General features: G+C 44.3%; 1 long non-coding RNA gene across 1 annotated transcript; it reads left to right on the top strand.

Moving 5' to 3' along the window:
- The first annotated feature begins 13,304 nt into the window (after positions 1 to 13,304).
- On the top strand, positions 13,305 to 50,921 carry LOC122920134. Its single transcript, XR_006386881.1, has 3 exons — positions 13,305 to 13,492; positions 50,384 to 50,464; positions 50,537 to 50,921. It is a non-coding gene; the product is annotated as an uncharacterized LOC122920134 (long non-coding RNA).
- Positions 50,922 to 72,089: the final 21,168 nt, after the last annotated feature.

Here is a 72,089-nt window from a genome sequence, read left to right as displayed (position 1 = left end):
TCTGACAACCTTAGCCCCAATGAAAGAAAAGCATTGGGAGACTTGGAGGGGGATTCCAATAGTCATTAAACCCTCAGCTAAATGGGGCAATATTGTTATCATGGATCAGGAATCATACTGTGATATGTGCCTTAGAATACTACAAGACACCACCACATATAGACGCCTCCCCTCTTTTAGGAAACCATTGTCTGTACTTCTCAATGAAGCCCTGAGGGATAAGCTTATTAACCAAGATGAATTGGACTTCCTGTTACTGAAGTTTCCGGTTCGTGCTGTGTTTTACAGCTTAACCTAAGCTTCATAAACGGAGCACACCGATGAAAGGCAGGCCCATTGTATCCGGCATTGGTAGCCTCATGGCCAATATTAGTACATATATTGACGTGATACTGAGGCCATTTGTGGCAAGTTTACCATCCTTTGCCCGAGATACAATGGATGTCCTACAGCGCCTTGAGGGTGTTCAATGTGATGAAGACACCTGGCTTGCTAGCCTAGATGTAAAGGCCTTGTATAGCTCCATTCCATATGACACTGGTTCTTTAGCTGTGCGGGCCTTCCTTCAGCAGAGGGGTGAGCATCTTAATCGACACAACGCTTTCTTTTCATTTTTTTTTTTTTTTAGATGGATGGAATTATTGGACTTTGTCCTGAGTCACAATGTGTTCCTCTTTGAGCGTCAAATTTTCCACCAGCTCAGGGGAGTTGCGATGGGCAGTCCGTGTGCCCCTACTTACGCAAATCTCTACCTGCTATGGAGCAGTATACGTCGTCAATATTAATCTGTATCGGATATATCGACTACGTGTTTATACTGTGGAAGGGGACCAAGGATTGATTCACCCAATTCATAGCTGAGCTTAACAATAATCAGCTAGGTTTGTTCTTTACGTCTGACATCAATGAGCGTGAAATCACGTTCTTGGATCTGACTGTTGCTGTGGGGACAGATAAGATCACTACTAATCTGTTCCACAAGCAGACTGCTGCTAACAGCCTGCTGAGGTAGCATAGTGGCCATCCCCTAGTCCTCAGGAGTGGTATTCCCAAGGGCAAATACCTGAGGGCTAGGAGAAATTGCTCAGAAATGATGGATTTCAAGGTGGCCGCAAATGATCTGAGGACACGTTTTATGCGTAGGAGCATACCATTACTCCATGAGTGTTAGCCGTGATCAACTACTGGTCCACAAGCAAAGGCTGCATGGTCAGATACTCCGAGCGTAGTTCTAAGGGCTCTTTCACACTTGCGTTCTTTTCTTCCGGCATAGAGTTCCTTTGTCGGGGCTCTATGCCGGAAGAATCCTTATCTCTGTGGTAACATCATGGAAGGGACATTCTTCACTAGTCATGTGACTAAGGAAAGATTTTCCATCAGATCTTTCATTAGATACACACCTCCCACTGATGTGCATCTATTGACTTGCCAATGCGGTGTACAGTATGTGGGTAAGACCAGACGTGAACTGCGGAGACGCATTGGTGAACATCTACTTGACTTCAAAAATAAGTGTGGTACACAATGTCTGTGCTCATCATGGCAGTAATCCAGATGTGCTGAAGGTCCAGAGGATTGAACACATTGTGACATCCATTCGCGGAAGGGACATTGATGTGCCGTTGCTCCACAAAGAAACCGAATAGATCTTTAAGTTACTGTACACCAAGCATGTCAAACTCAAAGGCTAACATGGGCCAAAAAAACAAAATTTTAGTTTGTGGGCCGCATCCAAAAAAAAAAAAAAATCGTACATTTTCATAGAACAACATTGTTTTTTCATGACTGCTGACCCCCCAACATCCCGTGGCAACTAGGTAATAAATCAACAAATATCAAAAAGTATTCACGATAAAACCACCAAGGAGGAATGATTATTATATTTATATATACAAATATTAAACTTCACTATATGTATCAAGATCCCCAACCCCCCCTGCACAACACCCCATGACCCCTTTGTCAACCACCCATGCCCCCCTGCATAAGACCCCATGACCCTTTTGTTCAACACTCCATGCCCCCTTTGCACAAAACCCCATGCCACTTTTGCCCCCATATCCCCCCTGCACAAGACCCCATTCAGCATTCACTGTTATAAAAAAAATATATAATTCAAACGACAATATTAGCATTAATATTTACTTTTCTTACCTTGTGAATCCGGTACCCTGCGTCTATAGCCGCAATGGCGCCGTCCGCAGCATGTGTCAGAACTCCTTCAAGGCGGAGCCTGATGACGTCACATCAGGACGTGACGTTGACCTCTGCGCACCTCCATCCTCTCCTGGACCGCCTCCAACTGCTCCTGGACCGCCTCCGCCAGCCTCCATCCTCTCCTGGACCGCCTCCGCCAGCCTCCATCCTCTCCTGGACCGCCTCCGCCAGCATCCATCCTCTCCTCGACCGCCAGCCTCCATCCTCTCCTGGACCGCCTCCAACTGCTCCTGGACCGCCTCCGCCAGCATCCATCCTCTCTTAGACCGCTTGTCAGCTACTGGACCGCCTCCAACTTCTCCTGGACCGCCTCTGCCATCCTTCAACCGCTCCTGGACCGCGAGCGGATCCGTTCAGACTTACAATGTAAGTCAATGGGAACGGATCCGCTTGAAGATGTCACCATATGGCTCAATCTTCAAGCGGATCCGTCCCCCATTGACTTTACATTGAAAGTCTGAACGGATCCGCTCAGGCTACTTTCACACTTAGAATTTTTTCAAAGTTATTAATGCAGACGGATCCGTACTGAATGGAGCCTCCGTCTGCATTAATATGATCGGATCCGTTCAGAACGGATCCGATCGAACGCTAGTGTGAAAGTAGCCTTAAACTGTCACTTCTCTTACATAGGCTTCCTTTATACATCCTGATCAATTCTTCACAGTGATGTCACTCGATTATACATACCACATTTAGAGTTCAACGTTTTTATTGAAAATTTTTCCTATAATGACCAGCAGAGCATGTCATTGCATAAACAATTCGAGGTTGGCGCAGCCACCAGAGACAGTCATATTTCCATAAACAAAGTTTCCATTATTATGGAGTACATGCAGCAGTCATTAGGTATGAGTCATCAATAGAACATACAAAACATAAGCAACAGATATTGAACACAGGTCTGTCTAATCAGGAGGCTCAACTACAGGAGGGACCTATCCGAAAGGATCTCGAAAGTATATATACGACCACTCCCTCTCATAGGGGCCATAGGTCTGAGGGTCATCTACTGGGAAAACTTCGAGTGGACCATCCAGGGGTTCCAGGTATATCTGTATTTCACAGGAGGGAGCATTGAGGGTGGAATCATCTTCTCATAACGGCATGTGGTGTTTAGCTCAGTTACCACCTCTGAGATATCTGGAGGACTCTCTTTCTTCCATTGACGGATACATACCACATTTAAGTGTTGCCCCCCCCCCCCCCCCCATATAATCAAACATACTTGCGCTCCTCCCCCTTAGTGTATTACGCTCTACTGTGCGATGGTCACGTCAGGGAGCGTGTCAGAGGACGTGCCTCCGACCCTGATTGGTGACTGACGCCGGCATACGCCTTCTGGGGGCGGGTGTTTGGCTGCATACGGCCATCACAGCGCCGATGTATGCACGCTACAGTGCGGCAGCTTCACTTATATCTGACGCTGACGAATTATGTTCGCTCCTGATGACACATATGAGTCATGTAGAAACGCGTAGAGCAATTTGTTGTGTCATTCATTGCTTATCATTCAAGATAAGCATCAGGGGATCCAAATATGTAATCAATCCTGGACAAAGCACCATGAGAAGGAGTAAAGCAAGAATATTCTATCACGTCTGGGTGTCTTTCCCTCCAGAAATCCAACCATCCCACTTCTCCAGCCCAAGCCGCCAGCAAAGTAGGTAGGCTGTGAGCCGGGGAAGCCGGATGGGCACAAAAACGGTCCCTCCGCGAGTCCATGACCATATTAATGTCCCCAACACATAGAAGCTTTGCATGCGGGTACTGAGCTGCAAATATGGTTGCAGTTTGCAGAAGTGACATATCGGCAGGGTAGGGGCAGTAAATGTTCAGGATCACAAACGGAGTACCATTTACGTGTGCATACACAAAAACGTATCTTCCCTCTGGGTCACTCAATTGTATGTAGCTCCCATCTGACAGAGCGGCTAATTAGTAAAGACACCCCCCTGGAGTGTGAAGTACCGAATGAGTGATATGCACATTGAACCCATGACTTCTGAAGCCTACCGGCCGTATCAGTTGTTAAATGAGTCTCCTGTAAGCTGAGTATGTGAGGAGCGTACCTGCGGACATGTGTAAAAACAGACATTCTTTTACCTGTGTCCCTTAACCCTCTCACATTCCAGGACATCAATACTAAGGTGGCCATAGCGTTCGTACCCAAAATCTCAGTGCGAGTCCTCACTTCTGCTGCAATATCGAAGAGCCCCCTCCATCCAACCACCCCACACATTCACAGTACTGCCTGCAGTTAATTATCTACCACAAAGTGCCCAAACAGTGTATACAAGCTTGAGGGAAAACAAAACATGCCATGAACAAATACTACAATAAAGCGCACATTGCCCAAAGTGGGAAAGTAACTTCCCGGTGGTTACAGCGTCAGGGACCTGCATGTTGCAAGGTGGTATATAAACCATGCAGGTATCTGATCAGCTCCCCCGTATAATGTATAGCTGTAAAGGGGGAATATTAATCACCAATATTATGCGGATATCGATAATTAATATTCCTAAATAGGAGGAGCCGTCTATTGATGACTCCGCCTATTTATGCCTTTATATAATAAATACACTATACCTACGCTATGCTTTACACTGATCGCTACACTAGCTGCATGCGCCTTACTGTACTATCGCCAATAACTACACGTTACACAGATAGGTACAAGTAACACAGTATTTATTACTACAATACACTACGCACACAATACACTAACAATACAGCACTAAATATACAGTACTCAACTACACTACACGTTCCCAAATTCCACCCACAAACTAACTATACAATACACACATACAAGTAATATTAACAATAACCCACCCGTCTGCACTGTCCCTACGGGGTACACCGAGGGTTAACGGTGGTCTTACAGGGGTGTAAGCCGACCGCCAACACAAAGGATTAACAATGGAGATAATATCAGAACTGTACAGTAATGCAGGGTGTTAAATACCCTGCAAGTGTACAGTGAGGGGGGGTGTGGCAGGGGTTACAACCAGGGGTTAATTAGGGTAGGGAAAGGGTAAACCGGGGGGGGGGGGATAATCGTAATCTAATTATACGCTATATCTATATATATTTATAGATCAATGGTTATAAATATATATACATATACACGTAAACACCACAATACAAATCTAGCTACAACAGACAATTCCCAATTCCACCCCACACTCTAGCTGTACATACATTCCTTAGCAGCCCACCCCAAAACACACACTCAGCAGCTACTGGAGTAAGCAGGCAGCAGTGAAGGGATAGGCAGGGAGGGGTGAATATGGTTGGCACTGCAAGGGCAGAGATACAATGCCATCCCAGCGTATACTCCATGGGGCAAATGGGCCTCTCTTCCTTCAGGCAGCAGTCCTCATGTGTCTCTGGTTCTAGTCTGGTTGCAAGAGAGCTGTTCCTGGTTTCAGGCTCCTATATCAGCCTCAGAAACAGCCCACCTCCCCCCTCCTCGGGGATGTGACATCATAGTGTGACTGTGACGTATGCCTGCCAGTTGGCCCCCTGAGGCTAGCAGCACCACACGCCCAGCCATGTCACAAACACAAGGTGGGGCCGCATAGTAAATAGGCTGATAAACTCAACAAAAGGCCAGATCAATTGATCCCTTAGCCTTTGAAGTCACCAGCCACCTGGAGACATATCCACCCCCTGCAGGAACTGGCTGAACGCCAGGGAAATTTAAGTATGTATATTTATATACATAGTATGTATACTTGGGGCGCATCTATATACATATATATACTCATTATAAACCTGGGGGCATACATGGGCAGTTATAGGCCCATATACATATATATATATATATATATATATACAGGTCCTTCTCAAATAATTAGCATATTGTGTTAAAGTTCATTATTTTCTGTAATGTACTGATAAACATTAGACTTTCATATATTTTAGATTCATTACACACCAACTGAAGTAGTTCAAGCCTTTTATTGTTTTAATATTGATGATTTTGGCATACAGCTCATGAAAACCCAAAATTCCTATCTCAAAAAATTAGCATATCATGAAAAGGTTCTCTAAACGAGCTATTAACCTAATCATCTGAATCAACTAATTAACTGTAAACACCTGCAAAAGATTCCTGAGGCTTTTAAAAACTCCCAGCCTGGTTCATTACTCAAAACCGCAATCATGGGTAAGACTGCCGACCTGACTGCTGTCCAGAAGGCCATCATTGACACCCTCAAGCAAGAGGGTAAGACACAGAAAGAAATTTCTGAACGAATAGGCTGTTCTCAGAGTGCTGTATCAAGGCACCTCAGTGGGAAGTCTGTGGGAAGGAAAAAGTGTGGCAGAAAACGCTGCACAACGAGAAGAGGTGACCGGACCCTGAGGAAGATTGTGGAGAAGGACCGATTCCAGACCTTGGGGGACCTGCGGAAGCAGTGGACTGAGTCTGGAGTAGAAACATCCAGAGCCACCGTGTACAGGCGTGTGCAGGAAATGGGCTACAGGTGCCACATTCCCCAGGTCAAGCCACTTTTGAACCAGAAACAGCGGCAGAAGCGCCTGACCTGGGCTACAGAGAAGCAGCACTGGACTGTTGCATGTCATTCGGAAATCAAGGTGCCAGAGTCTGGAGGAAGACTGGGGAGAGGGAAATGCCAAAATTCCTGAAGTCCAGTGTCAAGTACCCACAGTCAGTGATGGTCTGGGGTGCCATGTCAGCTGCTGGTGTTGGTCCACTGTGTTTTATCAAGGGCAGGGTCAATGCAGCTAGCTATCAGGAGATTTTGGAGCACTTCATGCTTCCATCTGCTGAAAAGCTTCATGGAGATGAAGATTTCATTTTTCAGCACGACCTGGCACCTGCTCACAGTGCCAAAACCACTGGTAAATGGTTTACTGACCATGGTATTACTGTGCTCAATTGGCCTGCCAACTCTCCTGACCTGAACCCCATAGAGAATCTGTGGGATATTGGGAAGAGAAAGTTGAGAGACGCAAGACCCAACACTCTGGATGAGCTTAAGGCCGCTATCGAAGCATCCTGGGCCTCCATAACACCTCAGCAGTGCCACAGGCTGATTGCCTCCATGCCACGCCGCATTGAAGCAGTGATTTCTGCAAAAGGATTCCCGACCAAGTATTGAGTGCATAACTGAACATAATTATTTGAAGGTTGACTTTTTTTGTATTAAAAACACTTTTCTTTTATTGGTCGGATGAAATATGCTAATTTTTTTAGATAGGAATTTTGGGTTTTCATGAGCTGTATGCCAAAATCATCAATATTAAAACGATAAAAGGCTTGAACTACTTCAGTTGTGTGTAATGAATCTAAAATATATGAAAGTCTAATGTTTATCAGTACATTACAGAAAATAATGAACTTTATCACAATATGCAAATTTTTTGAGAAGGACCTGTATATATATATATATATATATATATATATATATACATACACCCACCCACCCACCCATATAAGGGGCATAATGTATTCTAAGGGGGATTATAGATATATATATATATATATATATATATATATATATGTTATAAGGGGCCACAGCCATATATATATTATAAGGGGCACGGTCTAAAGGAGGCACATATTTCCCACAGGGGCCACCATTAGCCCCTGGGGATCACCACCATGGGCAGACGTGTGCAGATGCTGGGCACATCTGCGCACATCATCCCATGATGCTGTGGTTAATGTATGCACATATATACCATACATGCCCGCACGTGTTTGCACACAGTAGTGACACACACAGATAACAGTGAAATAACTAGTGACACACACAGATAACAGTGAAACTCACTCTGAGGTGGCAGTCCGTAATCATTACAAAGTCCAAAACTGAACATTTCCGTGTGATGTAGGTAGCTGTACTACACCACCAGTTAATAGTGAGTCCCGTTGATAGAGTCCCCAAGTAAGAAGAAATAGAGAAAAAAAAAACGGGGTATTAATGCCACACTGCTGCTCAAGATGGCGCTAACCTGCGCGATTTCCTGACAACCCATTCATCCGCCTCCTTGGGGTCAGTGAAGAAGAGCGACTTTTCTCCATCCACCACCCGCAGCCTGGTGGGGTATGCCATGGAATATGGTAAGTTCATGTCCCGGAGCCTTCTCTTGACAGAAACAAAGGTCGCTCTCTTCTTCTGTAGCTCAGCGGAGAAGTCAGGGAACAAGGACACCTTGGCATTTCCGTGCATGATGGTCTGCTTCCTCCTCGCCTGTGTGAGGATAATGTCTCGATCTTTCCAATTTAACATGCGTGCTAGTAACGGCCTAGGTGGAGCTCCAGGAGGTGGTGGACGAGCTGGAACCCTATGGGCTCTCTCAACTGCATACGCCATGGAAAAGGCAGCCTCTGGAAAGGTAGATTTGAACCAGGCTTCTAGGAAAGTGGCAGGATCCGGACCCGCCGTCCGCTCCGGTAGGCCCAAAATGCGCACATTATTCCTCCTGGCCCTGTTTTCCAAATCGTCACACTTTTGCCTCCATAAGGAGACTGAATCTTCCAGGGCATGGATCTTGGCAGGTATGGGACGAGTGAGATCCTCCAGTTCAGAGATCCTCTCCTCTGTTCCCTTCACCCGATCCCTGAGCTGCTGGACGTCCTGTCTAAGTAGGCCCACATCTACACGTACCTCGTGAATCTTGGTAGTAAGGGAAGTTTGACAGGCCAGGATCGCTGATAGGAGTTGTTCATGTGCCTCTTTCGGTGAAAGCTCTGGCGTATCCAGGTCATCACTGACCGCTTGCTGAGCCGCCTGGCCACGAGTATGTTGAGTACGGGCGTACTAGTGGCTGCAGCGCCATGTTGGACATCTTGGCGCGCAAACTCTTTCAGGCGATCAGCCGCCGCTTGAGCTTTGCTGGGACCCATCGTTATATTCTGTAGGTTTTTGTGATTTCGCTAGTCCTTTTTGTTGTTATAATGATCGTTGCAGTGCTCAGGATTGATCAGGATGCAAAGCGGGAGCCGGAGCTCAGATCAGATGCGGCCGCTCATGTCGGCAGTTAGCCACGCCCCCCTCCCCATTGACTTTTAATGTAAGTCAGGACGGATCCGTTTGACTTAGACTTAGATTTTATTTTATTTATTTTTTTAGAGTAATAGAGTAATGCAAACAGATCTGTTCTGAATGGATACCAGCATTTGCAGGTGTGAAAGTAGCCTAAGACGCGTCAAATTGACGTAAATTTGTTTTCCATTAGTCCTAACAGCAGCACAAGTGGGGAATTTGCCCCTGTGAAGCTGGTCAGGACAGGCAGAATTTTTATTGAACAAAAAATCTCTGCCAAGTATCATTAATTAATTAATTGATGCCACCCCTATATAACCCGCCCCCTGCCTGGACGGGGTTGCTTTCTTAACAAGTAATTCACACAACCAAAAGGGTGGGAAATTTGTGTGCTGCTGTTAGGACTAAGGGAAAACAAATTCACGTCAAAATTGACGCTTCCCTTTCTTCCTAACCAGCAGCACAAGTGGGGAAGTAACTTCCCGGTGGTTACAGCGTCAGGGACCTGCATGTTGCAAGGTGGTATATAAACCATGCAGGTATCTGATCAGCTCCCCCGTATAATGTATAGCTGTAAAGGGGGAATATTAATCACCAATATTATGCGGATATCGATAATTAATATTCCTAAATAGGAGGAGCCGTCTATTGATGACTCCGCCTATTTATGCCTTTATATAATAAATACACTATACCTACGCTATGCTTTACACTGATCGCTACACTAGCTGCATGCGCCTTACTGTACTATCGCCAATAACTACACGTTACACAGATAGGTACAAGTAACACAGTATTTATTACTACAATACACTACGCACACAATACACTAACAATACAGCACTAAATATACAGTACTCAACTACACTACACGTTCCCAAATTCCACCCACAAACTAACTATACAATACACACATACAAGTAATATTAACAATAACCCACCCGTCTGCACTGTCCCTACGGGGTACACCGAGGGTTAACGGTGGTCTTACAGGGGTGTAAGCCGACCGCCAACACAAAGGATTAACAATGGAGATAATATCAGAACTGTACAGTAATGCAGGGTGTTAAATACCCTGCAAGTGTACAGTGAGGGGGGGTGTGGCAGGGGTTACAACCAGGGGTTAATTAGGGTAGGGAAAGGGTAAACCGGGGGGGGGGGGGGGGATAATCGTAATCTAATTATACGCTATATCTATATATATTTATAGATCAATGGTTATAAATATATATACATATACACGTAAACACCACAATACAAATCTAGCTACAACAGACAATTCCCAATTCCACCCCACACTCTAGCTGTACATACATTCCTTAGCAGCCCACCCCAAAACACACACTCAGCAGCTACTGGAGTAAGCAGGCAGCAGTGAAGGGATAGGCAGGGAGGGGTGAATATGGTTGGCACTGCAAGGGCAGAGATACAATGCCATCCCAGCGTATACTCCATGGGGCAAATGGGCCTCTCTTCCTTCAGGCAGCAGTCCTCATGTGTCTCTGGTTCTAGTCTGGTTGCAAGAGAGCTGTTCCTGGTTTCAGGCTCCTATATCAGCCTCAGAAACAGCCCACCTCCCCCCTCCTCGGGGATGTGACATCATAGTGTGACTGTGACGTATGCCTGCCAGTTGGCCCCCTGAGGCTAGCAGCACCACACGCCCAGCCATGTCACAAACACAAGGTGGGGCCGCATAGTAAATAGGCTGATAAACTCAACAAAAGGCCAGATCAATTGATCCCTTAGCCTTTGAAGTCACCAGCCACCTGGAGACATATCCACCCCCTGCAGGAACTGGCTGAACGCCAGGGAAATTTAAGTATGTATATTTATATACATAGTATGTATACTTGGGGCGCATCTATATACATATATATACTCATTATAAACCTGGGGGCATACATGGGCAGTTATAGGCCCATATACATATATATATATATATATACAGGTCCTTCTCAAATAATTAGCATATTGTGTTAAAGTTCATTATTTTCTGTAATGTACTGATAAACATTAGACTTTCATATATTTTAGATTCATTACACACCAACTGAAGTAGTTCAAGCCTTTTATTGTTTTAATATTGATGATTTTGGCATACAGCTCATGAAAACCCAAAATTCCTATCTAAAAAAATTAGCATATCATGAAAAGGTTCTCTAAACGAGCTATTAACATAATCATCTGAATCAACTAATTAACTGTAAACACCTGCAAAAGATTCCTGAGGCTTTTAAAAACTCCCAGCCTGGTTCATTACTCAAAACCGCAATCATGGGTAAGACTGCCGACCTGACTGCTGTCCAGAAGGCCATCATTGACACCCTCAAGCAAGAGGGTAAGACACAGAAAGAAATTTCTGAACGAATAGGCTGTTCTCAGAGTGCTGTATCAAGGCACCTCAGTGGGAAGTCTGTGGGAAGGAAAAAGTGTGGCAGAAAACGCTGCACAACGATAAGAGGTGACCGGACCCTGAGGAAGATTGTGGAGAAGGACCGATTCCAGACCTTGGGGGACCTGCGGAAGCAGTGGACTGAGTCTGGAGTAGAAACATCCAGAGCCACCGTGTACAGGCGTGTGCAGGAAATGGGCTACAGGTGCCACATTCCCCAGGTCAAGCCACTTTTGAACCAGAAACAGCGGCAGAAGCGCCTGACCTGGGCTACAGAGAAGCAGCACTGGACTGTTGCATGTCATTCGGAAATCAAGGTGCCAGAGTCTGGAGGAAGACTGGGGAGAGGGAAATGCCAAAATTCCTGAAGTCCAGTGTCAAGTACCCACAGTCAGTGATGGTCTGGGGTGCCATGTCAGCTGCTGGTGTTGGTCCACTGTGTTTTATCAAGGGCAGGGTCAATGCAGCTAGCTATCAGGAGATTTTGGAGCACTTCATGCTTCCATCTGCTGAAAAGCTTCATGGAGATGAAGATTTCATTTTTCAGCACGACCTGGCACCTGCTCACAGTGCCAAAACCACTGGTAAATGGTTTACTGACCATGGTATTACTGTGCTCAATTGGCCTGCCAACTCTCCTGACCTGAACCCCATAGAGAATCTGTGGGATATTGGGAAGAGAAAGTTGAGAGACGCAAGACCCAACACTCTGGATGAGCTTAAGGCCGCTATCGAAGCATCCTGGGCCTCCATAACACCTCAGCAGTGCCACAGGCTGATTGCCTCCATGCCACGCCGCATTGAAGCAGTGATTTCTGCAAAAGGATTCCCGACCAAGTATTGAGTGCATAACTGAACATAATTATTTGAAGGTTGACTTTTTTTGTATTAAAAACACTTTTCTTTTATTGGTCGGATGAAATATGCTAATTTTTTTAGATAGGAATTTTGGGTTTTCATGAGCTGTATGCCAAAATCATCAATATTAAAACAATAAAAGGCTTGAACTACTTCAGTTGTGTGTAATGAATCTAAAATATATGAAAGTCTAATGTTTATCAGTACATTACAGAAAATAATGAACTTTATCACAATATGCAAATTTTTTGAGAAGGACCTGTATATATATATATATATATATATATATATATATACACATACACCCACCCACCCATATAAGGGGCATAATGTATTCTAAGGGGGATTATAGATATATATATATATATATATATATGTTATAAGGGGCCACAGCCATATATGTATATTATAAGGGGCACGGTCTAAAGGAGGCACATATTTCCCACAGGGGCCACCATTAGCCCCTGGGGATCACCACCATGGGCAGACGTGTGCAGATGCTGGGCACATCTGCGCACATCATCCCATGATGCTGTGGTTAATGTATGCACATATATACCATACATGCCCGCACGTGTTTGCAGGCATGCATGGATATATATATATGCATACGTCTCAACCCTTCCTCAACAATAGCTAGTGACACACAGTAGTGACACACACAGATAACAGTGAAATAACTAGTGACACACACAGATAACAGTGAAACTCACTCTGAGGTGGCAGTCCGTAATCATTACAAAGTCCAAAACTGAACATTTCCGTGTGATGTAGGTAGCTGTACTACACCACCAGTTAATAGTGAGTCCCGTTGATAGAGTCCCCAAGTAAGAAGAAATAGAGAAAAAAAAAACGGGGTATTAATGCCACACTGCTGCTCAAGATGGCGCTAACCTGCGCGATTTCCTGACAACCCATTCATCCGCCTCCTTGGGGTCAGTGAAGAAGAGCGACTTTTCTCCATCCACCACCCGCAGCCTGGTGGGGTATGCCATGGAATATGGTAAGTTCATGTCCCGGAGCCTTCTCTTGACAGAAACAAAGGTCGCTCTCTTCTTCTGTAGCTCAGCGGAGAAGTCAGGGAACAAGGACACCTTGGCATTTCCGTGCATGATGGTCTGCTTCGTCCTCGCCTGTGTGAGGATAATGTCTCGATCTTTCCAATTTAACATGCGTGCTAGTAACGGCCTAGGTGGAGCTCCAGGAGGTGGTGGACGAGCTGGAACCCTATGGGCTCTCTCAACTGCATACGCCATGGAAAAGGCAGCCTCTGGAAAGGTAGATTTGAACCAGGCTTCTAGGAAAGTGGCAGGATCCGGACCCGCCGTCCGCTCCGGTAGGCCCAAAATGCGCACATTATTCCTCCTGGCCCTGTTTTCCAAATCGTCACACTTTTGCCTCCATAAGGAGACTGAATCTTCCAGGGCATGGATCTTGGCAGGTATGGGACGAGTGAGATCCTCCAGTTCAGAGATCCTCTCCTCTGTTCCCTTCACCCGATCCCTGAGCTGCTGGACGTCCTGTCTAAGTAGGCCCACATCTACACGTACCTCGTGAATCTTGGTAGTAAGGGAAGTTTGACAGGCCAGGATCGCTGATAGGAGTTGTTCATGTGCCTCTTTCGGTGAAAGCTCTGGCGTATCCAGGTCATCACTGACCGCTTGCTGAGCCGCCTGGCCACGAGTATGTTGAGTACGGGCGTACTAGTGGCTGCAGCGCCATGTTGGACATCTTGGCGCGCAAACTCTTTCAGGCGATCAGCCGCCGCTTGAGCTTTGCTGGGACCCATCGTTATATTCTGTAGGTTTTTGTGATTTCGCTAGTCCTTTTTGTTGTTATAATGATCGTTGCAGTGCTCAGGATTGATCAGGATGCAAAGCGGGAGCCGGAGCTCAGATCAGATGCGGCCGCTCATGTCGGCAGTTAGCCACGCCCCCCTCCCCATTGACTTTTAATGTAAGTCAGGACGGATCCGTTTGACTTAGACTTAGATTTTATTTTATTTATTTTTTTTAGAGTAATAGAGTAATGCAAACAGATCTGTTCTGAATGGATACCAGCATTTGCAGGTGTGAAAGTAGCCTAAGACGCGTCAAATTGACGTAAATTTGTTTTCCATTAGTCCTAACAGCAGCACAAGTGGGGAATTTGCCCCTGTGAAGCTGGTCAGGACAGGCAGAATTTTTATTGAACAAAAAATCTCTGCCAAGTATCATTAATTAATTAATTGATGCCACCCCTATATAACCCGCCCCCTGCCTGGACGGGGTTGCTTTCTTAACAAGTAATTCACACAACCAAAAGGGTGGGAAATTTGTGTGCTGCTGTTAGGACTAAGGGAAAACAAATTCACGTCAAAATTGACGCTTCCCTTTCTTCCTAACCAGCAGCACAAGTGGGGAAGTAGCAAGGACTTTACACAAATCTGGGAGGGCAAAATATTATGTGTGAACATATATACCAACAAATAATTTCTCTCAGTCTAAGGGAGCGCAGCACTTAGAACAGAGTATCCAAAGGCAGCTCCTTCAGCTCGCCTTGAATCTATACGGTAGTGAGAGATAAAGGTGGTCTGGGAACTCCAAGAGGCGGCAGCGCAAATCTGGTCTAAAGGAATTAATTTCCTATCAGCACAAGACGTTGATACTGCCCTGGTCGAATGGGCAGATATAAATGACGGCGGTGCCTGGCCATTTCCAGTACACAGGACAGAAAAAAAGCAACCCCGTCCAGGCAGGGGGCGGGTTATATAAGGGTGGCATCAATTTATTAATGATACATGGCAGAGATTTTTTTGTTCAAAAAAAATTCCGCCTGTCCTGACCAGCTTCACAGGGACAAATCCCCCACTTGTGCTGCTGGTTAGGACAAAAGGGAATAATCAAAGTGCAGACTCAGAAGAAACAGTGGATGATTTAATATTTTCTCATTCTGTAAAATGATAATGGCTACAAGGGGATGAAACTAAATATACTGTTGGGTGCAGACATAGGATGGGGTACATAGAGAGATCAAGGGCATTGGACTGATTTTGAGCCCAAACCAGGTGCAGCTCTTTTCCTTATACCTTATGTCTGTGGAGGCTCCAACCCTGGTTTTCCATCAAACACTGATGGAAATCAATGAGAAACTAAAGCTAATTCCCAGCTAATTCCCAAATGTACCAAACCCATATATGAACAAGTTACAAACTCCTATAAGGATATATGGATCCTCACCATATTAAAATGGATGAGCAACAACAAAGTATAGTAGATACAGTTGCAAGAAAAAGTATGTGAACCCTTTGGAATTAAATGGATTTCTGCACAAATTGGTCATAAAATGTGATCTGATCTTCATCTAAGTCACAACAATAGACAATCACAGTCTGCTTAAACTAATAACACACAAATTCAATGTTACCATGTTTTTATTGAACACACCATGTAAACATTCACAGTGCAGGTGGAAAAAGTATGTGAACCCTTGGATTTAATAACTGGTTGAACCTCCTTTGGCAGCAATAATTTCAACCAAACGTTTCCTGTAGTTGCAGATCAGACGTGCACAACGGTCAGGAGTAATTCTTGACCATTCCTCTTTACAGAACTGTTTCAGTTCAGCAATATTCTTGGGATGTCTGGTGTGAATTGCTTTCTTGAGGTCATGCCACAGCATCTCCATCGGGTTGAGGTCAGGACTCTGACTGGGCTGCTCCCGAAGGTGTATTCTCTTCTGTTTAAGTCATTCTGTTGATTTATTTCTATGCTTTGGGTCGTTGTCCTGTTGCAACACCCGTCTTCTGTTGAGCTTCAGTTGGTGGACAGATGGCCTTAAGTTCTCCTGCAAAATGTCTTGATAGACTTGGGAATTCATTTTTCCTTCGCTGATAGCAATCCGTCCAGGCCCTGACGCAGCATCCCCAAGCCATGATGCCCCCACCACCATACTTCACAGTTGGGATGAGGTTTTGATGTTGGTGTGCTGTGCCTCTCTTTCTCCAGTGTTGTTTCTTCCAAACAACTCAACTTTGGTTTCATCTGTCCACAGAATGTTTTGCAGTACTGCTGTGGAACATTCAGGTGCTCTTGTGCAAACTGTAAATGTGCAGCAATGTTATTTTTGGACAGCAGTGGCTTCCTCTGTGGCATTCTCCCATGAAATCCATTCTTGTTTAGTGTTTTATATATCATAGATTCGCTAACAGGGATGTTAGCATATGCCAGAGACTTTAGTAAGTCTTTAGCGGACACTCTAGTATTCTTCACCTCATTGAGCAGTCTGCGCTATGCTCTTGTAGTCCTCTTTACAGGCCGGCCACCCCTAGGGGGAGTAGCAGCAGTACTGAACTTTCTCCATTTATAGACTACAGGTCCTTCTAAAAAAATTAGCATATTGTGATAAAGTTCATTATTTTCTGTAATGTACTGATAAACATTAGACTTTCATATATTTTAGATTCATTACACACAACTGAAGTAGTTCAAGCCTTTTATTGTTTTAATATTAATGATTTTGGCATACAGCTCATGAAAAACCAAAATTCCTATCTAAAAAAATTTGCATATCATGAAAATGTTCTCTAAACGAGCTATTACCTAATCATCTGAATCAACTAATTAAGGCTACTTTCACACCTGCGTTCAGGTGTCCGCTCGTGAGCTCCGTTTGAAGGGGCTCACAAGCGGCCCTGAACGCAGCCGTCTGGCCCTAATGCATTCTTAGTGGAGGCGGATCCGCTCAGAATGCATCAGTCTGCCAGCGCTCAGCCTCCGCTCCGCTCAGTGAGTGTGGGTGTCCGCCTGGCCGTGCGGAGGCGAGCGGATCCGTTCCGACTTATAATGGAAGTCAATGGGGACGGATCCGCTCAGGCTACTTTCACACTTAGAAATTTTTCTAAGTTATAATGCAGACGGATCCGTTCTGAACGAAACCACCGTCTGCATTAATATGAGCGGATCCGTTCAGAACGGATCCGCTCGAACGCTAGTGTGAAAGTAGCCTAACTCTAAACACCTGCAAAAGATTCCTGAGGCTTTTAAAAACTCCCAGCCTGGTTCATTACTCAAAACCGCAATCATGGGTAAGACTGCCGACCTGACTGCTGTCCAGAAGGCCATCATTGACACTCTCAAGCAAGAGGGTAAGACACAGAAAGAAATTTCTGAATGAATAGGCTGTTCCCAGAGTGCTGTATCAAGGCACCTCAGTGGGAAGTCTGTGGGAAGGAAAAAGTGTGGCAGAAAACGCTGCACAACGAGAAGAGGTGACCGGACCCTGAGGAAGATTGTGGAGAAGGACCGATTCCAGACCTTGGGGGACCTGCGGAAGCAGTGGACTGAGTCTGGAGTAGAAACATCCAGAGCCATGTGTACAGGTAACCGTGTACAGGCGTGTGCAGGAAATGGGCTACAGGTGCCGCATTCCCCAAGTCAAGCCACTTTTGAACCAGAAACAGCGGCAGAAGCGCCTGACCTGGGCTACAGAGAAGCAGCAAAAGTACTTTTTTCGGATGAAAGCAAATTTTGCATGTCATTCGGAAATCAAGGTGCCAGAGTCTGGAGGAAGACTGGGGAGAGGGAAATGCCAAAATGCCTGAAGTCCAGTGTCAAGTACCCACAGTCAGTGATGGTCTGGGGTTCCATGTCAGTTACTGGTGTTGGTCCACTGTGTTTTATCAAGGGCAGGGTCAATGCAGCTAGCTATCAGGAGATTTTGGAGCACTTCATGCTTTCATCTGCTGAAATGGAGATGAAGATTTCATCTTTCAGCACGACCTGGCACCTGCTCACAGTGCCAAAACCACTGGTAAATGGTTTACTGACCATGGTATTACTGTGCTCAATTGGCCGGCCAACTCTCCTGACCTGAACCCCATAGAGAATCTGTGGGATATAGGGAAGAGAAAGTTGAGAGACGCAAGACCCAACACTCTGGATGAGCTTAAGGCCGCTATCGAAGCATCCTGGGCCTCCAAAACACCTCAGCAGTGCCACAGGCTTATTGCCTCCATGCCACGCCGCATTGAAGCAGTCATTTCTGCAAAAGGATTCTCGACCAAGTATTGAGTGCATAACTGAACATAATTATTTGAAGGTTGACTTTTTTGTATTAAAAACACTTTTCTTTTATTGGTCAGATGAAATATGCTAATTTAAAAGGCTTGGACTACTTCAGTTGTGTGTGATGAATCTAAAATATATGAAAGTCTAATGTTTATCAGTACATTACAGAAAATAATAAACTTTATCACAATATGCTAATTGTTTTAGAAGGACCTGTATTTGTCTTACTGTGGAATGATGAACACCAAGGCTTTTGGAGATACTTTTATAACCCTTTCCAGCCCTATGCAAGTCAACAATTCTTAATCGTAGGTTTTCTGAGAGCTCTTTTTTATTTTTTTATTCTTTATTTAAGCAAATATCAAAGTCCAAATATGCATTCGTAAGGACATACAATCCTCGTAACAGAAATATAGCACAAAAATAAAATTACACCATACATCAATTCCCATAATAATATCTTATGGCACTTGTGGTATAATGGAAGGCACCTCGCCCAAGCAAGGACCCTTTTTAACTGGCCCATAACCAACTCAGACTAAAAGGAAAAAAAGAAAAACCAGATAAGGACATTATCCTAGCCTTAAACCAAAATTACCAGAATGAGTAAAATGCCTAAATGGACACAGACTAGGAAGAGCGACCTTAAGCAATAACAACAGGAGAAGGATGACAATACACACAAACAGTAGACATTAAAGAGGGAGGGGATGGGTACCACATATGGAGTAAATAAAAAGTATCAAATGGAATCCACCGCTTAGGCCAGAAGGTCCTGGAACTCCTGAGACTACTGAAAAGAAAACCAGGGAGCCCATGAATCAAGAAAGGCTTTATGTTTGGCTCTCAGCTGAGAGGTAAGTTCCTCCATTCTCCGGAGAAAAATAATAAAAAGAAACCAGGGGTGAATGGAATCGTAAGTCAGAAAATTGAAGACAGGGTCTTATGTACCAGCTGCCAAAAAGGACGAATTTTTGGGCACTCCCAGAAAATGTGTAACATGGAGCCCATACCGGAGTCACAGTGCCAACAATTAGGAGACGCAGATGGAAACATTTTCTGCAATCTGGTTGGAACGTAGTACCACCTGGACATTATCTTGTATCCCGCCTCTTGGAACCTACTCGCTATGGATGCCCTGTACAGTAGAGCGAAGAGTTTTAACCAGTGGTCGGGGGGGATTTTAACTCCTAGGTCTTGTGACCATTTAGCCACAAACGGTGGAAGGTAGTCCTGACGAGGGGCTATCAAAGACTGATAACATTCAGAAAGGGAATGTCTATAGGCGCCTACCCGAACACAAATTTTTTCTAACGATGTGAGAGCCCTGTCATATCCCGTAGAGTTCGGAATAGAAGAGAGAAAGTGCGTCAACTGCCTAGCTCTCCAGAAGCCCAAAGAGCAGGGATCTGTTATACTTAGGATCTCATCATAAGAGCGCCATCTGCCTGAGGTTCTGAAGAAGGGAGCTCGGGACCTACCATTAGTTCTCCACTGCAAGAACAGACCGCCCTTACATCCCGCTGGGAAAGTGGGATTCTCCAAGATGGGAAATAAAGGTGAGGGGGAGATCAGATTATCTCTAATTCTATGGAACTGTGAGATAGTGGGTCCAATTGTGAGATGGTTAGCTAGGGCTGAAGGTAGTTTAAAAGTCACCCAAGGTAGGGACCCTAATGGGTAGTTTGAGCATAGTTGTTCAATTGATACCCACTGCTTGAGCTGTGAATGCCTACACCAATCCACTATCCTCTGGAGCAGGGAAGCTGAGTGGTATTTACGTAAGTCAGGTACTCCTAGTCCTCCTTTGTCCCTCGGTATGTGTAAGAGAGATCTGGCAAGTCTCGGGCTACCCTTTGCCCAAATGAACCTAAATATGTCTCCATGCATCTTGTTAAAAAAAGCTAGCGGGTAGTTTGATAGGAAGGGTCTGAAAGAGGTACAACACTCGTGGGAGAATATTCATTTTGAAAATGGCGCATCTTCCAAACCATGTGTGCAGCCCTTTCGACCACTTCTTAAGATCTTCCCTAATCCGTTCCCGGAGAGGGATAAAGTTTCTGTGATATACCTCTCTCAGATCTGTGGGGATATATGTACCTAAGTATTTCACTGCCCCAGAAGCCCACTTGAAAGGGAATGAGGCCACTAGGTCGGCCACGAGCGTAGCATGAAGGGAGACATTCAAGGCCTCCGATTTCTGAAAGTTAATCTTCAGATTCGAGAGACCATGAAACGTATGGAATTCCGCCATCAAATTCGGGAAGGAAGTCTTGGGATTAGTTAAAGTAAACAACAGGTCGTCCGTATATGCCGCTATCTTAAATTCTTTACCCTCCACCGAGAGTCCCGATATATTCGGGTTCTGTCGGATTGTCCTTAGGAGCGGCTCAAGGGTAAGAACAAAGATCAGCGGGGAAAGAGGACAACCCTGGCGGGTCCCATTCCGTATCGCAAAGGACGGGGAAAAAACACCATTCACCTTTGCGGACGCCGAGGGTGACTCATATAAAGCTCTTATCCATGATGCCAGAGGACCGGTGATACCAAGATATCGCAGCACTGTGAACAACCAAGGCCAGCCCACTCTGTCAAAAGCCTTTTCCGCATCTGTGGATAGGAGACAGAGTGGGGTATCACGGATCCCGGCATGATGAATCAGGTCAAGAACCTTAGTGGTATTATCTCTCGCCTCACGAGACGGAATGAAACCCACCTGATCATTGTGTATAAGATCCGAAAGCAGAGGAACCATCCGTGTGGCCAAAATTTTTGTGAACAACTTAAGGTCCACATTCAATAATGAAATGGGACGATAGTTGCCACAAAGTGTGGGATCCTTCCCTTCCTTATGTATCACTGTGATATGAGCATGTGACATGTCAGCTGGGAGAGAACATCCTGTGCTAAGAGTGTTGAGAGCCTTAGCTAGTGGGGTCTGGAGTAGTGGTAAGAATCTCTTATAATAGGATGCCGGGAGACCATCCGGACCCGGGGCCTTATTGGGTTGCATATTTTTCAAAGCCTCTGCTATTTCATCTGCTGAGATCGGTCTATCTAAGTCCCGAAAGGAGTCTGCAGGTAGTCTCGGCATGCCCGAATCTATCAAGTACTGGTTCATCTTCGAATGTAAAGTCTCACTCAAGTCATTAGGTTGAGGGAGATTGTATAAGGATTGATAATACTGAGCAAAAGTTTCTGCAATCGCGACGGGGTCATTAAGCGGGGGCCCTCTGGGAGCGGCAATACGGGGAACATAATTCCTGGCTCTATGCTCCCTAAGTAATCTGGCTAGGAGTTTACCACTTTTATTCCCAAACTCAAAGAAATAACGGCGACCTTTAGCTAGAATGGTTTTTCTACGAACATCTAACTTTTCCTTGAGCTTACTTCTAGCCAATAGAAGGGAAGTGTGTGCAGCTATCGCATGAGACTTTTTATGGGCCTGTTCCAGGGTAACTATTTCCGCCCAAATTTGTGAGATTTCTGCCGCCATCTCTTTCTTACGTCTAGCTCCATGCTTGATGAATTCACCTTGGATTACACATTTGTGAGCCGCCCAAATAGAGATGGGTGACACGTCATCTGTTTGGTTAGTTTCAAAATAATGGGAGATTTCCGTATGCACCTCTTGAGCTACCACCACATCCTGCAATAGGGATTCATTCAATCTCCACTGCCAAGATTTCGGAGCAGGTAGGGGGGAATTCAATGAAACATGGAGCATCGCGTGGTCTGAGAAGGTCAGCGGATCTATGGCCGAAGAGGCCAGGAGGGAAACCGCCGAGTGTCTCAACAAGAAGTAGTCTAATCTGGAGTAAGTGTCTCTCACTGCAGAGTAGAACGTGAAGTCCTTGACCTCAGGGTTAAGGACCCGCCATGCATCTACTAGTTGATGCGAATGTAGTAGCTTTTTAAAAATCCCGGAGATATGAATGCGAAAGGTGGGAAGATCCCCTAGAGACATCCACAACTGGATCTAGTGCCACATTTAGATCCCCCCCGACCAACAGGGTACCCTCTGCAAAATCCTCCAGGCGAGTCAGTATCCCAGCTAGGGCCTTAAGTTGTTTAGTGTTAGGTAGGTACAAGTTAGCCAGAGTAAAAAGCTGCCCCGCCAAACGTCCCTTGAGGAAAAGAAAACGCCCGTTATCATCAGTACGAGCATCTAAAAATTCCCAAGGAACAGATCTGGCAATGAGTATGCTCACTCCCCTAGATTTTGACCCTGAGAAGCAACTATGATAAGTATCAGGATACCTAGGGGATTTAAGCGTTGGCATAGCATCCCCGTGAAAATGGGACTCCTGAATAAAAGCTACCTGAACTTTCTTACTCCACAGGAGCCGGAGAATGGAGGAACGCTTTTCCGGAGTATTCAGTCCGTTGGCATTAATAGACGCAAACTGGACCTTGGACATGGTTGTAATCTGCTGATAAAAAGGAGAGTGTAAATAAAAAACTCAGAACAAAGGAAACAAGAGGGAGGGAAGGGGGGAGACAAGCCAAGACAATGAAAGCAATACAAAAAGTCCCTAACCGGCTAATCCAGCGAGGGAACACAAAACCTGCAGAGAAAAAAAAAACTCCACAGAAAATTGTGGGACAAACTCCCACTATGCGATTCTTGGAGGGCTCGATATGAGTCGACCAAGATTCGCCGGACCTAGTTGGAGAGAGGAAGAGCACTCCGCAAAAGAATAACCAAATGTCTCCCAATCCCTGAGCCGAGATCCAATGATTCTAGATGGCCCACAATAAATCAACTGGTTAGTAGATAAAACATTAACAGTAAGCCCACTCAGCCAGAGTGAGACATCGGTACTTGGGTATATCCCCCTAGGACCCTGATAGAGCCAAGTACTGACTAAGCTAGAAGAGGCCTACACGCCACAATGAAGGCCCGTCAATCTGGAACAGCACGGGTTGTAAGATCTCGTCTCCCCCTTGGTACATCCTGAGGGGAAACCCGATTCCCATTCCCACCCTGGAGATCAGGTGAGTCCAGGACAAAAGAGGCAGGAACCGGAATGTCCCACCAGTTTGGCAATGAGACTATCGGGACATCCAGGAAGCGGGACAAGTCCTCAGCTTGATCCGGTGAGAGAAGAGCAAAGGTAGTCCCATTCCTGCGGACAATCAGATGGAAGGGATGTCCCCAACGATATGTGGCTCCAGCTTCTGTGATGGTTCGGAGGATCGGCTTCAGAACACGTCTCATCATCAAAGTTCTTCTAGAGACATCAGGAAGAATCTGTACTTGAGAACCTACAAAAGGCACGGTGCCTCGCCTTCACGCTCTCTGGATCAACTCTTCCTTTTCCCTGAAGAAGTGTACACGACACAACACATCTCGCGGATTGGATGCACTGACACGACGAGGTCCTGTGACTCTGTGGACCCTGTCCAATTCTATCTCGGACTCCTCCGGTCTGTCAAGAAGAGTATTAAAGATATAAGTCACCGCTTTGCGCAGTTCTGAGGACTGGATGTCTTCAGGGATCCCCCGCAGCTTAATATTGTTGCGGCGCCCCCTGTTCTCCTGATTGTCAAGCTGGAGCAGCATATGTCTGTTCATAGCTTTTTGAGCGGCCACACTTGCCTCCACCTGAGTTAAACATGATTCCAGAGAGGTAGAAAGACTCTCCTGGGAGGTCAGCTTAGTAGAAATGACGCAGATGTCAGCTTTGACTGATGCAATTGCCTTATCTTGTTTAGATTCAAGTTTCGACAACATCGTCTCCAAGTCCATTTTGGTGGGCAGAGTGCTGAGTAACGACCAAATATCACGCAGCTTGGGCCTTTTAGCGCGTTTGTCGGGCGAGGAGGAAGTTGAGGACGCCGAGTCAGAGGCCTCCGACATTGAGTGCGGTCGGAAAATAACAGGGGTATCTGCTAGGTCCTGCTGTGATACCACCGGATCCCCCACCACGGTACGGAACCCATCCGGGGCGACAGGCGACATGGTCTGCGCAGAGGCCGTAGGGGGAGACCCCATAACGATAGACTGCCATGTCTGCAGTTGCGGTGCCGTTCCCTCAGGTGCCCGAGTCCCAAAAGGATTATGCCCCAGAGTCTCAGAGCCCTGTGATAGCAGAGCAGAAGCTTGAGGCCGGCAGAGCTCCTGACAGGGGGGGTCGGGCGACAGTCTCACCTCCGATCTAGTAAGTGCAGGCACCTTCTCAGGAGACATGGAGGCTGCTTGCAGTGAGGGCCAGGAGCTGGAGTTGAGGGCAAATGCAGGCTTTGCAGGAGTCAGCTGCGTCTCCTCTGTGCTCCGGTCTGCAGCGATTATGGATCCGGTGGGCAAGGTAGCTGGGGCTGGGGACAGGTGCTGTGTTTGCTGTACAGGCACGTCCGGCCCTGCCGATTCAACAGGCGCCATCTTGGGAGCGCCGCTCAGAGTCTCTGTCGGCGGCTGCTGAATAAAATATCTCGCGATCTGCGGTTCAGCCGGCATGAAGCGGGTCCCCCGGCGTCCAGAGCGTCTCACCATACCCCTTGGAAAAGAAAGGGGCCACAGGGAGCCTAGAACTAGGTAAAAGAAGGGCCCAGGGATCGGGAGCTCTGTAAGTTAGCTGCTCACGCGTCCATGCTCAGGCCACGCCCCCTGAGAGCTCTTTTATGCGAGGCATCATTCACATCAGGCAATGCTTCTTGTAAAAAGCAAATTCAGAACTGGTGTGTGTTTTTTATAGGGCAGCTGTAACCAACACCTCCAATCTCATCTCATTGATTGGGCTCCAGTTGGCTGACACCTCACTCCAATTAGCTCTTGGAGATGTAATTAGTCTAGGGGTTCACATACTTTTTCCACCTGCACTGTGAATGTTTACATGGTGTGTTCAATAAAAACATGGTAACATTTAATTCTGTGTGTTATTAATTTAAGCAGACTGTGATTGTCTATTGTTGTGACTTAGATGAAGATCAGATCACATTTTATGACCAATTTGTGCAGAAATCCATATCTTTCCAAAGGGTTTACATACTTTTTTCTTGCAACTGTAAATGCATGATTTTAAGAGGACCAAGCACAAGTGTGTGATCCGCATTGTCGTGGAGCAACGGTACGCACTCGCATCCTGGCGCATGCACAGAAGACCAGGTGCACTGCGGCCGTCCTGTTGGATGAGGGAGTGGAATTTGGAAATAGTGTGGGGGCGCAACAAATTACATTGAACCAATATGATTAATAACTAGTCACCATGGTGTGTGTCCCACAATGGGACAATGTATCTAAAAATAGAGTTAATCTATACAAAGTGTAAATAAGCATAAACATTGTGATCCACATAAACAGTTATTAAATGTGTATTGGATTGCTGATCAAAAAATGCATAATTTACCTAAAACATTGATGGAGTGTTGTAACTTTAGTGTGTGTAATGAACCATAAGGTATCAATGCCATAAGCAAGGCAGTGGGTACGTGTATATATAGATACGGAGTGCCAGTGAAGATTACTGATACATAATAACATATATTGAATTAATGTTATATAATATAAATCAAAACTACAAAATTGATGATAAAACCAAATACTGTATGAATGCAATAATCATAAGTGTGTTAATGGCTGTAGAATTCATATGTAGTAATTAAAAATGAATAATGAAAAGAGTAATGATTGTAAAACTGAAAAAAAAAGTGTATAAGTGGGTGTAAAATTCATATGTGATAGTTCAGAAGGAATGGTGAGAATGCTCATGGTGCAACTGAAAAATTAAAAAAGAAAAAAAAAGGATAGGGAAGGAAACCAAAACTGAAGTGGACTTTGTTCAAGTGAGGAAATAGTGATAATGAAATGAATAATTTATAGGAAATATTGCAGCATATGTGCATGTGGTTACAATACGTGCAATGGAAAACGAATAAGATAATAATAGAAATAAATCAGAAAATAGTGATGAAGAAACGGGTGAGGAAATAAAAAAAATTAAAATAAAATATTTGTCGAAGGATTAAAGCGGGGGCTCGATCTACTTGTCCCTTATGACAATCTCTTTGTCCTGATCCAGTCTTTGTGGTGGGAGATAATTCTGTCCAGAATGCACTACATCGCGGCCGGCTCACTATGTTGTGGGGCAGGAGGGGGCATGGCGATCCATTGAAGTGAATGGCACCGTAGCCGCAGGCGATCGGATGCAGGGGGTGCGCAAGGCACAATTTTATGCCTGAGGTCCAGTCCAAATGCTGCTTGCAGCATTTTGTTTGGACTGGAACGCAGGCATAATGTGCCTTGTGATCCTGTGCAGCCGTTGGGCATGGTTATGGTGCCAGTCACTTCAACAGACCATTACGCCCCCTCCTGCCCCACAATATAGTTAGCCAGCCGCAATGCGGTGCAGTGTATTCTGGCCACGTGTGTGCACATTTCCACAAGTCATCGACATCTTCAGCCGGTCTGTCAATGCTGCAGCAGCGCTTTAACTTGCCAGCTCACCGGTGATTGTGCGACTTGAGCACATGCTGGAATTCCACATGTTGGCCAGGCTTTGTGAGCAGCAGAGGGCAGTAGTGGAATACCAGCTGCAACATGGTAACCGCCTTTCCAGTCAGCTCCCGCTAATCAAAAGCGAGGACTGGGTATGGATGTCTGACCTCTGTGAGGTTTTAAGAAACTTTGAGGAATCAATACAGATGGTGAGCGGCGATAACGCGATTATCAGCATAACCATCCCACTTCTGTGTCTATTCAAACGCTCGCTACTCACAATTAGGGCAGATGCTTTGCATGTGGAAGAGGTGTAAATGGGGGAAGAAGACATTACACAGGGTAATAGCCAGACCACACTCCGTCCGTCTTCTCAGCACGAATTGGACGATGAAGAAGAGGAGGAGGAGCAGGAGACGGTTGCCTCTGCTACAGAGGGTAGTACCCATGGAAGTTTAATTCTATCTGTTCAGCGTCGGTGGGCAGAAGAGGATGATGATATTGAGAGTGATCCTCCTGATGATGACAGCGAAGTCCTGCTTGTTGGTACTCTGGCACACATGGCTGACTTCATGTTAGGCTGCCTTTCCTGCGACCTGCACGTTATACGCATTTTTTTTTTTTTAAAAGGCTTTATTTATAAATTTTAAATCGTTGTTATAGACAGAAACAAAACCACCGGGGACATACCCGGTAAGAGTTAGCAAAGAACATACATACCTATCAGACAATATCGCAAAGGGCTACAATACTATGGGACCAATATGGACACGATAAATTCCCAGATATAAGATCATATGAGTGAATACCCTATTGACCATAGTCAAGTTGAATTACTTACAGCGTCTGATTCCATGCATACACACATACACACCGACAGTGACACGGACTTCCACTAAAACACTCCACTTCACAACTCAACTGTATTGGCGTCAATCCATACCCCCCAGATCTTTTCAAATTTCTCTGGAACGCCCCTGGCCTCATAGGTAAGCTTATACAGAGACAAAGTGCTATTAATCAAAGTAATCCAATGAGAAATCGCTGGTCGTTTAGGAGGCTTCCAGTTCAGCAGGATGGATTTCCTAGCATAAAATAATAGTAACCTGTAAAGGATTCTCATGCATCTGGTCGGAATGATCTCATTAACCAACCCCAGCAAGCAAACCTCAGGCGTTACTACTGCTGGGAATCCTAGTTTGGTGTCAAAAAAGGCATGTACATCAGCCCAAAATTTAGCTATAATGGGACACTCCCAGACCATGTGCATGAGTGTACCCTGAGCGGCGTTACATCGGGTACATAAGTCAGAGGAAAGCTTCCGCATATGCATTAACCGTACCGGAGTATAATACACTCTATGCAACCATTTTGCCTGAATCAGCTGATCCCGTGCACAGATCACCGTCCCCCTCCAGGAGGAAATCAGTTCTTTTTCATGATGAGATGCTAAACTAGGAATATCCGCATGCCACTTGCCAAACGCTTTTGCAATCGGGGAAGGGCGAGCCGATATAAGGAAACCATACAACTCAGAGACCATCCTAGTCTGCTGGACTCGCCTAACAATTTTCTCAACAGGACTAAATTCTATTCTCAGTGGGCCAGGCCCAAATTGGGCGTTACAGGCGTGCCTCAATTGAAAATATTTAAACAGGGAGGACTGCTGCAACCCACACTCCGCCTGTAGGGACGAAAATGGTTTAAAGTATCCCCCCTCATACAACTGAGTAAGGTATTTGACACCACGCTGCGGCCAGAATTCAAAATCTGGCAGTGATACTAATTCCGATAATAAAGGGTTTCTCCATAACGGTAGGACAGGAGACCATAGGACTCCCAGGTCGTCGTCCTCATTTCTCACCCCCGCAAAAGAGCTCCATGCCTTCAACACACTAGTCATGAGCGACGTTCGGTGCCGCAGTGGATACTGCCCGTCCCTGTACACTAAATTAGTCATGGCTTCATAAGAACCCATCAACGCGGCTTCTAACACTACAGCGGGATTACTAGGGTCTGCCTGAACCCACCATGCGACATAGTTTAATTGCGCCGCTATATAATACAAGTACAAATCAGGGAGCGCTAAGCCTCCTCTGCTATACGGAGCCTTTAGAGTTTCCCTAGCTATGCGTGGGACCGACTTGTTCCACAAAAAAGTTGTCAACATAGCATCCATATTCTTAAAGTGCGATTTAGGAATTACAACAGGGGCCGCCCTATAGATATATAATAATTTGGGTAACAGGACCATCTTAAAAACATTTATGCGGCCAATCAAGGATAATGGTAAGGCCTCCCATGCCTTCAGCCTCCTCTGGACATATTGCACAGCCGGACCCAGGTTAAGGGTAGCAAAGCACGACACATCTTTGTGAATAACTATTCCTAGGTACGTAAAGCGATCCACTACCTGAAGGGACGAAGACGGGGATATACTCTGAGAAGACACATCATCCACTAAGTATAATGCCGACTTAGCCCAATTCACACGTAGACCTGAATAGGAACCGTATGAGTTAACTAAATCCAAAAGATTCTCCAAGGAAGGGCCCACATCTCCCAAATATATCAGCATGTCATCAGCATATAATGAAATTTTCTCAGAGATGCCTGTTAAAGTATTGGGGCTCTGTCTCCCCGCCCTCAATAAGGGAGTGGGTTTTATATCTCCAAAGAATTAAGGTATATGAGGACATTGAAAGGAAGCGGAGAGTTGCACGCATAACTGCATAGCTATAACTAATACTGATACTATTCTATATAATAATGAATGGAGTGACGGCAGCCAATGGGGGGGGGGGGGGTTATATAGATTATTATTATATAATACTTTGAGGGTGTCCTTAGGATGTTGTGTAGGGGAGTCACCGGAAGAACAGCTACACGAGTCATAATTTGGTCTAACAATTCCCTCGCAAACGGCGGCGGTACATAGACAGCAACCAGTATAACCCCATGACCCCAGATAGTGGCCTGCAATAGGACATATTTCCCTGACGGATCAATGTGCACGGAGATCAGCTGAAAGGGAAGAGACTTACTGACCAGTACCGAAACTCCCCTAGCATAGTTGGAGTAAGTTGCGTGATACACAGGACCCACCCACGGTCTCTTGATAGATAGCACCCTTCGCCCCCGAAGATGAGTTTCCTGAAAAACAAGAATATCCGGCTTATACTTTTTAACATAATTAAACACCAAAGCTCTTTTGATCCTATCATTCAGACCTCTCACATTCCAGGAAATTATCTTACATCCCGCCATCCTGTCCGGAGATACATAGACCAATCAATATCCGTGTCACTGTCGCACTCACACACACACATACAAGACAAGTTGAACAATGAACATACCCATGCCTACCCCACCCTGCCTAGACTTCCCCAACCTGTCTAAGCTCCTGGAGCCCTAAACTTAACAAACTAACGTAGGTCTATCTTGAGTACTCAGAACTCAATAGCTGAAAATCAATATAGCAATTGTTCACTACAGGTACATCACCTTGAACGGAGCTCACCCCTGATAGTAGTAAGCTATTAAATTGCAACATATAATCCTGCCTGCCCCAGCCTAGGAGCTAACTAGAAAACAACAATGCCCCCCAGTTCAGGCAGAATAAACTCTTAACGCCAAAAATGTAATCTTCTCCGTCGCAGCCATCATCCCGGGTGCGTATGATCAAGCCAGTCCATGGCCTCCTCTGGCGTTTGGAAAAATTTGGCACGGTCGCCCTCCTGGATCCGCAGTCTGGACGGATATATCATGGCGTACTTCAGCCCCAACACACGGAGGCGAGCTCGAACTGCAGCAAACTGGCGACGTTGCTTCTGGACTTCCGCCGTGAAGTCGGGATAGAAGGAAATCCTGGTGTTGTCCACTTGAATATCTTTCTTGCGTCTGGCTGCTGCTAATATAGCGTCTCTATCCCTATAATTCAGGAGTCGTATTATAAAAGGTCTAGGAGCGGCACCCGGCGGCAAGGGTCTGGTTGGAATCCTGTGCGCCCTCTCAACCACAAAGCTTGTAGACAAATCGATGGGAGACAAAACAGATCAGATCAGCTGTTCAGCATAGTTTTCAGGAGAGGAACCCTCTATTCTCTCAGGCAGACCCAGGATCCTCACATTATTTCTCCTATTGCGATTTTCCGCATCTTCCACCCTGGCAAGCAGGGTCTTCACTTGTTGCTGTAAGGTTCTGGTCGTTGCGGTAGTCGCATTCGCAGAGTCTTCCACCTCTCCCAAGCGGCGTTCCACCTGACTGGCCCGCTCTCTCATCTTTTCCATATCATGACGAAGGCAATTAACATCACTTTGCAGATGATCAATTTTAGCAGTCAATGTCGTCTGACACTTCGCTATTGCCGCCATTATCTTATCCACAGGGGACTCAGAGGCCCCAGAGACATCCAGCTCCATATCAGTTTGACTAGTACCGTCCACAAGTTCTTTTGCAGATGTAGAGCAAGCGAGAGAAGTGGTTTTGCGGCCCATCAGTTTAATAGAGCCTAATGGTGATAGACACTGGAGTGTCAGGCAAGGGAGACAGTTCACACACTTGCAGAGTCACTTACAGACAAAAAGTCCGCCCACCAGGAGATAGGTAGATAAACGTATGGGATTAGCAGCTTCGGTGTTGCCCTTAAAGAGAGAGGGCTATAGGGAATCCACCTACCAGGAGCACTCTCCCCAGCCAAGCTCCTTCTGCAGCCGCCGGCGTTCAGCCACGTGCGCTCCTATCCCTGCAGCAAGATGGCGGGCGTCACACTCCACACTGCCCAGCAAAGCTCCCGATAAGAGGCCCGAGGCAAATATTCAGCAGTAGCTTACCGCTACTCCACGGCTCACTCCGGTGCCTAACACTGCCGGGTTCCGGCTCCCTGCTGCTGCATCCTGCCGGGGAACACCGCTCCTCACCTCCCCAAGATGGCCGTCCTCCGCTACCCCGATAGAAAGGTAGGGAAAGTCACACTCCCCGTTTCACAGGAAGCGCAGTCTGTGCTCCGGGGTACTCCTGCACTCCAGGGGAGAATAACCGAGCAGGCTGGGGCAGATAAAACACGGGGTGTGCTGGCAATTCCAGGATAATAGCAGGATGACAGAGGGAGCTCCACAGGGATGCGTCCTCACTCCATGCCCAGCAGACCACGCCCCCACGTTATACGCATTTTAGACAACACGGATTACTGGGTATTCACCCTTCTCGATCCCCGCCTCAAAGAGAACTTCTCATCTCTCCGTTCCTCAGGTGGAGAGGATGAGCAAAATGGTGCAATACCAGAAGGTCCTTGTTGAAAAATTGCTAAAAAAAATTCCATCTGACAACGCTGGCATCAGAGTCCGTACTTCCTTGGGCAACCGAGGATACAAGGGGAACACACAGCAGTTCCAACAGGGGCAGGGCAACACTCTCCAAGGCCTGGGACAGTTTCGTGACACCCCACCAGCACACTCACACTGATGCATGGCCTAGTGTCACAAGGAGAGAAAAGTTTTGGATGATGGTGTTGACCATGTCAGCGTCCTCAGTGATCCCTCTGTGCCTTACAACTATTGGGTGTCCAAGCTGGACACGTGGCATGAACTGGTGCTCTACGCCAGGGGCGTAACTAGAAGTGACTGGGCCCCACAGCAAATATTTGTAAGGGCCCCCCTCAGCGCACTTCGCACCTCCCTCCTCCTGTGTAAACCCCACTCCTTTGGCACAGTGTAGCGATATACTGTATATTGTGTGGCACAGTATAGAGGTATACTGTATATTGTGTGGCACAGTGTAGCGGTATACTGTATATTGTGTGTCACAGTGTAGAGGTATATTGTGAGGCACAGTGTAGAGGTATATTGTGAGGCACAGTGTAGAGGTATATTGTGAGGCACAGTGTAGCGGTATACTGTATATTGTGTGGCACAGTATAGAGGTATACTGTATATTGTGTGGCACAGTGTAGCGGTATACTGTATATTGTGTGGCACAGTGTAGAGGTATATTGTGAGGCACAGTGTAGCTGTATACTGTATATTGTGTGGCACAGTGTAGAGGTATATTGTGAGGCACAGTGTAGCGGTATACTGTATATTGTGTGGCACAGTGTAGAGGTATATTGTGAGGCACAGTGTAGAGGTATACTGTATATTGTGTGGCACAGTGTAGCGGTATACTGTATATTGTGGGGCACAGTGTAGAGGTATACTGTATATTGTGTGGCACAGTGTAGAGGTATACCGTACATTGTGTGGCACAGTGTAGAGGTATACTGTATATTGTGGGGCACAGTGTAGCAGTATACTGTACATTGTGGGGCACAGTATAGAGGTATACTGTACATTGTGGGGCACAGTATAGCGGTATACTGTATATACACTTACAGTTACTTGGCTTGGCCCTTGGGGATCTCGGACGCCACTTCCACACTTTGGCCCGGGGCTCGGCGGAGCTGATGTTGTGTTTTATCCTAATGAGAAAGATTTTATAATAAGGATTTGGAGAAGGGGCAGAGGGATAGCAGAGCAGGGAGAGGCCGGTGCTGCTACTAGGGGGTCATACCATGGGGCAGTAATAAAACCCACCATAATGCCCCCCCCCCCCAGTAGTAATAATTCTCCTTATAATGTGACAGTGCAAAAATACCCCCTTGTAATGCCCCCAGTTGAGCTAATGTCCCCATAGTGCCCCCATAATGTGCCAGTATAAAATACCCCTATATAGTGCCCCCAGTAAATTCCCCCATAGTGCTCCTCTCCCCCCTTCCTGCTAGTGCCCCCCAAAATGTACCAGTATAAAATGCCCCATATATAGTGCCACAGTAGATGCCCCTCAGTGTCCCCCATAATGCCCCCCAATAATGTGCCAGTAAGTGCCCCCCATCATGTGCCAGTATCAAGTGCCTCTCCCCCCCCCACATGTCCCAGTATCATAGTGCCATCTCCCCCCATGTGCCAGTATCAAGTGCCTCTCTCCTTCCCACCCCCCATGTGCCAGTATCAAGTGCCTCTCTCTTCCCCCCATGTGACAGTATCAAGTGCCTCTCTCTTCCCCCCATGTGCCAGTATCATAGTGCCATCTCCCCCGCAAAAAAGTGCCAGTATTAATTGCCTCTCCCCCCATGTGCCAGTATCATAGTGCCAACCCCCCCCACATACCAGTATCAAGTGCCTCTCTCCTCCCCCCCATGTCCCAGTATCATAGTGCCATCTTCCCCCCCACCACCACCACCACAAAAAAAGTCCCAGTATTAAGTGCCTCTCTCCCTCCCCCCCCCCATGCCAGTATCAGGTGCCATCCCCCCCCCACTAAAAAGTGCCAATATCAAGTGCCTCTCTCCCTCCCCCCTCCCCATGTGCCAGTATCAGGTGCCCCCCCATGTGCCAGTATCAAGTGCCAACCCCCCCTCTCCCCTCCAGGTGCCAGTATCAGGTGCCTCCCCCCCCCCATGTCCCAGTATCATAGTGCCATCTTCCCCACCACCACCACCACAAAAAAAGTGCCATTATCAAGTGCCTCTCTCCCTCCCCCCCCATGCCAGTATCAGGTGCCTCTCTCCCTCCCCCCCCCATGCCAGTATCAGGTGCCAACCCCACTCCCCCCCATGTGCCAGTATCAGGTGCCTCTTCCCCCCCATGTGCCAGTATCAGGTGCCAACCCCCCTCCCCCCCAGGTGCCAGTATCAGGTGCCAACCCCCCTCCCCCCATGTGCCAGTATCAGGTGCCACTGCCAGTATCAGATGCCTCCCGCTCCCCCATGGTAGTAACAGTCGGGTATTAAAAAAAATAAAATAAACACTTCTACTTACCTCCATGTCAGCGATGCGATGCAGCCTCTTCCTGTGTCCCGCCCTGTATGTCCTTATATGGACTCAGTGCTTGTATTTCAGAAAAGAGTCTGCTGGGATTCAAACCCACGACCTTCTGCTTCAGAGGCAGAGCAGCTAACCACTAGACCATACCAGCTGCCTTGCTGCTGGCTGAAAAAATATGAGACTTCTACTGTTATAGCTGGCTAAGTGTACATCTATACACATGGCAGCTGCTCATATATAGAGATGTAGCAGAGCTGAATGTGCTGAGCCAGCTGTCATATACAGATATAGCAGTATCTCAGATATATCTCTATATGACAGCTGTTCCAGCACACTCAGCTCTGCTATATCTCTATATATGATAGCTGCCCCAGCAAACCCAGCTCTGCTACATCTATGCATATGACAGCTGCCCAAACACACCCAGCACTGCTATATCTCTATATGACAGCTGTCCCAGCACACTCAGCTCTGCTATATCTCTATATATGACAGCTGCCCCAGCAAACCCAGCCTGCTACATCTATACACATGACAGCTGCCCAAACACACCCAGCACTGCTATATCTCTATATGACAGCTGCCCCAGCACACTCAGCTCTGCTATATCTCTATATATGACAGCTGCCCCAGCAAACCCAGCTCTACTACATCTATACACATGACAGCTGCCGAAACACAGCCAGCTCTGCTACATCTATACACATGACAGCTGCCCCAGCGCACTCAGCTCTGCTATATCTCTATATATCTATCTACTGTATAGCAATACTTAGAGATATATAGATGTAGCAGGGCTGGTTGTGCTGGAGCAGCTAAGTATTGCTATACAGTAGATAGATATATAGAGATATAGCAAGGCTGAGTGCGCTGGGGCAGCTGTCATGTGTATAGATGTAGCAGAGCTGGCTGTGTTTCGGCAGCTGTCATGTGTATAGATGTAGTAGAGCTGGGTTTGCTGGGGCAGCTGTCATATATAGAGATATAGCAGAGCTGAGTGTGCTGGTGCAGCTGTCATGTGTATAGATGTAGCAGAGCTGGGTGTGTTTGGGCATCTGTCATGTATAGATGTAGTAGAGCTGGGTTTCCTGGGGCAGCTGTCATATATAGAGATATAGCAGAGCTGAGTGTGCAGGGACAGCTGTCATATACAGATATAGCAGAGCTAGGTGTGTTTGGGCAGCTGTCATGTGTATAGATGTATTTTTTTTTTTTTTTCCCCAAGTCAGTTGTAATGCAGCCTTTATGGCTGTGAGGGTAAATGCTTTGGCACTGATTTACTGATAGATTGGAGGTTGTGGGTTCGAATCCCAGACCAGGAGACTTTAGCAGACAGTAAGATTAGATCACACTAGCGGCTGCTGTGAAGGGGCCCTGAACACGATATTTAACTAACTTGAAAATAAACTGTCACACACGCTGCTGGGGCGCCGAAGCAGCTGCTTCCCCGGTAATTACGCCACTGCTCTACCCCTTGGAGGTGCTGGCCTGCCCTGCCCTGCCACCAGCGTTTTGTGTGAGCGGGTATTTAGTGCTGCTGGTGGCATTATGACAGATAAGTATATCTGCCTGTCAACTGAAAATGCTGACAGGTTGACTCTTATAAAAATGAACAAGGTAAGGGGAGAAAAAAAGAGGGTTAATCCTATACTCCTGGGATAGAAGATATAGGATAAACACACAGGGTGCCAGAGGTAAAGACCAAAGTGGAGGAGAAAATGGGATAGAGTTCAGATTGTATTGAACAGCGAGGTACTAGACCCAAAAGCAGGGCAGCCTAGGTGATGGACTATATGCAGGAATGCAATATAGTAATACTGGAGTGAATCAAAAGGGAAAAAGATCACCACGTGGCGCCTAACTGGTAAAAAGATATTGTATATACTTACAAAAGATGTACACCAGTAGTAGGGGTTATATATAAATAAATATATATAGATATATAAAACTGTAATCGATATATTAAAAATAGAAGCAATATAAAAAATAGATAAAACACTAATATATATAGTAAATAGGGTCCCTTTACTGAAATAAAAGAGCGGGACACAGCAATGCTCAGTGCTAATATGATAGAGCCATAAAACGGCTAGTGTAAAATATCAAATTAATCAAATAAAAGCATATAAAAGGTGAAACAACACCAAAACTCACTTCACCAGGGAGGGGTGTAAAGGGATAAAGCTCAAGACACCCAAAACAACCACCTCCCTCGCCTGGCTCGCTTGTAGAGTGGTTGGAAGATACGGCAGTCCACAACTGGGAACTTCTGGTATAATCCTTTCATTGGTAAATAGGTCAGGTGGGCTCAACACGTTTAGGGGATATAAAAACCCCTTCCTCAGGAGCAGAGCAAGTAATAGGCTTATACAAGGTGTTAGAACAAGCAAACATCAATATATAGCAGATTAAAAAAAAAAAAAAAAAAAAGGGGGGCGTGTTTGACGCCAAAAAGATTGTCAGTGTCATTTCCGGAAGTGACGTCTCTAGTTGTATATAGAGAACCTGAATACATTTAAATACAAAAGAAACAAAACACAATGTACAGTATACATTAAAACTACATCTGTATAATCCAAAGTAGGCCCTAATTTGAATGCTATAGGGGCCAAAAGGAATATCGGGCTAGATATGTATGGGCGGAGAATGGACTTCCGGTATATGGAACACACCTACCGGAAGTGCGTTCCAAATCACGGTCACGGAGTGTAAGAGAGAGCTGGTGGTGTCAGTAAATAGTAGGTGAATGGCGGTGATGATGTACATATGAAATCCTGAAGGACGGAAAGAGGACTCATAACAATTATAAGGAGGGCGAGACTAATGGTTTCGGTATATGGAACACATTGGCCGGAACTTCCGGTATGTAGAACGCATCGACGGCGATGCGTTCCACCTAAACTAATCATGATTTCCGACAGTTTGGGCCGCAATTAGAAGAAGGGGATGGGATGGGAAATCATATGATTGGGATGCAAATACAGATCAAAGCTAAAAGGAGAGGTGTTAGAATAAGTGGGAGTTCCTAGAGTGACACTAATATAATCTGGAAAGGAGAGGTGGAAACAATCCAACAGCAGATATAAGAACATTACCATATATAGGGAAAAAGAAAAAGTAATGTATATAAAAAAAAAAAAGACAAAGCGATATTGGGCATCAAATGGAAGGTCGAGGGATCACAAAACAATAAATATAATCAATAATAAAATCACAGAACAATAAATATAATCAACAATGAATAATAAAAGGACAATATAATATAATGAGAATAAATAAATATAGTAGAAGCCCAAGCAGGCATCAGAAATACACATACAAAAAATATATAAAAAATACCTACGGTATATAAAAAAATATATGTGGAAAATGAAATAAATATAGGGATATATAAACTGAAAAAAGGGGGGGGGGGAGAAGGGAATTGGCTAGGCAAGTAATTGAGTATTCAAAATAATAATCAATTACTTGCCTAGCCGATTCCCTTCACCCCCCCTTTTCTCAGTTTATATATCCCTATATTTATTTAATTTTCCACATATATTTTGTATATATGTATTTTATATATATATATATATATATATATATATATATATTTTTTTTTATATATATATTTTTTTTATGTGTATTTTATATATATATATATATATATATATTTCTTATATATGTATTTCTAACGGACACTTTGGTGTCTATAGGATCTCACCCATTTTCCATATTCTTTTATTTTTTTCCCTCACTGATATTTTATATTTCCCCACTGTTAGGGCTTTTTTATGGATGCCTGATTGGGCTTCTACTATATTTATATTTATTAATATATTCTCATTATATTATATTGTCCTTTTATTATTCATTGTTGATTATATGTATTGTTCTGTGATTTTATTATTGATTATATTTATTGTTTTGTGATCCCTCGACCTTCCATTTCATGCCCAATATCGCATTTTTTTTTTATACATTACTTTTTCTTTTTCCCTATATATGGTAACTGCCGTATCTTCCAACCACTATACAAGCGAGCCAGGCGAGGGAGGTCGTTGTTTTGGGTGTCTTGAGCTTTATCCCTTTACACCCCTCCCTGGTGAAGTGAGTTTTGGTGTTGTTTCACCTTTTATATGCTTTTATTTGATTAATTTGATATTTTACACTAGCCGTTTTATGGCTCTATCATATTAGCACTGAGCATTGCTGTGTCCCGCTCTTTTATTTCAGTAAAGGGCCCCTATTTACTATATATTAGTTTTTTTTATCTACAAACCGGATTCCCAAAAAGTTGGGACACTAAACAAATTGTGAATAAAAACTGAATGCAATGATGTGGAGATGGCAAATGTCAATATTTTATTTGTAATAGAATGTAGATGCCAGATCAAACTTTTAATCCGAGTAAATGTATCATTTTAAAGGAAAAATACGTTGATTCAAATTTTCACGGTGTCAACAAATCCCAAAAAAGTTGGGACAAGTAGCAATAAGAGGCTGGAAAAAGTAAATTTGAGCATAACGAAGAGCTGGAAGACCAATTAACACTAATTAGGTCAATTGGCAACATGATTGGGTATAAAAAGAGCTTCTCAGAGTGGCAGTGTCTCTCAGAAGCCAAGATGGGTAGAGGATCACCAATTCCCACAATGTTGCGCAGAAAGATAGTGGAGCAATATCAGAAAGGTGTTACCCAGCGAAAAATCGCAAAGACTTTGCATCTATCATCATCAACTGTGCATAACATCATCCGAAGATTCAGAGAATCTGGAACAATCTCTGTGCGTAAGGGTCAAGGCCGTAAAACCATACTGGATGCCCGTGATCTCCGGGCCCTTAAACGACACTGCACCACAAACAGGAATGCTACCAGTGGCGTAACTACCGGGGAAGCAGGGGAAGCAGCTGCTTCGGGGCCCGGGCTGCCAAGGGGGCCCGGCGCCCCAGCAGCGTGTGTGACCGTTTATTTTCAAGTTAGTTAAATATCGTGTTCAGGGCCCCTTCACACAACCTCCAATCTATCAGTGAATCAGTGGCAAAGCATTTACCCTCACAGCCATAAAGGCTGCATTACAACTGACTTGGGGGGGGGGGGGAATAATACATCTATACACATGACAGCTGCCCAAACACACCTAGCACTGCTATATCTGTATATGACAGCTGTCCCTGCACACTCAGCTCTGCTATATCTCTATATATGACAGCTGCCCCAGGAAACCCAGCTCTACTACATCTATACATGACAGATGCCCAAACACACCCAGCTCTGCTACATCTATACACATGACAGCTGCACCAGCACACTCAGCTCTGCTATATCTCTATATATGACAGCTGCCCCAGCAAACCCAGCTCTACTACATCTATACACATGACAGCTGCCGAAACACAGCCAGCTCTGCTACATCTATACACATGACAGCTGCCCCAGCACACTCAGCTCTGCTATATCTCTATATATCTATCTACTGTATAGCAATACTTAGAGATATATAGATGTAGCAGGGCTGGTTGTGCTGGAGCAGCTATCATATATAGAGATATAGCAGAGCTGAGTGTGCTGGGGCAGCTGTCATATAGAGATATAGCAGTGCTGGGTGTGTTTTGGCAGCTGTCATGTGTATAGATGTAGCAGAGCTGGGTTTGCTGGGGCAGCTGTCATATATAGAGATATAGCAGAGCTGAGTGTGCTGGGACAGCTGTCATATAGAGATATAGCAGTGCTGGGTGTGTTTGGGCAGCTGTCATATGCATAGATGTAGCAGAGCTGGGTTTGCTGGGGCAGCTATCATATATAGAGATATAGCAGAGCTGAGTGTGCTGGGACAGCTGTCATATAGAGATATATCTGAGATACTGCTATATCTGTATATGACAGCTGTCTCAGCACATTCAGCTCTGCTACATCTCTATATATGAGCAGCTGCCATGTGTATAGATGTACACTTAGCCAGCTATAACAGTAGAAGTCTCATATTTTTTCAGCCAGCAGCAAGGCAGCTGCTATGGTCTAGTGGTTAGCTGCTCTGCCTCTGAAGCAGAAGGTCGTGGGTTCGAATCCCAGCAGACTCTTTTCTGAAATACAAGCACTGAGTCCATATAAGGACATACAAGGCGGGACACAGGAAGAGGCTGCATCGCATCGCTGACATGGAGGTAAGTAGAAGTGTTTATTATTATTTTTTTAATACCCGACTGTTACTACCATGGGGGAGCGGGAGGCACCTGATACTGGCAGTGGCACCTGCTACTGGCACATGGGGGGAGGGGGGTTGGCACCTGATACTGGCACCTGGGGGGGAGGGGGGTTGGCACCTGATACTGGCACATGGGGGGGGGAAGAGGCACCTGATACTGGCACATGGGGGGGAGTGGGGTTGGCACCTGATACTGGCATGGGGGGGGGGAGGGAGAGAGGCACCTGATACTGGCATGGGGGGGGGAGGGAGAGAGGCACTTGATACTGGCACTTTTTTTGTGGTGGTGGTGGGGGGGGGGAAGATGGCACTATGATACTGGGACATAGGGGGGGGAGGCACCTGATACTGGCACCTGGAGGGGAGAGGGGGGGTTGGCACTTGATACTGGCACATGGGGGGGGGCACCTGATACTGGCACATGGGGAGGGGGGAGGGAGAGAGGCACTTGATATTGGCACTTTTTAGTGGGGGGGGGGGTGGCACTATGATACTGGGACATGGGGGGGAGGAGAGAGGCACTTGATACTGGCATGTGTGGGGGGGGGGTTGGCACTATGAGGGGGGGAGGCACTTAATACTGGCACTTTTTTACGGGGGAGATGGCACTATGATACTGGCACATGGGGGGAAGAGAGAGGCACTTGATACTGTCACATGGGGGGAAGAGAGAGGCACTTGATACTGGCACATGGGGGGTGGGAAGGAGAGAGGCACTTGATACTGGCACATGGGGGGAGATGGCACTATGATACTGGGACATGTGGGGGGGGGGGAGAGGCACTTGATACTGGCACATGATGGGGGGCACTTACTGGCACATTATTGGGGGGCATTATGGGGGACACTAGGCCGGCAGCCTATCAGAGGCCGGACACTGAGGGGCATCTACTGGGGCACTATATATGGGGCATTTTATACTGGTACATTTTGGGGGGCACTAGCAGGAAGGGGGGAGAGGAGCACTATGGGGGAATTTACTGGGGGCACTATATAGGGGTATTTTATACTGGCACATTATGGGGGCACTATGGGGACATTAGCTCAACTGGGGGCATTACAAGGGGGTATTTTTGCACTGTCACATTATAAGGAGAATTATTACTACTGGGAGGGGCATTATGGTGGGTTTTATTACTGCCCCATGGTATGACCCCCTAGTAGCAGCACCGGCCTCTCCCTGCTCTGCTATCCCTCTGCCCCTTCTCCAAATCCTTATTATAAAATCTTTCTCATTAGGATAAAACACAACATCAGCTCCGCCGAGCCCCCGGCCAAGTGTGGAAGTGGCGTCCGAGATCCCCAAGGGCCAAGCCAAGTAACTGTAAGTGTTCATGTGGAGTATGTTTATGTTATGCACATATAGCCTACACTGTGCCCCACAATATACAGTATACCGCTACACTGTGCCCCACAATGTACAGTATACCTCTATACTGTGCCCCACAATGTACAGTATACTGCTACACTGTGCCCCACAATATACAGTATATTGCTACTGTGCCCCACAATGTACAGTATACCTCTACACTGTGCCACACAATGTACAGTATACCTCTACACTGTGCCTCACAATATACAGTATATTGCTACTGTGCCACACAATATACAGTATACCTCTACACTGTGCCCCACAATATACAGTATACCGCTACACTGTGCCACACAATATACAGTATACCTCTACACTGTGCCTCACAATATACAGTATACCTCTACACTGTGCCACACAATATACAGTATACCGCTACACTGTGCCTCACAATATACCTCTACACTGTGCCACACAATATACAGTATACCGCTACACTGTGCCTCACAATATACCTCTACACTGTGCCACACAATATACAGTATACCGCTACACTGTGCCTCACAATATACCTCTACACTGTGCCACACAATATACAGTATACCTCTATACTGTGCCACACAATATACAGTATACCGCTACACTGTGCCAAAGGAGTGGGGTTTACACAGGAGGAGGGAGGTGCGAAGTGCGCTGAGGGGGGCCCTTACAAATATTTGCTGTGGGGCCCAGTCACTTCTAGTTACGCCCCTGAATGCTACTGTAAAGGAAATCACAGAATGGGCTCAGGAATACTTCCAGAAACCATTGTCAGTGAACACAATCCACCGTGCCATCCGCCGTTGCCAGCTGAAACTCTACAGTGCAAAGAAGAAGCCATTTCTAAGCAAGATCCACAAGCTCAGGCGTTTTCACTGGGCCAGGGATCATTTAAAATGGAGTGTGGCAAAATGGAAGACTGTTCTGTGGTCAGACGAGTCACGATTCAAAGTTCTTTTTGGAAATCTGGGACGCCATGTCATCCAGACCAAAGAAGACAAGGACAACCCAAGTAGTTATCAACGTTCAGTTCAGAAACCTGCATCTCTGATGGTATGGGGTTGCATGAGTGCGTGTGGCATGGGCAGCTTGCATGTCTGGAAAGGCACCATCAATGCAGAAAAATATATTCAGGTTCTAGAACAACATATGCTCCCATCCAGACGTCATCTCTTTCAGGGAAGACCCTGCATTTTTCAACAAGATAATGCCAGACCACATTCTGCATCAATCACAACATCATGGCTACGTAGGAGAAGGATCAGGGTACTGAAATGGCCAGTCTGCAGTCCAGATCTTTCACCTATAGAGAACATATGGCGCATCATAAAGAGGAAGGTGCAACAAAGAAGGCCCAAGACGATTGAACAGTTAGAGGCCTGTATTAGTCAAGAATGGGAGAGCATTCCTATTTCTAAACTTGAGAAACTGGTCTCCTCGGTCCCCAGACGTCTGTTGAGTGTTGTAAGAAGAAGGGGAGATGCCACAGTGGTGAAAATGGCCTTGTCCCAACTTTTTGGGGATTTGTTGACACAATGAAATTCTGATTCAACATATTTTTCCCTTAAAATTGTAAATTTTCTCAGTTTAAACTTTTGTTCCGTGATTTATATTCTATTTATTAGAAGTTGGCACCTCCACCTCATTGCATTCAGTTTTTATTCACGATTTGCATAGTGTCCCAACTTTTTTGGAATCCGGTTTGTACAAAGATCTGTATATTCCAATACAGTGCTGCCACCTTCAGGCCTGAATTGGAATATACCAGTAATAAGTCTAGAAGCCTAGTACAGGCTCTGGCTTATTACCGCAATGGAGCACATTCCCCAATCTCAGCCAGGGGGAGGTGCTCCAGCCAGGAAGGCGCACTCTTCCAGGTTTTGGGCCTTTCAGATGCTGTGGTCACATTTGACCATGGCATCTGAGGGGTTAAATGCCTGCAATCAGCATTACCGCCAATCTCCGACATCAGCCCTGGGTTTCTGCTGTGTGGTGCTCGCTGCACTCTAGAGGGGGCACAATCTTAAAAGATCCGACATCTGTTGCACTATTATGGCGGATGTCAGGAAGGGGTTAAAAGATGAAAATAAATAGGTGGGAAATGGGAAAATTTGCCTTTTTCATTTAGTTACATAATTCTGCACACTAATAGTTGCCCAATAATCATGCACACATAGACATTCTCCTAAGAAAGCCAAAACCTCACTTTTACTTTCTTAAATATTCAGGTTTGAGGTTTATTAACAGTTGTTCAATAATAAAATTAACCCTCAGAAATACAACTTGCCTAATAATTGTGTACACAGAGGGAGATTTATCAAAACTGGTACAAAGGTAAACTGACTTAGTTGCCCATAGCGACCAATCAAATCCTAGCTTTCATTTTTCAGAGCTCCTTTAAAAAATGAAAGGATCCATCTAACTGGTTGCCATGGGCAACTAAGCAAGTTTACATTTGCATCAGTTTTATTAAATCTCCTCCCAGTTAGGGTTGCCACCTTTCCCAACAAAAAATACCGGCCAAGTTAAGCCACACCCAAAGGGGTGTGTGGTTGTGAGGGCGTGGCTTAACACAGGGTGTTAACCACTTCAACCCCGCTAGGTGAAACCCCCTTCATGACCAGAGCACTTTTTACACTTCGGCACTACACTACTTTCACCGTTTATCGCTCGGTCATGCAACTTACCATACAAATGAATTTTACCTCCTTTTCTTCTCACTAATAGAGCTTTCATTTGGTGGTATTTCATTGCTGCTGGCATTTTTACTTTTTTTGTTATTAATCAAAATGTAACGATTTTTTTGGCAAAAAAATGACATTTTTCACTTTCAGCTGTAAAATTTTGCAAAAAAAAACGACATCCATATATAAATTTTTCACCAAATTTATTGTTCTACATGTCTTTGATAAAAAAAAAATGTTTGGGCAAAAAAAAAAAATGGTTTGGGTAAAAGTTATAGCATTTACAAACTATGGTACAAAAATGTGAATTTCCGCTTTTTGAAACAGCTCTGACTTTCTGAGCACCTGTCATGTTTCCTGAGGTTCTACAATGCCCAAACAGTAGAAAACCCCCACAAATGACCCCATTTCGGAAAGTAGACACTTTTTATTTTATTTTTTGTCACAAGTTAGCGGAAAATGATGATGATTTTATTTTTTTTATTTTTTCTTACAAAGTCTCATATTCCACTAACTTGCGACAAAAAATAAAAAATTCTAGGAACTCACCATGCCCCTCACAGAATACCTTGGGGTGTCTTCTTTCCAAAATGGGGTCACTTGTGGCGTAGTTATACTGCCCTGGCAATTTAGGGGCCCAAATGTGTGAGAAGAACTTTGCAATCAAAATGTGTAAAAAATGGCCGGTGAAATCCAAAAGGTGCACTTTGGAATATGTGCCCCTTTGCCCACCTTGGCAGCAAAAAAGTGTCACACATCTGGTATCGCCGTACTCAGGAGAAGTTGGGGAATGTGTTTTGGGGTGTCATTTTACATATACCCATGCTGGGTGAGAAAAATATCTTGGTCAAATGCCAACTTTGTATAAAGAAATGGGAAAAGTTGTCTTTTGCCAAGATATTTCTCTCATCCAGCATGGGTATATGTAAAATGACACCCCAAAACACATTCCCCAACTCCTCCTGAGTACGGCGATACCAGATGTGTCACACTTTTTTGCTGCCAAGGTGGGCAAAGGGGCACATATTCCAAAGTGCACCTTTCGGATTTTGCAGGGCATTTTTTACACATTTTGATTGCAAAGTTCTTCTCACACATTTGGGCCCCTAAATTGCCAGGGCAGTATAACTACGCCACAAGTGACCCCATTTTGGAAAGAAGACGCCCCAAGGTATTCCGTGAGGGGCACGGCGAGTTCCTAGAAATTTTTATTTTTTGTCACAAGTTAGCGGAAAATGATGATTTTTCTTTTTTTTTCTTTTTTCCTTACAAAGTCTCATATTCCACTAACTTGCGACAAAAAATAAAAAATTCTAGGAACTTGCTATGCCCCTCACGGAATACCTTGGGGTGTCTTCTTTCCAAAATGGGGTCACTTGTGGCGTAGTTATACTGCCCTGGCAATTTAGGGGCCCAAATGTGTGAGAAGAACTTTGCAATCAAAATGTGTAAAAAATGGCCGGTGAAATCCAAAAGGTGCACTTTGGAATATGTGCCCCTTTGCCCACCTTGGCAGCAAAAAAGTGTCACACATCTGGTATCGCCGTACTCAGGAGAAGTTGGGGAATGTGTTTTGGGGTGTCATTTTACATATACCCATGCTGGGTGAGAAAAATATCTTGGTCAAATGCCAACTTTGTATAAAGAAATGGGAAAAGTTGTCTTTTGCCAAGATATTTCTCTCATCCAGCATGGGTATATGTAAAATGACACCCCAAAACACATTGCCCAACTTCTCCTGAGTACGGCGATACCAGATGTGTCACACTTTTTTGCTGCCAAGGTGGGCAAAGGGGCACATATTCCAAAGTGCACCTTTCGGATTTTGCAGGGCATTTTTTACACATTTTGATTGCAAAGTTCTTCTCACACATTTGGGCCCCTAAATTGCCAGGGCAGTATAACTACGCCACAAGTGACCCCATTTTGGAAAGAAGACACCCCAAGGTATTCCGTGAGGGGCATAGCAAGTTCCTAGAATTTTTTATTTTTTGTCGCAAGTTAGTGGAATATGAGACTTTGTAAGGAAAAAAGAAAAAAAAAGAAAAATCATCATTTTCCGCTAACTTGTGACAAAAAATAAAAATTTCTAGGAACTCGCCGTGCCCCTCACGGAATACCTTGGGGCGTCTTCTTTCCAAAATGGGGTCACTTGTGGCGTAGTTATACTGCCCTGGCAATTTAAGGGCCCAAATTTGTAAGAAGTACCTTGCAATCAAAATGTGTAAAAAATGGCCTGCGAAATCCGAAAGGTGCACTTTGGAATATGTGCCCCTTTGCCCACCTTGGCAGCAAAAAAGTGTGACACATCTGGTATCGCCGTACTCAGGAGAAGTTGGGGAATGTGTTTTGGGGGGTCATTTTACATATACCCATGCTGGGTGAGAGAAATATCTTTGCAAAAGACAACTTTTCCCATTTTTTTATACAAAGTTGGCATTTGACCAAGATATTTTTCTCACCCAGCATGGGTATATGTAAAATGACACCCCAAAACACATTCCCCAACTTCTCCTGAGTACGGCGATACCACATGTGTGACACTTTTTTGCAGCCTAGATGCGCAAAGGGGCCCAAATTCTTTTTAGGAGGGCATTTTTAGACATTTGGATCCCAGACTTCTTCTCACACTTTCGGGCCCCTAAAAAGCCAGGGCAGTATAAATACCCCATATGTGACCCCACTTTGGAAAGAAGACACCCCAAGGTATTCAATGAGGGGCATGGCGAGTTCCTAGAATTTTGCATAAGTTAGCGGATATTGATTTTTTTTTGTTTTTTTCTCACAAAGTCTCACTTTCCGCTAACTTAGGACAAAAATTTCAATCTTTCATGGACTCAATATGCCCCTCACGGAATACCTTGGGGTGTCTTCTTTCCGAAATGGGGTCACATGTGGGGTATTTATACTGCCCTGGCTTTTTAGGGGCCCTAAAGCGTGAGAAGAAGTCTGAAATATAAATGTCTAAAAATGTTTACGCATTTGGATTCCGTGAGGGGTATGGTGCGTCCATGTGAGATTTTATTTTTTGACACAAGTTAGTAGAATATGAGACTTTGTAAGAAAAAACAAAAACAAACAAAAAATTTCCGCTAACTTGTGCCAAAAAAAATGTCTGAATGGAGCCTTACCAGGGGGGGGGGGGGGTGATCAATGACAGGGGGGTGATCAATGACAGGGGGGTGATCACCCATATAGACTCCCTGATCACCCCCCTGTCATTGATCACCCCCCGGTAAGGCTCCATTCAGACATCCGCATGATTTTTACGGATCCATGGATACATGGATCGGATCCACAAAACACATGCGGACGTCTGAATGGAGCCTTACAGGGGGGTTATCAATGACAGGGGGTGATCAGGGTGATCACCCCCCTGTCAATGATCACCCCCCCTGTAAGGTTCCATTCAGACATCCGCATGATTTTTTACGGATCCATGGATACATGGATCGGATCCACAAAACACATGCGGACGTCTGAATGGAGCCTTACAGGGGGGTTATCAATGACAGGGGGTGATCAGGGTGATCACCCCCCTGTCACTGATCACCCCCCCTGTAAGGCTCCATTCAGACATCCGCATGATTTTTTACGGATCCATGGATACATGGATCGGATCCACAAAACACATGCGGACGTCTGAATGGAGCCTTACAGGGGGGTTATCAATGACAGGGGATGATCAGGGTGATCAGGGTGATCACCCCCCTGTCACTGATCACCCCCCTGTAAGGCTCCATTCAGACGTCCGCATGTGTTTTGTGGATCCGATCCATGTATCCATGGATCCGTAAAAATCATGCGGACGTCTGAATGGAGCCTTACAGGGGGGTGATCAATGACAGGGGGTGATCAGGGAGTGTATATGGGTGATCACCCGCCTGTCATTGATCACCCCCCTGGAAGGCTCCATTCAGACGTCCGCATGATTTTTACGGATACATGGATCGGATCCACAAAACACATGCGGACGTCTGAATGGAGCCTTACAGGGGGGTTATCAATGACAGGGGGGTGATCAGGGAGTGTATATGGGTGATCACCCGCCTGTCATTGATCACCCCCTGTAAGGCTCCATTCAGACGTCCGCATGTGTTTTGCGGATCCGATCCATGTATCCATGGATCCGTAAAAATCATGCGGACGTCTGAACGGAGCCTGACAGGGGGGTGATCAATGACAGGGGGTGATCAGGGAGTGTATATGGGTGATCACCCGCCTGTCATTGATCACCCCCCTGTAAGGCTCCATTCAGACGTCCGTATGCTTTTTGCGGATCCGATCCATGTATCCGTGGATCCGTAAAAATCATACGGACGTCTGAACGGAGCCTGACAGGGGGGTGATCAATGACAGGGCGGTGATCAGGGAGTTTATATGGGGTGATCATGGGTGATCAGGGGTTTATAAGGGGTTAATAAGTGACCGGGGGGGGGGGGTGTAGTGTAGTGTGGTGTTTGGTGCGACTCTACTGACCTACCTGAGTCCTCTGGTGGTCGATCCTAACAAAAGGGACCACCAGAGGACCAGGTAGGAGGTATATTAGACGCTGTTATGAAAACAGCGTCTAATATACCTGTTAGGGGTTAAAAAATTTGGATCTCCAGCCTGCCAGCGAGCGATCGCCGCTGGCAGGCTGGAGATCCACTCGCTTACCTTCCGTTCCTGTGAGCGCGCGCGCCTGTGCGCGCGCGTTCACAGGAAATCTCGCGTCTCGCGAGAAGACGCGTATATGCGTCCAGGAGGAATAAAGCAACCACCTCCCGGATGCATATACGCGTACAGCGGTCGGGAGGTGGTTAATTTGCTTTCACACTGTGGCTCCCAATAATATTAATGCCCCCATTAGTGCCCCCCAGTAATAGTAATGCCCTCATTAGTGCACCCCAGTAATAGTAATGCCCCCATTAGTTCCCCTGTAATATTAATGCCCCATTAGTGCCCCCAGTAATTTTAATGCCCCCATTAGTGCCCCGTAGTAAGAGTAATGGCCCAATTAGTGCCCCCCCCAGTAACAATAATGCCCCCATTAGTGACCCCCAGGAAGAATAATGCCTCCATTAGTGCCACCAGGAAGAATAATGCCCCATTAGTGCCCCCCGCAATAATAATGTCCCCCATTATTGCCTACAGTTAGAATAATGGCCCCATTAGTGCCCCCAGTTAGAATAATGGCCCCATTAGTGCCCCCAGTTAGAATAATGCCCCCATTAGTGCCCCCAGTTAGAATAATGCCCCCTAGTTAGAATAATACCCCCATTTGTGCGCCCAATTAGAATAATGTCAGGACCCAATTCATAGCGAAATGCAATGAAGGGAGCACATGGTTCCGTTCATTGCTTCGCATATAATTATTAAATAAAGTTATTCATTATCTGATAATAGGTGTCTTTGTCCAATGGGAGGATCCTGGTCTGGCATGAGACAGATGATCTTCATCCTATTGGAGGAGAGTCTTAACGGATGGTAAGTGAACCTATAAAAGAAAAGAGTTAACATTTAATGCTCATTCTCATAAGAAATCTTCAATCAAAGCAGAAAGGAAGAAAGCAAGCAGAAAGCCAAGGAGGCGAAGACTGGCCAAGAAGATGCCTCAATATTAAACATTACCCCAAACATCGGAATCAAGGATCATCTATTACAGCCTGCTATGCAGAGAAAAGCTCGAGCTCGGAGCTAATTGATTTAACAGGCGCAGTGACGATTACCTGTGTGAAGTTGGCACCCCATGTTCTTAAATTTCCAAAAGAAACACACTATTCGTATGTGCTGCATTTGTGCTGGTTTGTGCCGCAAAAATGAGCGTTTGTGCCGCTTCGGTTCCTGGGATATTGCGCGTAAAATTTTTATGAAGCCCCGCCCACTTTCCACCCTATGTTCTTAAATTTCAAAAATAAATACACGATTTGTTTGTGCTGCAAAAATAAACGTTTGCACCGCTTTGAAAAAAATATACCATTTGTTTGTTCCGCAAATCACTGTAACTGATGCATGGATAAAAGGAGAGAAAAATAATTGAAAAAAACAGGCTAACCATAGCAATTTTATAATAAGAAAAATGTATAAATTGTTCCTTACTAGACCCCATACTTCATTTCCTGCTTCTGATGCCCCTCCCCTATGCTGGGCACTTTCAGCACCACACACTGTACCTCGGAGAAAGGCATAAGCAAATGTATGCTTAACAAATTGACTTCTAGCTGAGAGACTCCAGGGAAAATCCAGTGTACCTAGTTATTGTAACTAATAATGTGCTAAACTGGCTTGGTGGATATCTGAAACACTATTACCTGAGCAAAGAAACTTTACTGTCTACAAGGATTGTTACACACAGGTAGTAGTATCTGTTTACAATATGGGGTGAACGTGCTGTATAGTCTTCTGTGAGATGTTGCAAAACTATAACTCCCAGCATGCCCAAACAGCCGTTGGTGGTATGGGCATTTTGTAACATCTGGAGGGCCACAGTTTGGAGATCACTGTGGCCCTTCAGATCCCTGCCACATGCTACTGCCGTATACACCCACCGCTGTCTCCCCTGCATATTCCCCGCTCTGCCCAGACCGGGATGGGCGGACAGAGCAGGGGAAATTCATTTTCAATATCCTGCACCCCCCCCCCCCCCTTTCCCCGTGCGATTGGTCGGTTGCTCCAATCGAACAATCGCAGGGGATAGGAGGAGGTCACGGTGGCACCTCTGCCACCTCCTCTTATTCTGTCCAAGACAGCACCAATCCACCTTATTTTCCAGGCTATCGGGTCACCAGAATTGACCGTCCAATCACAGGATCGCCATTGGAAGGGGGGGTCTCAGGAACCCCATGGGCGATGACAGAAAGGCCTTATCTGCCATCACATTATGTCTGACATTTATCATTGTCTTCATCAGGTTTTTTTGTCTAGAAAAAGCGCAAACAGGGTTTATTTGCACCTTTTCAAATAGACAATTCTGCAGTTCTTGGCCTGCAGGGACTCTTTTCACTTTTGTCGATGCAGCGCAATGGGTCATTTGCCCATTTGACAAAAAGGTGCAGTTTGGGGCGCAATGGGCCATTTAGAACAAAATGTACACCAGGTACAGGTAGGTGTGCGTCTAAGTTCTACACTTTCTACAACCAGTTTGCCTTCATAAAGTTCCACACTGCGCCAAATTCACCACATAGCCTGCGCCTTTTTGATAAATAAGGTGCAAGAAAGTCACACTTTACACACAAAAAAGAGGGTAGAAAACTCTACAATAGAGATATATTGATGCATGTCGGCCTATGTGCTTCTATATTTCTATGCACATACTATAAGACTAGCGTTCCGCCTATTCTGCTGCATGGGGTTTATTCATTGAAAAAACACTGGGGCCAGATGTTAGCTGTTCTTCAGTAGGGAAGTGCAACAAGCCATATCCACACAGCGTTTTTTTATTTGGTGTTTTTAATCCTTTTGTCGTTTTTTGGCGTTTTTTCCGGAAAATCTTGGTGTTTTTCTCCCATAGAAGTATATGGGAGTGAAAAAACGCCATGTTGGTTTTAACATTGACTTTTTAGTGATTTTTATTCTTTCTTCTACTTTTGGACAAAAGTACTGCAATTCCCATCATAGAAAAGACTCTTCCATGATGGGAGGTGTAGTCCAAAGGCTGAGGGAAAGATCACAGCAGGTCTCACTCCTGAGACCTGCTGCGATCCGAACTTATTAACTGTATAAGCATTAATTCTCTATTCTCCACTACTGATTTCTGTCACAATTCCTAATACCTGTCGGGAGCTCTGATTGGTCAGTACCTATTCACCAATCACAGCTCCCGGCGGGATTATGAATTGTGACAGAGATCAGAAACAGTGAATGAATGCCACCGGTTTATACAGTTAATACGTTCTGATTGCAGTGGGTCTCAGGAGTGAGACCTGCTGCGATCTGTTCCTCAGCCCCTGGACTACAACTCCCACCATGTAAGAGTATCTTGCATGCTGGGAGTTGTAGTACTTTTGACAAAGATTTTAAAAAATATATTTTTATGTGTCCCTAACCCCTTGTGCTATAACTCCCGTCATGAAACAGAGTCTGTTGCATGATGGATTGTAGTACTTCAAAAATATTAATAAAAGAAAAATATTCATACTCTCTTTTTGGGGGAAAAAAACTGCCAAATGAGCCAAAAAATGCAATTTCCACACAAAGGCAAAAACTTTTTTTTTCTGGCGTTTTTTCCAAGATAAAAAACTCAGTGGAGTCCTAGCCTTATAGTACCGTAGTTTTCAGTGTATGTGCTACTTCAGAGCATTGTTTACTATGATTACTATAAATTAAGCTCTTGACTATAGCCAATGAGTGTCGGTTGCTTTCAGCAGCTGGCACTCATTTTTAGGGTATGTACACACATAGTAATATGCTGCTGGAAATCCACAGCATATGCTACTCGATAATTTTCCATATATTACACTGAATGTAAATAATGAAACTAAAAAAAAAAACATTTTTGTTTCTATCAGATGCCCAGGCAGCCGGTCTGTGAATATGATGGCATTATAAATGTCATCTGTGCTTCAAGGGAAAAAATTATTATAGGACATGCAATAGCATTCCCTTCTGAAAAAGTATGGGTAGACTTGTGTCAAAAATGTAATAACAAAATTTCCCCCAAAAACCTTTACACGTTTGTAAAGACGCACCGACACAATGTATGGCAAGCCCTTGGTCTGTACAAAGATGTCACAAACATCCCAAAACAACCTTCCAACAGTGACAGCTCAGAAGGAACAGAGAGTCATTCATCCGTTCAGTGATATGACATTCAGTTTCAGTTCAGTCTTTCTTTTCAGAGCTGGATCAAAATTTGGTCTGAAAAAGTCATTTACAATGACCAATCTATGCATGCTAATACAAGAGAATACACAGTCTTACAACCTGGTGCATGGACTTACAAATTGAATGAGGAGATTTGGAAAAATATCAAGTCATCGTGCACACTTAAATTTAGGAGGCAAAGGTTTATCCAAATGGTGTATCTCACTACATAGATATAATAGGGTGCTGCACAGAGAGTGGTGCACAACTATCCATAAAAGTTGAAGAAATACCAGAGATTGCCAAGGCGGTAGTGCTTAAAGGGGTTCTGCACTTTCAATTAACTGATGATCTATCCTCTGGATAGATCATCAGCTTCTGATCGGCGGGGGTCCGACACCCGGGACCCCCGCCGATCAGCTGTTTGAGAAGGCAGCGGCGCTCCAGCAGCGCCGCTGCCTTCTCACTGTTTACCGCCGGGCCGCCCGCCCACTGACGTCACGACTTGTATCAACTAGAGTGGGCGCGGCTAAGCTCCATTCAAGTGAACAGAGCTTAGCCGCGCCCACTCTAGTTGATACAAGTCGTGACGTCAGTGGGCGGGCGGCCCGGCAGTAAACAGTGAGAAGGCAGCGGCGCTGCTGGAGCGCCGCTGCCTTCTCAAACAGCTGATCGGCGGGGGTCCCGGGTGTCGGACCCCGGCCGATCAGAAGCTGATGATCTATCCAGAGGATAGATCATCAGTAAATTGAAAGTGCAGAACCCCTTTAAGTGCATGATCTGAAATATTGATGACAGTCTCCACACAAGAAAATCAAAACGTAAATTATCAGGAGAAGAAGGGTGTCGAAAGAACTCTGGGAAGGACAAAACCAAGCACATGTATGGCAAGCAGCTGAGGCTTACAAAAGTATGGATGTTGGTGACTCTGAGCCTAGCCATCTACCAAATCTAGCAACATTAAGAAAAGCCAAGCAAGAGATTGGCGGCAGAGAGTTAATGTGCAAGGACCCAATACTTTCATTACATCTCCTGAAATATAGTGTTCCTCAGGTTGGAAGCATATACAACATTGGTCTGGATAAGTTTTTTTTTGCCATTATTGGACCCCATTTCAGATTTTCAAAGAACTTGGGTTCCTATGTAAGTTTTGATGCAACAGGTTCAGTAGTGATAAAACTAAAAATACCTGTTGGCATTTCTGGACACATCTTTTTGTACCAACGGGTTTTGTGTCCATGTGGAGATCATATCCCAGTAGTACAGATGCTTTCTGAGAGCCATACTATTTATTTCATAGCACAATGGCTGACAGAATGGAAACAAGCAGGTGCTACTATTCCAAAGGAAGCAGTCTGTGATTTCTCCCTCGCTTTGCTTGGAGCTCTAGTTAAGGCTTTCACCCCTTACCCAGACTTGAAGACATATATAAATGAGTGTTTTGGTGTGTTGACTAGGAATGTCAACAGGGTTATAAAGGAAAATAATAGCATTCTTAATACAGAATGATCAGTAAATTAGGGCTGGAGGGGTTAAAAAAAATAAAAAAAAATTAAACTCACCTCATCCACTTGTTCGCGTAGCCCGGCTTATCTTCTGTCTTCTTCTTTGATGACCTGGGAGGAAAAGGACCTTTGATAACGTCACTGCGCTCATCACATGGTCCATCACATGATCCATCCCCATGCGGCAAACTCTCATTTTTGCGGCAGAAACCAGCACAAATGGAGCACAAACGAATGGTGTATTTCTTTTTGAAATTTAAGAACATGCTCATTTTTACGGCACAGCACTTTTCCTTTCTTAAGTCCTCCATTCAAAACTCCAAAAGAGGGATTTGTTTTTCCTTCAACAAAAACTAATGCAAATGGACTTCAAATTGTAAATATAGACACAAATGCACCTTTTGCAACGGATTCCACCCAGTTTTCAAGTGTTTAAAAAAACACGGCTTTTCATCTAACCCCAATTCTACAAAATAAATCTACAACAGAAACAGTGATACCAGTGAGAATTTAAAAATTATTTCCTTGGTTAAAATCTTATCCAAAAACAAACATAATGATGGCTAAATTGCTATATTATGGTTTCAAATTCAGTTTTTACATACCTGAACTTACTGGATCTAGTTGCAAATGGGTTGAAAATCTCAAATCTGTTAAAAAGAATATAAATATTGTTAAGGAAAAAAATGTTAGCGAAATTCATGCTGGTAGAGTAGCTAGTCCTTTTTTTACCCCACCTTTTGAAAAATTTTTGACTTTCACCATTAGGTTTAGTTCCGAAAAAAATTATAATTCTTTTAGGTTAAGCCACAATCTCTCTTATCCAAAAAATGGTTCTTTAAACGATCAAATAAATAAAGACATAGCTTCTGTTTCCTATGCCTCTTTTGATCAAGCATTCATTTTACTTAAAAATGCTGCGCCTATGCTTTACTTGTAAAATAAAAAAATTTGTGTTCTGTATACGGTCCGTATACGGAACCATTTATTTCAATGGTTCCGCAAAAAAAAAACTGATGTGTTCCGTATGCATTCCATTTCCGTATTTCCGTTTTTCCGTTCCGTTGAAATATAGAGCTTGTCCTATATTTGGCCGTAAATCACGGGTCGTGGCTCCATTCAAGTCAATGGGTCCGCAAAAAAACGGAACACATACGGAAATGCATCCGTATGTCTTCCATTTCCGTTCCGTTTTTTTCTGAACCATCTATTGAAAATGTTATGGCCAGCCCAATTTTATCTATGTAATTACTGTATACTGTACATGGCATATGGAAAAACGGAACGGAAAAACGGAACAACGGATCTGTGAAAAACGGACCGCAAAAAACTATAAAAGCCATACGTTCGTGTTAACTAGGCCTAAATCTGCTTTTCACCTACTACCAATACATCCTTCTGGTTATAATTCTCTTGGATTTCAATTAGAAGGATTATATTTTTATGACAAAGCTCAATGGGATTTACTCTTTCTTGTTTCTACTTTGAAGCTTTCGCTACCTTTTTACAATGGGTAGTCGAAACAAAATCTATTGGAGGAAGAATAATTCATTACCATGAAGATTATTTATTCATCATCAAATTTGGTTCTCCAGAATGTTTATTCCTTTTAAACAAATTTTAACAGGTAGCAGAGAATTTTAACATCCCTTTAGCCATAGAAAAAACTGTTCTTCCAACTCATATTCTAACATTTTTAGGTGTTACCATAGACACAATAAAAATGGAATTTAGAATTCCTCTTGACAAATTATTAAAGATTCAATCTACTATTTCTCAAGTATTGTCTCTTCAAAAAACTACTTTAAAAGAACTTCAGTCTATTTTAGGTCCATTAAGTTTCATTTCTAGGGTAATCCCGATGGGAAGAGTTTTCTCAAAAAGACTATACACTGCCACAAAAGGCAAAAAATTGACCTAAGAATTTGGTATGAATTCCTGACCTCTTTTAACGGTAATGTAACAATGGCAGCAGGCAGCCGCCAGCGTGCAGCGCATCCTGCTATGTACCGCAGTCGAACTGCACACAAGGCTCCTCCTCTCCGCTGCAGGCTCCGGACCTGCTTTCCTGCACTGTTGCAGGCAGCGACAGCTTCAGTTGCACCTTGTCGGTGCGGCACGCGTCCTGTTTCTTTAAGGGTTCGTGCACGCCCCTGATTCCACCTTCTCTCCAATCCCAGCCAGGCACCACCTTTATAAGGGTGCTTCCCCCTCCTGTGATGCCTGAGCAATATATGTAGTTTTCTACAGCGAAGGTTCCAGCTCGTAGTTCATGTTGTTATCCTGCTTCCGACCATAGCCTGTATCCTGACCTTGTCTCTACCTGATCCTCCTGTACCTCGCTGCCCTGAAGTGTATGATTCGGATTGTCGGCCACGCCTCTGTCTGCTGTTCAGCTTCTTACACCTGCTGCATATGAGCTATTCAGCTTTGCTGTTCTAACATCTCCAGCTCTGATTAATCACTAGCTCAGCCTGCTTCATCTGACTCTGCTGCTGCACTTCTTCCATCCAGCGACAGCTTGCTCCACCTGCCTGTATCCCCAGTGCTTGCACCAGGGTGTTCTAGCCTGCTTGGCCAGCTGCCACTTAAGCGGGACCACTCTTGGAGCGGGATAAAGGGTGAAGACCAGGGGAACACTTAGATTCCGCTCCCAAGTTTGGCCCAAAGCCAAACCGGTAAGTGGCACAGCGGGTCCACACCCGTTGGAGCGTTACAGGTAACAATATTTGGCAACAAGATTTCTTAGAGTCTGATGCTGCTGGTTCTGTTGGTTATGGAGCATATTATAAACCTTTTTGGTCTACCAGTGTTTGGCTTAAAAAAATTGATAGCTATGGGTTTAACTAACAACATCATTTTTCTAGAACTTTTTCCAATTCTGGTTTCTTTATTTATTTGGAAAGAACAATTTTCTAACAAACACATTTTGCTTTTTGTGGACAATAAGGAGTAGTCTTCACTATTAATTGCTTATCTTCGAAATCCGTAACAAAAATTGTACGACATATAGTTCTATCTTGTCTGGTTAATATTTGGTTAAATGTAAAATTAAAATAAAACAATAAAAAGTTCACCACTGTGTTACTGCTTATTTCGTCAGCGTTGCAGACCTCTGTGTGGGTTCAATTCATATTAACCAGTAATTCATTTAATATAGTGGTCGCACTGCCACATTCAGTATTTAACTTCTGAATGTAGGTTATTATACGACTCTCTTCTCTTCTAGTGCAGCCGAACGTCCGAGTTTCAACAGAGGATAGTCCTTGTCATTGGATTTTAGAGGTTGGAGCACATAGTTTAGGTCCATCAACATTCCATTAATCAATAGGATTTTTATTAAATTCATTGGTGGCCAGTGCGGCCCCCCTTCCTCCCTCCCCTGTATTAAATTTATTGGTGGCCAGTGCGGCCCCCTCGGCCCCCCTCCCCTGTATTTATTTCATTGGTGGCCAGTGCGGCCTCCCCTCTCCCCCCCATCATTAGTGGCAGCGGAGAGTTCCGATCGGAGTCCCAGTTTAATCGTTGGGGCCCCGATCGGTAACCATGGCAACCAGGCCGCTACTGCAGTTCTGGCTGCCATGGTTACGTAGCAATTTTAGAAGCATTATACTTACCTGTGCTGTCTGTGACCGGTCGGGCGCTCCTCCTACTGGTATGTGAAAGGTCTGTGCGCCGCATTGCTTATAGCACAGACCTGTCACGATCGGAACTCTCCGCTGCCACCAATGATGAGGGGGGAGAGGGGAGGCCGCACTGGCCACCAATGAAATAAATACAGGGGAGGGGGGCCGAGGGGGCCGCACTGGCCACCAATAAATTTAATACAGGGGAGGGAGATAGGGGGGCCGCACTGGCCACCAATGAATTTAATACAGGGGAGGGAGGGTCCGGCCGCACTGGCCACCAATAAATTAAAAACTGGGGAGGGTCTGCCCCCTGCTGTCTGGCAGCACCTGATCTCTTACAGGGGGCTATGATACGCACAATTAACCCCTCAGGTGCGGTAAGAGATCGGATGCTGCCAGGCAGCAGGGGGCAGTCATGTACACAGTTCTTAGTATATTCTAACTTGAAGCGTCCCCATCACTATGGGAATGCCTCTGTGTTAGAATATATTGTCGGATTTGAGTTTTCACGATGTGAAAACTCAGCTCTGAAAAAGCTTTATGCAGACGGATCTGCGGATCCATCTGTGCTAAATTAGCCTACGGACACGGACGCGGATGGCAATCTTGTGTGCCTCCGGGTTTTTTCACTGACCCATTGACTTGAATGGGTCCGTGAACCGTTGTCCATCAAAAAAATAGGACAAGTCCTATTTTTTGATGGACAGGAAACACGGATCACGGACCCGGATGACAAACGGTGCATTTTCCAAGTTTTCAACGGACCCAAGTCAATGGGTCCGCAGAAAATCACGGGAAACGGAACAACGGACACGGATGCACACAACGGTCGTGTGCATGATGCCTAAACCTCATCCCTTCATATATAACAATAAAACATAAACCAAATCTCTCTATATCTCTCTATAATCTATGCTTCAATGTATCGTTGGTGTGATCCCATCTACATAACGCTATTCTATAATTCCACGTCTTTTCCTCCAAGTGGTGTCTTTAAACCAATGGGGTTCTACTCACACCCGACATCATTCCCCATTCACAAAAACATTAAACCATTATCACGTGGTGTTGTTAAACCAATGGGGTTCTACTCACGCATGGGGTTCTACTCACGCCCAACGTCATTCCCCATTCACAAAAATATTAAACCATTAACACGTGGCCAATTGTAGCCAATGAAACTCTTTTTCAAACCGATCCACCCCATGCTCATGCTGCCTATCTTCCTTATTCATCAGGTTTGTAACTATTCCATCAAACATTGTTTTAAATTGAAATCCATGTTTAATCCATCGGGTTGTAGAGAACTCATTCTATATATCTACTCTACTTCTCGGCGGTTGATATTCGATCCCCTCCTCTCCTGTTCAGTTTTAATTTTTCAATCCCCGCAAACCACAACCTTTTCGGATTTTTTCCATGCATTTTTTTCCAGGCCTTTTTTTGTATTATTCACATGTTCCTGAATCCTTGTCTTAGTTTGCGCATTGTCCTTCCAATGTAATGTAGCCCACATGGGCATATTAACTGATACACTACTCCCATATGTTCACAAGTTATTTCCTTAATGTCAAAGGTTGCACCGCTCTTCAATGTTACTTTTACTTTATTTTTAATCTTTTTTTCCTCAATGGTGCGATTTATGCATGCAATGCAGAACCCGCACAATGTGAATTGATTTTTTTCTTTCTTATCAACCTTTGTGGGGATATGATTATGCACCAACTCATCACATAGGTTAGGCGCTTTTTGATACAACACTATTTTTGTGCATGAGAACAAGATTAAAACCAAAACCTTTTTTAAACCTACCGATGTCAATGGATACATTGACACAACTAGCTGTCATCATGGCCCTTGGTTAAATAATATTCCCAAAGGATAATATATGCGTATTTATAGGAATTGTACAGATACAGATGATTATAGGGAACAGTGTAAAATCCTACAGGAACGCTTTGTAGAAAAAGGCTATGATGCAAATAAGTTGAAAAAAAATTAGTGAGAATGTGGAAGCCAGCGGTAAGGAAATAAGAAATAGAGCAAATAAGGAAGAAAAAGATTATAGATTTACCTTCTTCACCCTGTTCAGTGCTATCAATGGGCCAATCAAAAACACTTTGCGGAAAAATTGGTCAGTCTTGAAGAATGACTCCATATTGGAGGTGGTTATTCCGGAAAGACCAGAAGTGTTGTATCAAAAAGCGCCTAACCTACGTAATGAGTTGGTGCATAATCATATCCCCACAAAGGTTCATAAGAAAGAAAAAAATCAATTCACATTGTGCGGGTTCTGCATTGCATGCAGAAATCACACCAATGAGAAAAAAAAAGATAAGAAATGTACAGAAAGTAACACCGAAGAGCGGTGTAACCTTTAATATTAAGGGTTAAATAACTTGGGAACATATGGGGGTAGCGTATCTGTTAATATGCCCATGTGGGCTACATTACATTGGAAGGACAATGCAAAAACTTAAGACAAGGATTCAGGAACATGTGAATAATATAAAAAAAGGCCTGGAAAGTCATAGCGTGTCCATGCATTTAAAAAAAATGCATGGAAAAAATCTAAAAGGCTTGTGGTTTGCAGGGATTGAAAAAGTGAAACTGAACTGGAGAGAAGGGGATCCGGTAGCTAATATCAACCGCCGAGAAGTAGAGTAGATATATAGAATGAGTTCTCTACAACCCGATGGATTAAACATGGATTTCGATTTAAAACAATGCTTGATGGAATAGTTACAAACCTGATGAATAAGGAAGATAGGCAGCATGAGCATGGGGTGGATCGGTTTTGAAAAAGAGTCTTATTGGCTACAATTGTCCACGTGTTAATGGTTTAATATTTTTTGTGAATGGGGAATGACGTTGTGCGTGAGTAGAACCCCATTGGTTTTAAATGTGAATATGAATTGAAGTTTTTATATTTGGCATGAATATATTATGTTTGAATTAAAATATATTTATTTTTATGTATTTTTATATATTTATGAGGGGTTTATTATTTAACCCCTACCCATATAAATAGAACGCCCAATTAAGGGTGTAACATTCGCCCCTGATGAAGCTATTCTGGCGAACATAGATTATTGTTCACATTGTGGCAGGCACAGCACTATGAAGTGCCTTTTGCGCTGTGACATTAAAATAATTTTGATCTCTCTGACTTTTAGTCTAACCAGACTGTCTATTACTCTGTAATTCCTCTAGCGCCGTTCTATGGAAACCGTAGGTTTAAAGAGCACACCAAATGCTTCAAATTACTTATTTATTAACTTTAACTTTTCTTCATATATAACACTGCCGCCTCCGCAGCAGATAGTCCATGTACATAACACAAGTTGAAAAGATGTCACAAAATGGTGGTATGATTAAGATGGTGGTTCAACTGTTCAATCTTGTCATTCAGCATAAAATTGTGGATATATTTCTCTCTTGAGTATCTGTACTCTCACTTTAAGTTATTTAGGCACTTTATGATCTCTCTGAGAGGTTTATCTGAGGTGTAACTAATAGTTCTACTTGCAGTATGCAGTTAGCAGTGACTATTTGCAGATTGGTTGAGTATGATCTGTATGGTTGTATGCAATTTGGATAGTATTATGGAATCTGAATGCTTGCAATTGTATGCTTGCAATTTGTATTTGCAATTTGGTGGAACTATTTTGGCCTTTTGTTCCCATAAAAACACAGCTCTCAGTGGAGTGAATGTCTCTTCAGTTCCTGTCTCTGGTGAATAAGGATTTAAGCAGCAGGCTGCGTGTGAGGCTGGCTGTGATTGGTGAAAAATCTTGCTGTGTGAGAAACTGGCTGTGATTGGTCTAGACTTCTGGCCAGCAACAACAACAGTTTAACACTATGCTTTCTGTTGTTTCTGCTGTGTCGCTGAGCTTATCTTACATTGAAAAATTAATCTTTTTCTGCTTCTGTTAACATAAAATATAACAGTCATATGACATCCAAAGCATGATGTCACAGTAAATAACTCTGATATTGTCTCTAACACATAAATATAGGAACTGTATTAAGGTTATTGGCAGTTCTAGTTGTATACACATATAAGCTATACTAGCAACCTAGGACAGGTCTTAGCTGTAGATTTTATATCCTTGTGAGTATAATAAAATCCTATTGATTAATGGAATGTTGATGTACCTTCACTATGTGCTCCAACCTCTAAAATCCACAGAAGGATCGGTTGTGACAAGGACTATCCTCTGTTGAAACTCGGACGTTCAGATGCACTAGAAGAGACTGTCATATACTGACCTACACTCAGAAGTTAAATACTGCATGTGGCAGCGTGACCACTATATTGAAGAAATAGTTGGTTAAAAGCTAAGCTAAGAAGGTAAAAGTAAAACTCTCCGTCCCGTCAGAATTTCGAACTCTCAAAACAACTCATTCCAGATGCAGCTCCAATCAATTCATCATGTCCATATCACCTCTGGGAAGTGATATGGGATTAGACTTGATAAAATAATACATGGACTGCTTATTCGGTTGCATGGAACACTTGGAAAAACTTCTGTAATCTCAACAAGATTCATGAGTTAGATGACAATTTTTCACACAATTTCAAATTTGTTAGATATTTAATTGGAAAAAAAAGTTCTGCAGATTCTATTCTAAAAACACTCTCTGGAATTTCCTTCTTTTTAAAACTAGCTGGTTAAGGAATCCATTAGATCCTATTTTATAATCAGTGAAATATTAAAAGGTTTAAAACGGAAGTCAAAGAAAGAACTAGACCTATATCTATTAATATGTTGGAAAAAATGTGTCTTTGTTTACCTGCAATCTGCAATTCTTCCTACGAATAACTACTATTTAGAACGGTTTTCATTTTCACCTTCTTTGCAGCTCCTAAAATCAGCAAAATTGCAGCTGAAAATAAAGAAAGTACTGTATTACACCTATTTCACTCAATTCAATGATTCATTCATCAAAATTTTCATTAAAAAATCTAAAACTGACCAATCTAATATTGAAGAGAAGTACGCTGAACCTTAAGTGGAGCGTGTGGACTGCTGGGGGCGCACGAAACAACCGATCAAAGACAGTTTTTTGGTTTCAGTAATGTTCCATTTATTCGTAAGACTTACGAATAAATGGAACATTACTGAAACCAAAACACTGTCTTTGATCGGTTGTTTCGTGCGCCCCCAGCAGTCCACACGCTCCACTTAAGGTTCAGCGCACTTCTCTTCATTTCCATTACCCTAGTGGCAAGGTGGCTCTTGCCCAAGGTGTTAGGACGAATCTTGGCTGCACCAACCATCTCTTATTTACACTCGATCTCCATTGCAGTTGCATCCAATTGATGCAACCGCAATAGGTGAGCAAACCATTTCTTTTTATTAGAGATTTGTTTTGTTGAATTTACTTACCCTATGAGCGCCTTCTCTATCCCATCGGCCATTATCTGCAATCTAATATTGGTCATTGGATCAAACTAAATGCCTTTATGAATTCTTTCATTTGTCCAGTAAAAGCCACATTTGATTTGTTAAAAATCACACCAAACGTTCAAGGTCCATTTTTCATTCACTTTTTCTTCTTTAACAAAATTTCAACTCTCTTTCATTTTGAAAAAATGCATCAGCCTTTTAGGTTACAAAAAATATCTGCTTATTAATTTCGTATTGGAGCAGCCAATTTGGCATCTCAACGTGGCTTGAATAAAAACCTAATAAAAAACATTGGTAGATGGCATTCCAATAGATATAAGTTAGACCTAACCTCTTAGTTTCTGAATTAATTTTCCTTTCAGATGCTTTATTCATAATATGGATCATCGGAAATTTGAATATTCAGGGAGCTGAACAGAGAGCTATTGAATGTGGGTATGAGAAGTTCCTCAATCTGAATTCTAAGATTACAGTATTTTGGAAAGGACTCAATAATTAAAAAATTAAAAATCTGTTATTAGTATGCTCTAATTTAGCAAAAATTTGGCCATCTCCAAATATTCTTATTGTTCATATTGGAGAGAATGACATTGGTCGCATCAAAACTCACAAACTACTTTGTGAATTTAACCCCTTAGGGACCGGGCTAATTTTCACCTTAAGGACCAGGACATTCTTTGTAAATCTGACCGGTGTGGTGATAACTTTAAAACGTTTTGACTAATCCAGGCCATTCTGAGACTGTTTTTTTCATCACATATTGTACTTCATTACACTGGTAAAATGAAGTAAAAAAAAACAAAAAACATTTTTCTTTATAAAAAAAAAATTTTTACCAAAATTTCCATGTTTCAATTTCTCTACTTCTATAATACATAGTAATACCTACAAAAATAGTTATTACTTTACATTCCCCATATGTCTACTTCATGTTTGGATCATTTTGGGAATTACATTTTAGTTTTTGGGGACATTACAAGGCTTAGACGTTTAGAAGCAAATCTTGAATTTTTTTTAGAAATTTTCAAAAACATTTTAGGGACCAGTTCCCGTCTGAAGTCACTTTGTGAGATTTACATAATAGAAACCACTCAAAAACCACCACATTCTAGAAGATACACCCCTCAAGGTATTCAAAACTGATTTCACAAACGTCGTTTACCCTTTAGGTGTTTCACAAGAGTTAATGGCAAATGGAGATAACATTTTAGAATTTAGATTTTTGGGCAAATTTTCCATTTTAATCAATTTTTTCCCAGTAACAAAGCAAGGGTTAACAGCCAAACAAAACTCAATATTTATTGCCCTGATTCTGTAGTTTTGCAGAAACACCCCATATGTGGTTGTAAACTACTGTACGGGCACACAGTAGGGCGTAGAGGGAAAGGTGTGCTGTGTGGTTTTTGGAAGGCAGATTTTGCTGGACTGGTTTATTAACACCATGTCTCATTTGAAGCCCCCCTCGATGCACCCCTAGAGTAGAAACTCCATAAAAGTGACCCCATCTAAGAAACTACACCCCTCAAGGTATCTAAAACTTTTTACAAACTTTGTTAACCCTTTAGGTGTTGCACAAGAGTTAAAGGCAAATGAAGATGAAATTTGAGAATTAAAATTTTTGGGCAAATTTTCCATTTTTACAATTTTTTCCAGTAACAAAGCAAGGGTTAACAGCCTAACAAAGCACAATATTTATTGCCTCGATTCTGTAGTTTGCAGAAACACCCCATATGTGGCCGTAAACTACTGTACGGGCACACGGTAGGGCGTAGAGGGAAAGGTGCGCCGTATGGTTTTTGGAAGGCAGATTTTGCTGGACTGGTTTATTTACACCATGTCCCATTTGAAGCCCCCCTGATGCACCCCTAGAGTAGAAACTCCATAAAAGTGACCCCATTTTGGAAACTACGGGATAAGGTGGCAGTTTTGCTGGGATTATTTTTAGGGAACATATGATTTTTGGTTTATCTATATTATATTTTTGTGAGGCAAGGTTACCAAAAATAGAAATTCAGAAATTTCATCTCCATTTGCCATAAACTGTTGAGGAACACCTAAAGGGTTAATAAAGTTAGTAAAATCAGTTTTGAATACCTTGAGGGGTGTAGTTTCTTATATGGGGTCACTTTTATGGAGTTTCTACTCTATGGGTGTATCAAGAGGGCTTCAAATGGGACATGGTGCCAAAAAAAGGCCATCAAAATCTGCCTTCCAGAAACCATACGGCGTTGCTTTCCTTCTGCGCCCTGCCATATGTTCATACAGTAGTTTACGACCACATATGTGGTGTTTCTGTAAACTGCAGAATCAGGGTAATAAATATTAAGTTTTGTTTGGCTGTTAACCCTTGCTTTGTTACTGGAAACAGATTAAAATGGAAAATTTGCCAAAAAATTGCTGTTTTGGCACTGTTTTTATAAAAAAAATTACCGTGTTCATCTGAGGGGTTAGGTCATGGGGTATTTTTATAGAGCAGATTCTTACGGACGTGGTGATACCTAATATGTCTACTTTCTTTTAAATTTATTTATATTATCCTTTTATAAAAAAAAAAAAAAACATTTTAGTATCTCCATAGTCTGTCATTTTTTTATTTTTGTTTTTAGCCGATTATCTTAGGTAGGGCTTATTTTTTTGCGGGATGAGAAAACGGTTTTATTGGCACTATTTTGGGGGCATATGACTTTTTGATTGTTTGCTATTACAATTTTTGTGATGTAAGGTAACAAAAAAATTATTATTTTTTTTTTTTTTTTTTGACCGTGTTCATCTGAGGAGTTAGGTCATGGGGTATTTTTATAGAGCAGATTCTTATGGACGTGGCGATACCTAATATGTCTACTTTTTGAGAACCATAGTTTTTTTTTATCCAATTGTCAGTGGCTAAATTGGGATATAAATGTAGTACTCCATGGAAGTGTGGTACTCCCTGAAGCAACCGTCAATGCAGAGGCCCGGATGATTGGGGCACGTGTCACACTGAGTAGTGGTGTCCTTCCATATCCCTCTCCTATGACACACTCTGCACTTTTTTTGGGTCCCTTCTTTCCAGTATGGGGGACCACACTTGGAAAGTGTTGGCCAGTGACGATCCGGGCGCCTCCAGTTCCTAAGGTACTCTGGCCTGCTCTTTCCCGGTTAGAAAAGATCAGGGCCTTGAGGACTGCATCATAGAACTTCATAGAAGGAATGTCCCTGTGTTGCCAGCGCTCCGGGACAGCAAAAAAGAGTTGTACAAGGCAACCTGTACCAAGTAGACCATAACTTTTTTGTACCATGCCCGGGTTTTGCGCATGGCATTATATGGCTTGAGGACGATACAATCTGGCTTGAGTTGCCGCGGTACCTCACACAGGGACAGGGCTGATGCCATTACCGTGAATTGTGGACAGTACAAGGACATCCCTCTTGTCCTTCTTGTCCTTATATCTGACCAGCAAGAGGTTTCCACTGGTAAGGGCTTGGGTCGCACCCATGGGGGATAGGTACCTAGAGGGGGTGGGTAGGGAGGCCGAGTTGATTATTCCGCACGGTCCCACAAGCGGACGTGGATCTGGCGGCGAGGGACTGGAACAAGGGGATACTAGTATAAAAGTTATCCACGTACATGTGGTAACCTTTATCTAGCATTGGGTGCATAAGGTCCCACACAAGTTTCCCGCTAACACCCAGAGTGGGGGGACATTCTGGGGGTTGAATACATGAATCTTGCCCCTCGTACACACGAAACTTGTAAGTATACCCTGAAATACTCTCACAAAGTTTGTACAGAGCTGAGCTACTTGTATTATTGTGGGCCACAGGGTCCCTAGCATGGCGGTCCCCTTGCTCCGCTTGGCAGCGTCTCCGCCGCCTTGGGGGCTCATCATCGCTAGATGATGAAGAGGACACGGATGACAAAAGGAAAGTGGGGTCATCCTCGTCCTCACTGGGACTCTTGGACTAGGAAGCAAGCTGGGCGTATGCCTCCTAGGCCGAGAATATCCGTGAACTTACCTTAAACCTAACAGATAAAAAAAAAACTAACTGAAAAAAGGGCAAAAAATTCTTATTGTTTTTATTTTTTTATTCAAAATTGCTGATCAACCGTCCGAAGTTGATCAGCGGTGGGGTGTGCAATGTGCTAACAGTGGTGGACGCTAAGAGTGCCGGCCACAGTCAGCGTACGCACAAAAAATAAATAAAATGCTTGCGCCCCAAAAAAAGTTGTGGGGGGGAGGGGGGCAACCTGCAGCACCCCTGGGGGGGTCTAGGGTCACACAGCTGTGCTGTGGACCCAGGACACTCGATTTAGGGTGATGCATTAAAAAACGTTTTTTTTTTCTTCCACTAACTTTCCCTGAATATCCTGCTTAACCTAACCTTTCCGTAAATACCTGGGTGCACAGATAGGGGTGCTGGGGCACAGATGGGGTGATTTCTGAACATATTGATTTCTGAACATATTGGGGTGCTGGCTCTGAGATCCGACGTGCAGCGCTCCTCTCTCCACGACTGAAAAGGAGAAGGGGAGGAGCGCTGCAGTATTTTGAACTGCCCGCCCCTGCTGCCGACCAATGAGAGGCAATCCTGAGAAGTGATGTCACCACCTCTCAGGATCGCAGGATGGTGATTGGTGGTGTATTATCACACCACCGATCACCATTCTGTTCCGGGTTATTGGGTCCCCAGAGACCCGAATAACCCGGAAACGCAGCAAACCGCAGGTCTGAATTGACCTGCGGTTTGTTGCGATCGCCGACACGGGGCGGTCACAGGACCCCCCGGCACATTGTCCCCGGGTGCCTGCTCAATGATTTGAGCAGGCACCCAGTTCCGATCACCGCCCGCCGCGGAGCGGTGATCGGAAATACAGAGGACGTACAGGTATGCCCTGTGTCCTTAAGTACCGGGACATCAGGGCGTACCTGTACGCCCTATGTCCGGAACAGGTTAAAATATCCATTCTGAATTTACAATCCCTTTTTCCTGAAACTATTCTCACCATTTTGGAAATGGTTACAAAATTTGCCTGGACTCACAACGATCTTCGCTTCCTAGAAATAAATTAGAAAAAATATATATAAACAATTAGAAAAATGCTAGCACCGGCAGGTCCACTAAAATAGCAGCCTTGTTGGTGAGATACCGGCCAGGTGGCGACCCTACTCCCAGTGTATATAGATATATATACACATACATATACTTCCCATATATATAGCATATACACATATACAAACACATATAGGTGCATCTCAATTAATTAGAATATCATTGAATAGTTTATTTATTTCAGTAATTTAATTTAAAAAGTAAAACTCATATATTGCTGTAAAAAGAATTGTGATCTATATCAAGTGTTGTCAAATGTTGATGATTATGGCTTTTCGGCTAATGAAAAAGTCAGTATCTCGAAAAGTTCAAATATTATATAAGAACAATTAAAAAATGATTTTTAATAAAGAAAAGTTGGCCTACTGAAAAGTATGTACAATATATTTCCTCAATAATTTGCCTGAATTAGTGCATCAATGGAAGTGATCAGACTGTGGCACTATTTTGGTGTTATGGAAGCCCAGGTTGCGTTGATCGTCTCTACATTGTTGGGTCTGGTGTCTCTCAATCTTCCTCTTGACAATACCCCGTAGATTCTATATGGGGTTTAAGTCAGGTGAGTTTTCTGGCCAATCAATCACAGTGATGCCATGGTTAATAAACCAGGTATTGGCACTTTTGGCAGTGTGGGCAGGTCCTGCTGGAAGATGAAATCAGCATCTCCATTGTCAGCAGAGGGAAGCATGAAATGCTCCAAAAATTCCCTGGTAGATGCCTGCGCTGACTTAGGACTTAACACAGTGGACCAACACCAGAAGATGACGGGCCCCCCAAACCATCACTGACTGTGAAAACTTCAAACTTGGATTGTGTGCCACTCCACTCTTTCTTCAGACTCTGGGACCTTGATTTTCAAATGAAATGCAAAATTTACTTTAATCTTATAACAGGACTGAACCACTGAGCAACAGTCGAGTCCTTTTTCCCTTTAGCCCAGGTAAGACACTTCTGACGTTGTTTCTGGGTCATGAGTGACTTGACACAAGGAATGCGACATTTGTAGCACATTTCTTGGATACGTCTGTATGGCGGGTCCAGCTGCAGTCCACTCCTTGTGAATTCTTGAATGGCCTTTTCTTGACAATTCTATCAAGGCTGCAATTATCCCTGTTGCTTGTGCACCTTTTTTTTACCACACTTTTCCTTCTACTGAACCTTCCATTAATATGCTTGGATACAGCACTCTGTGATCAGCCAGCTTCTTTAGCAATGACCTTTTGTGGCTTACCCTCCTTTTGAAGGGTGTCAATGACATCTTCTGGAAAACTAAGGGACCAGTTAAAGCCTTGGGAAATCTTTAGATGTGACACCATGAGTCTACAATATTGAACTTTTCCACAATATTATAATTTTCTGAGATACTGATTTTTGGGCTTTCATTAGTTGGAAGCCATAATCATCAACATTAAAAGAAATCACTCTCTGTGTACTAAATCTATATAATATATGAGTTTAACATTTTGAATTGATTTACTGAAATTACATTTTTGATGATATTGTAATTTATTGAGATGCATCTGTATAGACAGTATACACACACACACACACACACACACACACCATCATTCACTATTTTTCACTAGTTACAGTGAGTTTCAATGTGTGTTAGGTAATGCCCTCCAGGCATCACTAACTTCAAGGGGCTGTCTCACTTCAGCAAATTGCATTTATCATGTAGACAAAGTTAAAGAGGACCTTTCATCGGTCCAAACATTGGTAACTAAGTATCATGACATATAGAGCGGCGCCCAGGGTTCTCACTGCACTTACTATTATCCCTGGGCGCCGCTCCGTTCTTCCGTTATGTCCTCTGGTATGTTCGGGGACTTGGTTATAGTAGGCGGAGACTTAGGGGACTTGGTTATAGTAGGCGGAGTCTGCCCTTGTTCTGCTGGGCGTCTCCTTCTCCTAGGCTGTAGCGCTGGCCAATCGCAGTGCAGCGCTCACAGCCTGGGAGTTTTTTTCTCCCAGGCTGTGGGCTGTGCGCTGTGATTGGCCAGCGCTACAGCCGAGGAGGAGGAGACGCCCAGGAGAACAAGGTCAGACTCTGCCTACTATAACCAAGTTCACGAACATACCGGAGGACATAACGGGAGAACGGAGTGGCGCCCAGGGATAATAGTAAGTGCAGTGAGAACCCTGGGCGCCGCTGTATATGTCAGGATACTTAGTTCACAATGTTTGGACCGATGAACGGTCCTCTTTAACCACCTCCGGACCGCCTAACGCAGATGTGCGGTCCGGAGGTGGCAGCCCTGCGCACGACGACGCATATACGCGTCATCTCGCGAGGGCCGGGATTTCCTGTGAACGCGCGCACACAGGCGCGCGCGCTCACAGGAACGGAAGGTAAGCGAGCGGATCTCCAGCCTGCCAGCGGCGATCGCTCGCTGGCAGGCTGGAGATCCGAATTTTTTAACCCCTAACAGGTATATTAGACGCTGTTTTCATAACAGCGTCTAATATACCTCCTACCTGGTCCTCTGGTGGTCCCTTTTGTTAGGATCGACCACCAGAGGACTCAGGTAGGTCAGTACAGTCGCACCAAACACCACACTACACCCCCCCACCCCCCCCGTCACTTATTAACCCCTTATAAACCCCTGATCACCCATGATCACCCCATATAAACTCCCTGATCACCCCCCTGTCATTGATCACCGCCCTG

Source organism: Bufo gargarizans, chromosome 10 (assembly GCF_014858855.1).
Source record: "Bufo gargarizans isolate SCDJY-AF-19 chromosome 10, ASM1485885v1, whole genome shotgun sequence".
NCBI classification, from domain to species: Eukaryota; Metazoa; Chordata; class Amphibia; order Anura; family Bufonidae; genus Bufo; species Bufo gargarizans.
Note: the sequence above shows the minus strand (reverse complement) of the source record. Positions and strands in the feature narration are given on the sequence as shown.